We start from the raw sequence: 60,948 nt of genomic DNA, 5'->3' as shown, positions 1-60,948 counted from the left end.
TTAAAATTAAACGTAGAACACATTTCTAATTGGAACCATTCTTCTAATCCTAACGGTTATCGATGTAAAATGACCTTGAAGACCTGGTTCAAGGTCATTGAAATTTCCATTGTCATTTGTCCCCCTGCACCCTCTATGTAACTTGCAAATTTCAAATTATTACATAAAACACATTTTGAGTAATTAGCTCTGTATCGTTTTTTAGTTAACACCCTGTATATAACATTATATTTTTACCAATAATTAATTTCACCGGTGAACATATGACTTAAGACTGATAATTCACGCCAACTGGTTTATCTTAAACCAAGCAGCCAAGGCTTACTTTAATATATAAAACACAAGCAAAGGTACAAACAAAATTCCGCTTCTCTTTCCGAAACCAAAACAGATGACTGGATCAACAGTCGTACCCTTGGCCGAGAACATTGCTGCAACTTTGGCCGTATGTCGTATGTTCAGTACAAACTTTATATATTACTTTGACAACGAATTGATATACAACTATTAACAATTATAAAGTCCTCGCTTCGTTTCTGAAGGTAGTTATTTTTTAATTTGTGAAGGCTGGGTTAAGGGGATAACTGCCCCTGGCGTCAGTAAAATGTTTAATATTTTACTTACGTTAATGTTATTAATGAAAAACCAGTTAAAAGTGTAGTTTTACTTTCAACTTATGCTTTCAATTTCGAAATCGTATTACCAATTTTTTTCAAAATGTATTTATGTTTAGCTAAGTGTGCCGTTAAGATAAATTTTTACCGTATCCTCTGAAAGCGACGTAGTAGTAAACTTGACAGAGAATAACCCAGGCCATCGTAAACACCTTAATTCCATTGAGGCAATTGAAATGTCCAGGAATATCGCTCGAAGAAGAAAGCCAGTCGCCATTTCGCCAAATTGAAAAACACAAAACAATATCTAAATAGAAAACAATCAAGAGCTTATTTAAATTCATAATATTTAATTTACTAGCCTAAGAAGCTAAAATTACTTATGTATACAGTGCCGAGGCAGATTTACTACCTAAACCTTGGACAAACTACATTCTTCAAATGGCTCCGCTCGCCAGTGCTAGTATCGTGAATATCGCGAAACATTTTCACTCAAATCGAGCGATTTATCTTATAATTTTACGCGTAAAACGCTAAGAAACCATTAAAGCAACTGTCGGTTCTATCATTCCCACCTGTATTATGAAAAGGCCCCTGTTATTAGAGATGGCCATGAATCTATCCGATTCTTCGAAAAAAAGCGACTTTAGTGGAGAATATGGTGCCATCTATTAATGGAAAAGAAAGCTAAAATTCAAAATAGCCAAATGATAACGTCGTCAGTGGGTTTCGGGCTTAATTATATTTCCCATGTAAAATCTATTGTTTAAATTAGCAATTTACAAATGATTCAATCAACGCGAGGGATACCTATAAGTATCGCCTTTTGGGTCAAAATGTAGCTTAACTATCTTGTTTTGATGTCGAAAATAGCGACATCTATTGAAAAAAGAGCGACTTGACATCGAGCCGACACTTGCTTTTAATATTTCCGATAATAAACGTAAGAATATTAAATGCGGCATTTGTTTTAAAACTAGTATCAATTTAATGTAAAGTCAATAGGAGCCACCTATGGACTCATTGGACTGCATTGCAAAGAGTGATAAAAGCCGCGAATAAAAAGAATAGTCCATAATGAAAAAGGATAAAAAAGCTGAACCCTGAACAAATTTGAAGAAATTTAAAAACTTACAAATAGCTCGTACCAATAGGTCTTCGAGCAAACATAAAGACGCGAATCTCAGACCAAATAGACCTTCGAGTGAAAAACTAAATTTAATAAAATAAAATAAAATAAAATAGCCAGAAATTCCAACGGTTGACCAGTTTCGTCCTGTTTGGGATTCTTCAGTACCGTGCGGGAAATCTGGCTTGCAACTATAAGCTTCGTGCGTAGTTTAAACTTTGGTCAGAAGTATCGCCACCTACCGATTGAGATTTAAATCGAATGTGTGAAAGCTGTGTGCTCATTAAAAATTATCTCGATATAAAAGCTGAACGTTTCAGTTAAAGAACATTCAAATTCAAAAGTCATCTGCTATTTCTGCACACATTAAGTTGACAGGTATTAAAGTAGATGGCGCCATCTTTTCTAAGCTCGAAGCCTAAAACACCGAAAGGCGAAACTAAGCCTAAACATTAAAAGTTTCAAAACGTATTGCGTAGCAACGGAAAGCCGAATATGGGGAGAGTGGTGGGGAATAGTATATATGAAATGTTAAGTTACTCGAAGATGTATTTTGTTTCCATGGTTATCTTTTAAATGGCACAAGGAATATAAGAATTTTCTATTTATGGTCCACTAATTGTATGTTTCGTGTGAACAAGTTCTCATTGAAATTTTTTATCTGGAAACGTTCATGCGAAAACGCTGTATTACTTGCCTAGCTATATAAAATGTAAAAATTACATTGTCTAGGAGTATTTGCTTATTTATAATTTTTTATTTCGTAATAACAGATTTCGAAACTCATTTTTTGATGTTTTCGCTGTACTTCTGGTAACGGTTAGATATTAGGCAAAGTTTGAAAATAACTTGGTCATATAAATAATCAGAATGTAAAATGTATGTTTGTTAATTTATCCAAATATTTGGCTTTTGGTGCGCAGAAAATTGCGGAGATAGAAAAATATAGGGCACTGTAAAATGCAAAATAAGTTTACTACCTTGCGGAAAAATTAAAATGTGTTTAAAAATAATTCTTTATCCTCGTTATTTCCATTGATTCCTGTTTATTTATCATTCATATAATTTTTGGGAAACCACATGTAGACGCTGTCCACACTGTTAAGTATTATAATGAATTATTTTGCAAATTACTGCTGCGTATAAATGATAGAAAATGCATATTTTTCGACAGAAGTACATGTATTTTCGCTATACTCCTTATGTTTTGCTCGTGTAATATGTACCTTCTCAAGTTCCCGTTGATTTTTTCGAAGACGTTTTGGAAACAAAAATATTGTTGAGCGTAATATATATTATAACTTATATACATATTCAACCATGAATATAGAGCAGTGGGTTATATACCTGGCATCATTGTTAAAAAAAGGCTGGGTTTTCTTTCGATTTACGTCACAACGACTATTTAAACGAGCCAATCGGAGGTGAAAGGAAATTACGCGAAAAATCCCGCTCGCGCTGTAGAGATACAGTGAGCTAGTTTTGCGTCTGTGTTTGCGTTTCGTTTTTAGACTCCCTAAGTTTTACATAAATTATGGTTTAAAAAGTGCTTTAAAAATGTCCATTTCTACCAATATGATTAGTTCAAACGTGAATCTTTGAAAGCCATTCTTTCCACCTCTTGTGATAATTTTAAGAATCTATCATTAGTTCATTTACGTAACTTATCGGACCCAGGCTTAGCATCTATGAAGTCAGGTTGAATAATTTATAAATCTTTGGCTACAGCTAGGAATTCTGTTTGAATTTTTGAAATATAATTTTTAATTCAGTCAAAATACTTGATTGATCACAGTCAAAATACTTGATTGATCACAGTCAAGACTGGGTTTCTCATTCACTTCTGGTAACAAACGTAAATCAAAATGGTCTAGATGTTTCAGCCTTTGTGGTTTTAAAAATTCCTTTCTCCTTATCAAGGGCTAACCTAGACCTAACCTTTTGGGTTAATTCTTCACTCGCTTAATTTATTTTAGATAAACTAAAACTAATTTAACGCGCAATTTTCGCGTTTTTCTTACCCATAATTGCTCTTATCAAACGGACCCAAAATAGTTATGGACGCGAAATTTTAGGCAGACGATTGTATCCGGTGACGCCACTGTGGGCGGGGTTTAAAAGCTCCGCCTTTTTTTAACGTGATGGCGCCAGTATCATAGGAGATCTATATTCATGGTTGAATATGAATACATTCATGATTATAAGGATTTCCTAAAACTATGTCAATAGCTGTAACACTAGAAAAATGAAGTTAATAAATCAATACATAATAAAATCCTTAAAGTTTGATAATATTTGAGTAGATATTATAAACAATTTATGTACTGTCAAATACACTAAACCTTTATTCGTGAGAACAAATACCTTTAAAATTAATTAAATAATTATGATAATTATTTCTTATAATTCATTTTCACAGAAAATCGCTTTAAGGTGCTTTTTGACATTCGCTATAACCACTAAATTCAAAATTTCAATATTTATCAAGGCGACCATCTTGGAATATGAGCCATATAAGAATAATTCTTGGTCCTTACGCCTCTAAGGAGAGGTTTCATCCTCACTTTAACTTAAGGACTAGTTTCGCTCCTTACTAAAGACTTTTTTCTCAAGGAAATTTCGAGTATAAGGATAATTTTAATTTTAAAGGACAATTTTTGCTCCATAAGATTCATAAAGAAAGTTGTAGAATTGGACCCCAGGCTGGAACGCCTATATTTAGCAGATCGCCAAAAACAAACAGTAGATTATAAATGTGACATGTTGGCCCATTTTTGGGCTATTTTATATGCTATGAGTGCTCTTTGTCCATATTGTAAAGCTCAATTTCTAACGGGTAATTTATCAGTTATTAAAATTCTCTTAAAGGCTCTAAGAAACGTTAAACTCTAACCTTGAAACGTCCAGTTCCATTTCGTGTCTTGTGCCTCGACTAACCGTTTTTTATCATGAGCTTCTAATTTCTCGTTCATGGGAGGCTGCGGTTTTATCCTTTCGTCTTCGGAAATATGGTCAGGTACCAGGCTGATGACGTCTTTTGCCGCAATATTCCTATACCCGCTATTACTATTTTCCTCTTCTGGAATTGTCCAATCCAAATATGTGTCGTATAGTGTTCCGATAAGTGAGATCGAACCCAAAATCACGAGTATAGTGCTGAAGTAAAAATTAATATAATTATAATAACCAGTAAGGGCAAAAGTTTTTAATTAATCTCTAACGAGAGAAGAATTCACCTACGGTAGTAAAATGGAACATGTTTCTTCGAAAGCTCGAGCCGATTCTAATGGACGTTAATTTCATGCCAAAACGCGGATATGAACATCGACCCAAACGTTACTGCGCATTACTTGCCTAGCTATGTTAAACGTAAAAAATACACTGACTAGGAGTAGTTAATTATTTATAATCTTTATCTTTCGATTTAACAGATTTCTAAACTAACTTTTTAATATTTTTCTCTCTTCACTATTTGTCCTCCAAAATCAATATTAGCCTGCGAAGAAACATGTTTCACACTAATAACGATAGCAGTGTAGGAAGATCTATTATGTACTTTTGGTAAGGGTTAGATAGTCCGCAAAGTTTGAAAATAACTTTGTCATATAAATAATCAGAGTGTAAAATGCATTTTTTTTACATCTATCTAAATCTTTGGCTTTTGGTGCGCAGAAAATTGCGAACATAGAAAAATTGAGGGCACTGCAAAATTCAAAACCAGTTAAGTACCTTGCGGAAAAATTAAAAATTTCAAAAAAATAATTCTTTATCCTCGTTATTTCCATTCATCCCTCGTATATATAGATACAATTTTGCGTTATCATTTTTTGGAAAAACACACGTGGACGTTGTCCACACAGTTAAGTATTGTAATGAATTATTTTACAAATGACAGTTGCGTGTGAATGATAGAAGATATATCAAATACATCTATTTCGAGAGAAGTATTTTCTATTCCTTAAAACCTTAACAAAACCTGTTAGTATTGCACCTCGTGTTATACGTAACCTAGAACTATACTAGTGCTATATAATCCAATATTACTCATTGATATCTGATAGCCACTTTTGATGAAAAGGTCGGATAAGTATGATTCAGGGGCTAAGACCATGCTTTTTCCCATTGGATCACTGCACCCTTAGTGACGCTACTGCGCGATAGTGTACCCAGAAATTTGTCAAGAAAAGTCAGAGAATGTAAATTTTCGGAGGGACAGAACGTAATAGAGTCAAAGCTCCTAAGTCGGGGAAACAAATTCTCCCCCTGGTCTACGACATTGGCTTCAGTGGCGGATACAATTGGGAGGCGCACGCCCCCCCCCCCCTTGACGCTTAAGCTTTGCATGTGACTTGATGCTTTGTAATTACACCTAGAGACCTGCGCCGATCTGTTATGGGTCGGCGGCGGCGTTTGACCTAAAATATACCGGCGGCGGCGGCTTACGCCGGCGTTTAGGCCTACGGCGGCGGCGTCTTCAGCGTGGCCAAAATGACCGGCGGCGGCGGCGTACGCCGGCGTTTGGATAAATTTTAGAGCTATTTCTTATAGCGAAAGTTTAAAAAACACGCGAACAGAAGGGCAAGGGCAAACACCAACTCGTACTAGTCCTTCCATGGACTAATTAATGTACTACGCATAGGGACGCCCCGTTCCCGAATATTTGCTTCGGGAGATTGTTAAATGTGCGCTCTGGCGGCGGAGTGAGGAACTAACTAACTAATGATAACGAGGGAAGAAGGAAAATGGGTGAGGGGAGCGAAAATACAAATGTAGCTCAGCAGCTGGAAAACACGTGGGACTGGCTCAATTTGTATTCAAGGCGTATTCAAGGATGGTTCAATGTCAACCACCTGGGTCTACCTTAACTATACTACACCCTTCTCGACACCCTTCTTAATACTAACATTCTTGGACCCCCTTTGACGAATTTCTGGCTACGCCACTGACACTCTGAGCCTTCCAATCAGAAATATATCCGAGTTACGATTAAAATCATTTTGCTGCCGAAGGTTATCATCGCACGGTGAACATGCATATTGCTATTTTGATATGTTATTTTCTATTTAGATATAATTCAAGGTATTATGCTGTGATTTTATAAACGTATTGGTCGTCTAAAATGCAGTATATCAAATGCTTCATTTATTGAATTTCAAGTAAAAAATTATTATCAGTCTCGAATTGCCCATAGAGGTAACCTGCCCGATGGCGTTTATCCCATGGACCGTTCATGAAGTAGGCCTCCGTAAACATGGTATCGTATAGTTTTTAAAGCTGGGACCCTTAGTCTCCTCTCCTAGCAACCAAAAAATATTAGACATAGTCCGCCACTGATTATTATAATGCAATTTTAGAAAACATATTGATAAACCCAGCAACATTTAAATTTAAATATAATTAAAATGTGGATAAGCCTTGGTTATATTAGGGACTCTCTATATAGCCAAGATAGCAATGCTGGAATCTATTGACGCTAACAAGTGAAAATGCTATTACTCTGCGTCGACCGAATTCCGAAAACCAAAATTTGACGTTCGACGTCGTGTAACTCGTGTTCAAATGTCGTTATTTTCGCGTAAATGAAAACCAAGCTTAATATACCAAAAAAGTGTATAAAGAATAAAAGGAAACGGCGGTGCGCCGTTCTTTGTATCGGCGGCGGCGGCGGCCTGCGCCGATTTTCGAACAATCGGCGGCGGCGCGATCGGCGCGTTCAAAGTTCAAAATTATCGGCGGCGGCGGCGTTTAGCGGCAGCGCAAGCCTCTAATTACACCCATAGCTCAAGATGTCTTTTAGCACCCCCCCCCCTTGAGTTTTATCTGTATCAATACATTTTCTTTGAAATTGGTGATCTTGTCCTGGAGAATGATTCGAATGCAATTCGTGTCAAGGATATTGATCTTGAAAGGTTACAAGATATTATCGTGCCTGACTTGGAGAGGTTGATGGAGTCTCCACTCAACAATGAGGTTGAGGTCGAGGCATGCGCGGTGGAGATTAATAATCTCATTATTGAGCGTTCGAAAGAATGTTCAAGGTTGCGTAAGAATAAGGGGCACAAGTCCACTCCCTGGTGGACGAGCGAACTCAGTGAGAAGAGGAAGGAGTTACGAACGCTCAGGAGGAGGTTCCAAAGAACCAGGGACCATGCAGCCCGGGAGGCGCTAAAGGTCGAGTACCGTCGTGAGTCAAAAAGCTATAAAGCACTTATAGCAGACTCAAAGCTTAAGTCCTGGCAGGATTTCTGCACAAGGGTTTCAAGGGAGGATCCTTTCTCCCTACCCTATAAGTTGGCCACAAAGAAGGTCAAGTGTAAGAATGCATTAAATTGCATCAAGAAACCGAATGGTTCTTTGACCTCAGGTATTGAGGAGACGTGGTCTACTCTGATGGATACTCTTTTTAAAGAGGACTCCTTGGATGATGATGAGGAGGTTCATACGACAATAAGGGAGTCATTGCACGAAGACTTCATGAGTCAGAATGATGAGCCATTTACGAGTGATGAGGTCTTGGAGACTATCAACTCTTTTAAGAAGGGCAAGGCTCCTGGTGAGGATGGTATCACCATCGAGCTTTTCAAGATATTTTTCTTAGCTTGCCCAGCGTTGTTTGTCAGGCTTTTCAACACTTGCCTCAGTATAGGATACTTCCCAAAACTTTGGAAGGTTGCTAAGTTATTTTTTCTTTATAAAGAAGGCAGAGACAGGCAGGACGCTAAGGCCTACAGGCCAATCTCGCTTCTTCCGGTGGTAGGGAAGGTGCTTGATAAGCTGTTGTCAAGAAGGTTGTATTACTTTCTCCACAGCAACAAATTGCTTAGCGATAAGCAATTTCGGTTTAGACATAGTCGATCCACGACTCACTGTCTAACCAATATGGTGAACCAAATCAGGGATAACAAAGCAAATAATTGTCACACCAGTCTGATATCTCTAGATATCGAGGGTGCTTTTGACAATGTGTGGATTCCAGGAATCCTACACGGTTTAAGGAACTTTAAGTGTGCGAAGAACATATATGAGACATATGTTAACTATCTGAAGGATAGAGTTGCAGTGGTGAGGGCAGGTAGTACCTGTGTACGGAGAGTACTGACCCGCGGCTGCCCTCAGGGTTCATGCAGTGGACCTCTGCTATTCAATGTGTTTATGGATAGCGCACTGAGGATTGAGTATCCAGAGGATTCTCTAATCCAAGCCTTCGCAGATGACTTGCAGTCATTATTTTGGGGCTCTCGAAACAACGGGTAAGGTGATCGTGGATAAATTGACTAAGTGGAGCCAAGTCTATAAGCTGAGTTTTTCCATTAAAAAGTCGGCGGCTATCCCCTTCGCCGCAAAATCCATAATGAAAAGGCTCCCAATCTATAAGATGGGAGCCGTCAACATTGCAAATGTTGACAAGTTGAAAGTTGTCGGTGTCACCATCGACCGCAAGCTTTCCTTTCTTCCTCATCTCGAGGAAGTAAGTGTCCGGGTGACGAAGCTGGTGCAAAGCATTGCTTGTTTTGCAAAGGTTGAGTGGGGCCTCGACCATAAAGCGTTAAGGACTATCTACAATGGGTGTATTGTGAGAGTAGTGGCTTACGCTTGCGGTGCTTGGTGGAAGAGCACGCAAAATAGTGTGATGGTGAGGAAGTTGAGCTCAATTCAGAGAATTGCGGCCCTTCGTATTACTTGTGCTTACCGGACTGTCTCGAGCGATGCGCTGCGGATCCTTGCTGGTATTGAACCGTTAGACCTGGTGGTGAGTCAGGAAGCTGCTGTGTTCAGGTCCTTTTCTTTTAGAGAAGACAGTAAGCACTGTGGGGTGGAGTTACGTGGTGGTAACTACCTATACCCAGGCGACCCATGGGAGGACCACCCAGCGGTCAGTAGCAGTATAAACATCACAGAGCAACTACCCAATGGCAATGGGATAGAGGTGTTTACTGACGGTTCGTTGTCCGGTCGGGGTGCCGGAGTGGCATTTGCTGTGTACAGAGATGGTGTGGAAGTGTACAATGAGGTCACTCGAATTAATGGTAAGGTGGATGCGTTTTCTCTTGAGCTGTTAGCAATACATGAGGGTATTTGCTGGTTAAGGACGCATGGTCAACGTCCTGGTGATGGTGCAACGGTTTTTACAGATTGTCTTTTTGCTATTAACGCATTAAGCAATCATAAAAACAATCATGGTCTATGCCATGATATCCGTAAATTGTTAAAACGGATGGAGACTCAAGTCAACTTTACTTGGATAAAGTCGCACACTGGGTGTGCAGGGAATGAAAGGGCTGACTTTCTTGAGTAACCCCTGTAATGCTTTGGCGGTGCACGGGGTATATAAATACAACAATCTGATGTATCCGCCACTGGCTGACATGTGTTTCACGAAAGCAAAATACACCGCGTAGAAGACTGAGAAAACATTGCCAGACGAGAGCTCATCCGTGAAAAGGGAGTTACTTACATGCACGCTATGGCGTTCGAGTCCAGTTCCACTCTATCGTAGCTGAAGCACTCAAACTCGACTGTCGATTCTTCTTTGACACCGTCGCCAATATATGGAACTTTGTCTATAAGGAAATAAATATCACTGTAGAAATATGATACTTCTTTTTAAAATTGCATTCAAATGTCGCTTCAAAATCATCAACCTGACTAGAGGTCGGCGTTTGAATAAGAAATTATACGATTGTTTATATTTATCCATAACCGAGAATAATTCAGAAATATTCGATAAAAATGATTAATTTTGCATGTTAAATCGTTGTTTAATCGTATAATTTATTCGTATAAAACAAATAATACTAATTTTAATGATTAATTGAAATTTTTGTGGTTAATTTATTTGTTCCGCCGACCTCTAAGCCTGACTATACTAAATACGATTCATTGATACTATAAATAAGATATTTTCCAAGTACTTAGGTGTGCTGTATCGTACTATTGATTGATACTATTAATCAGGTATTTTCCAAGTACTTATGTTTTTCTGTATCGTACTATTGTTTGATACTATAAATTAGATATTTTTCAAGTACTTAGGTTTTGCTGTATCGTACTATTGATTGATACTATAAATTAGATATTTTTCTAGTACTTAGGTTTTGCTGTATCGTACTATTGATTGATTTTATAAATAAGATATTTCCAAGTACTTAGGTTTTTCTGTATCGTTCTATTGATTGATACTATAAATTAGATATTTTCCAAGTACTTAGTTTTCCCTGTATCGTACTATTGATTGATACTTTTAATAAGATATTTTCCAAGTACTTAGGTTTTTCTGTATCGTACTATTGTTTGATACTATTAATCAGATATTTTCCAAGTACTTAGGTTTTGTTGTATCTTTGGAAGTGTAATTTGAGCTGGTCCAGCTTATTTTGAAATGTCTCAGAATAATTTATAAAATTCAGAAGTTTTAAATACTGTTTTGAGAATGTTTCAAAAGTTTGATTTTCATTTTTAAGCCTCGGAAATCGTCTAATTCCATTGAAAATTATAGGGTTACGTGCTTTAATAGCTGTATATTTATATTAATAAAATTAATTTGTGTTAATATCATTTATGAATTTACAAATAAAATTCTTGATAGCGCTGATCTGGTGTCCAAGGTTTGTCGCGTTGCACGTTGACGGAACGCATAATCCAACTTCGAACGTGAAATTCTGCCCGAAGTAAACCTGGAAATAGCAAAATTTGCAACATTACTGAATGCACATTAATTTATTTTATTAGGGAATTATAGCGAAGGTGGGATATGAGAAAATTTATAATGGCGTAGATTATATTAGTTAAAATTAAATTATGTCTATACCACGCTACAACAAAATAAATTCAGACTTTCGGCAGGCTTTTACTGTTAATTGGACCCTGCGTTCATGACAATAATTATTTTTATAAAAGGGTGTCTAGGGGTATTTAGTAATAAAACGGATTTGAAGGTTGCCAAGTAATATTTAATTTTTAAGCTAATTGTTAACTTCATCAATTTGCCAAATAAAAATACTAACTACATTCATGAAAATACTACACGCTGTCATTAAATCTAACTTGAAACTATTGGCATTTAATACCTAACCCGGCACTCCTAACATTCCTATAAATTCGACTATCAGATCACAGAGTTTAGCTTCTTTTTGCAATCAATTTAACGCGTCACTGAACAAACGCCAAAAACTAAATCCACGCCAAGCGATAGACTCAGGGCCTCCAACAGCCAACTGTTCAGCTTATTTAGGTCGTAATTTTTAGATATCAGATTATCCGTTCGTCAGATAAGGTTTATCTTTTACATTCCTTCAGTTAGAAATCTGATCTATCAAGAGTAGCCAATCTGAACTGAGCTGCTATAAAGTAAAAACTTCATGGTTTAAAATTCATATTTATTGAAAAATTAGAAAGCGTTCGGTTTCGAGACCCCTTGACAAGCCAGTGACTCGGTTAATATCAACCGTATTTGATTACCTAAACAGTTATCTGAGTTATCCATTTTGAAATGGTCGCCAGACGGTAATAATCAGCTAGGCTAATACCCAAGGCACCATCTGAGGCCTAAGTCATCGAGCGACTTTTAAAGCCATTAATTCAGGTGGCCGGGTTACAATGCGTAGGAGGGTGGTGGGAAGCCCTTCTTGCCACGCCTAAAGCTCCCTACACTAACTATTACCGTTAACCTCAACAAGTTTTTACGGAAGGGTAAACCGAAGCTCGGGGGAAAACCCCTTAAACCAGTGGTGAGAGAACTTGCGGAAATTAATTATTTTAACCTAGTTTCCCTAGGAAATATATGGTTAAAAGGAACCACAAAATACGACGAAATCGGTCTACCGTTGGAATTTCTGGCTATTTTATTTATTTTAATTTAGTTTTTCACTCGAATATCTATTTGGTCTGAGTTTCGCGTCTTTTTTTTTCGCTCGAAGACCTATCGATACGAGCTATTTGTAAGTTTTTAAACTCCTAAAAAAATTGTCTAGGGTGTAGCTTTTTTATCCCTTTTCCAAATGGAATATTCTTTTTATTCGCGTATTTTATCATCCTTTGCAATGCAGTCCAGAAGTGGGTCCCCTTAACTTAAATTAGTCAGTCCGGTGATAGATTTAGAAAAATACCTGCTCTCCCCAAGTGCAACACAGTCAGAATGACCAGGTATAAGTGACACCCCATAGCTCAATCGGAAATTAAACTAGCCGAAAAATAATCTTACCGTCCAAAATAATACCAAATTTTATGGGTAATTTTTCAAAAATAGAGTGGATTTTATAAAAGCGATAATTTTCCTTCCAATAATTACTAAACATCAACAATAACAAACTAAAACAAATTTAATATTTGTATTTAGCAAAATTGCAGTCTGCGATGCGTTTATCGCATCGATTTCATTCCACTTTCCCTCCGTTTTACGATAATAATTAATGTAAACCGATAGGACTCGCTTCCTGCCTCCCCAAAGCCGCCCCCCCTTAGATACTACAGTTTTTACTTTCCTGCATAGCTTAAATCTTTCCAGGATTCCTTAGTCGAAAGGTTTCCGAAAATTTTTACACTCATTTAATCCCGCGGATCTAGAGAAAAAACTACTCACCGAATAAGGTTTTTTAATTATTTATCTGAGTATTTATGTGGTTAATAAATCAAAATTCCACATAAATACTCAGAGAAAAAAACAAAAATCTTATATTTTAATTGAGAATGTTGCTTTGTAAAGTAAGTTTCGCGTAATAATTTTAATATCTGTTCCTTGATAACAGTACTATTGATAGTTAATGGGGAGGAGGAGTGGTTAGCACTTTCGCCTCGCAGCGTAAGGATCCAGGTTCGATCTCAACTTGTGGCACTGGGTGAAATCTCGGAACCAATCCTTCTGCCTAAAGTTTGCAAGCTCTCTCCCCATTGGTTATAGGGGTTTTCCCCGAGATCTTCGGTTTCCCCTTCCCATTAAAACCTGCTGAGGTTAACGGTAATAGTGAGTGTAGGAAGCTGTTGGCTCGCGTGGCATTCAGGGCTTGCCACCACCCTCCTACGCATTGTAACTCGGCCACCTGAATTAATGGCTTTAAAAGTCACTAGATGACTTGGGCTTAAGGTGGTGCATTGGGTATTATTAGCCTAGCTGATTATTATTATTATTATGTTGCTTTGTAAAGTATCTGTCCCTTGATAGCAGTACTATTTAAAAGAATAAACACCGTTTTTTCCAGTTCAAAGAACTGATTTTTGAATAATGGTTATTGCCTAGACTTCTGAGAAGCCGCTATTTAGTGGAAACTACCAAAACCAACCCCAAATTCGCCTCCCGCCCAAGCAACAATTTGCTATTCGTACTCTCTCTCTATCTCTCCCCACCATGTACTCACAAAGCATTTCTCTCTACCCTTCGCCAACTACCCGCTCAGTGTTCCCCATGTTGTGCGCATTTTTGGGGTCCATTTTGGATTTATGGGAAAAAGGTAATTTTTTTTCAAAAACGTTTATTTTGTGGGAATTTTCATGTCTACGGGTATTTATCCTATATATATATATATATATATATATATATATATATATATATATATATATATATTTTAAATTTGACTATCAATCCAAAGCTCAAAATTATCTAGAGTAGTGTATTTTCGCGAATCTTGGGATTTTATAAATTATACAAAGGAGGCGTCTCCTAATACTACTAACAATCAATGCATAGGCCTAACAACCAAAATGTTTAAAAAAAATTAAAATTATGGCATGCTTTCCGTTGAGTTTTCGTTGGGGCGTGGCTAAATAGGGTTGTGGGAATTCGTGAGAAATTTACTATCCAGCAATGGGAATTTCGACTTTTGAACATTGGCAACACTGTATTCACACCCGTTCTCTCTGTCGATTGCCCCCCTCCCCCGGTCCAATGTTCCTAACTTCCTCTCTCTCTCTCTCCCTTGTGCTCGTTTAGTGCGGCGCCGTGTTAGATTGAGCTCCGTTTGTCATTGGAATTTTGGTGATTCAAGCATTGTTCAAGAAGTCGTGCGGTACCGAATTTTGTTATATTCGGCGGCGTGAACGTTTCAGATTGCGACAGCGACCTTCTTTCTCAAGATCTGACCATTTGTTCTTTGCAGGATAGGACTTTTTTACCGTTTTGGGGACTCAAGTCCTTAGACAAATTTTTAGGCTTAGCGCCTTTTTGAAAAGTTTTTATTTTAGCACGCGCGCAAAATAAAAAGTTTCAAATCTCGTGCTGACGGCTTCCAAGACTTTCTCCGTGGAGGCTTTTTCGACTCTTTAGAAGGCTGCCTTCTCCGCTCACGGTATTCGACTGCAAGTCTTTAAAGGCCGAGAGAATCTATTTTCTCGTGAGCCAATTTTGACCAGCGCCAAACTGAACTTATCTTGAGGAGTGACAGCGTGGACAGGTTGACCAACGGCTCAGACTGATTTTGAATAGAATATCGATAATGAGCATCAAGTTAGTTGTCAGAGCTGTCAAACAAGTTGTCAGGCCTATCAAGCAAGTTGTCAGGCCTATCAAGCAAGTTGTCAGAGCTGTCAAACAAGTTGCCAGGCCTATCAAGCAAGTTGTCAGAGCTGTCAAACAAGTTGTCAGGCCTATCAAGCAAGTTGTCACTTGGCAAAAAAAAAAATAAATACAGGATGACAGGGGTCCTTAAAAACGGAGAAGATAAAACAATTTACGGCCCCGTTACTTTATAAAATGAACTATTGTTCCTTTTTACTAGTCTCCTCGGAGTGGTTTTATAATCACCGCGTCTGTCTGTGGGTCTGGGCTGCGAATGCGTACGCATTTTCGGGGCAAAATGCAGGGCCGTTTCAACCTTTCCGCAGGCCTTAGGCAAAATCCTCTCATTTACCGTCTATTATATGGAATCGTAGGCCCTAATGTCTCCTACAATTTTCGTAGGCCCTAGGCTCTTTGCCTAGTCTGCCTTATGGATAAGGCGGCCCTGGCAAAATGTAATCACCGCGTTCGCAGTTTCTTGGAATTAGGGAAAAGCTTTTTCCAAAAGTGCCCTCTTTTGGTCATTGGGTGTTGTATAATAATTTATCAATTTGCGTTAGTATCGGGCGTGAATTGAACCCGGGCGCTCCTGCAAGACAGGTGAGCGCTCTACCACTTGTTTTATTTGAAAGCCTAATGAACACATGTAACTCACGTTATTGGCTATTGTCACTTTCATCAAACAGTATCTGGTCTCAATGGTTTTCGAAAATATTTCTGATGTTGGAATTTCCACGTCAAGGCACTGTTCGTAGCCTCCTGGCCAAAATACATTCCCAAGTAAAATCCCACTTGTCGGTTTTCCAATTGAATCTAAAACTAAAAACGAAGTACTACCATAAATGAACCATAAATATAAATGTCCGTGACACCTTGTTCCATTATAACTTGATTTTTATTTTTTTAAGTAATTGTAAATTGTGTATGGCCTCTTTTATGTATTTTTATTTATTTTTTGAAAACGCTACAATTCTCCAAGGTTGATTTTCTCAATATTTTGTTTTTCAAGTTATCATTAACTGATAGTATTAATCATTAATGGTCGATTTTTTTCCAAAGAACTTTAGAATTAATATTTTTTTTCTACATAAAATAAACCTCTATGATTTGAAATTTATTTTTTGCGCTTTACATTTCTGAACATTTTTATACAGTCAACTAACGAATATCATTACTAGAGAATTTTAATTGAAATGTCAACATCAGATCATTTGATGGTTGTCTGTAAACTGGTAAGTGCTTAAAAACTTCCCAGAATATGTCCCGATAGTTTAAAATTTCATATTCTGTTCCAAAAATTCGAGTTTCTCAATAGCACTTTTGGTCAAAAAAAAAAAGACACTTATGTAATTTTAAAAATTGAACTTTTATCCATTCGTTACAAAATACTTCGTAGTTCAGTGTTTGAAAGTGTCTTACAATTTACTTAAGAAACTCAACTGCGTATTCTTTCTATACTAAAATATAACCCTACCTAAGATCACCATGATTTTAGTTAGCCAATAAATCAGACAACTGATCCGTTAGTTAATCATAATTTAAATAATACCGATATGCATCCAATTCAGTTTCCATAAAATATTTTTGATCTAATCCAGCCTTTTGAACCCCAAACGTGCGAAACCGTTCTGTAGAACGGTATACTCTTGAAATTTATGAATAATTGTTGTTCTTTGGAGGAGTTCGTTGTTACACACAAAAATAGTATTCATAATTTTTCTCACAACGAAAAAAGACGCTGAAAATTGTTTGCCAAAAATGAATTCATTTAAGTAGAATGTAGGGGAGCAGCCAATCAGCTTAGCCCTGTTCCTTAAATTATCACCGTTTTCTTAGAAACGAGTCCAGAATTGACGTACACTCTTAAAAGCAGGTTTTTTTTGGTCCATATTTAACACCTGAATAGCTTTATAAAAAATGTTATTCTACACCGTTAATAACCTTTTTATTTTATTAAATTTATTTTACTCTGTTTTCGGTGTTTTTGTCCTCCGTTTTTTCGTTATCAGACCATTTGTGGAATTAAACCCCTCCCTTCAGGTCCTTACTTACTCCCTTAAGGGTACTAAACGAAATTTAGTTTGTGATATTACACTACTCCCATAAGCGTTCTACAATACTCCCTTTAAAGAGTTAAACTATTCCAATTATTATAACCGTTATTATATTAATGATAACAATTATTATTATATTAATAATTATTATATTTATAAGTATAATAATAATTATTATTATATTAATAAGTATAATTATTATTATAAATATTATTATAAATATTATAATAAATATTATTATAAATATTATTATAATTATTATAATTATATTAATTTTATTATAATTATTATTTTAATCCAAATTCAATTTAATTCAAAATCGGAGACCATAAATGTAAAGATACTTCAAAATTATGACGTTTTTTAAAAAAAACGTGGTCCCGAATCCATATTTATAAAAGGTGACTCAATAAACGGGGAAAATATTTCTCTATGGTAGAATCACGTCGACAAGGCCACCCTACGTCTTAGGAGAAGAGTTACCTTCAAGCATCCACGGCTCGAATATTGACTGTTTGAAATTTTGCACGTCTCTTTCGCATTGGTCGGACGGTTTTTTCCTGAAAAGATTGCGAAAAAAACTGTGGTCCACCGTGTCCGAATGTTGGCCAGGAAAAAAGGATCCATTCAGGCCCTTCGATGGGTTGCTGCTTTTCACCGAGTCCTTCATAAGAGCGTCGAAAATGTTTCGAAGTATACTTTCGAAGTTGACTTTTGGCATTTGTTTGTCTGGCTGTTCCGCATTGGCGACTGACTGCTTAACTAGGAAAAATAGTACGAAAGATACAAGTCCTAACTTGATATTTCGACGAGGCGATGTTCCAATTCTTCTCCTTGTTGAGATTAATTTCAAGCGATGCATGACTAAAAAAGTTAAACAACTGTTAGTTTCTGGTCATTCGCGTTGCAAAACGTGCATTGGCTTAATTTAACGCTTAACAGGAGTGTTTTGAAAATTAGAGGTGGCTTTTGTGGGTGCAGTATTTTAATTTCAAATAACCGTTTCACCCTCCGCCAAATCTGCACTTTGGTATAGTATGATGGGAGTCTCCCCCTATAGTGTACGCTGGGAGATATTTAGATGAATGTAAACATGAAATTCCTTGATAAACCATAAAACATCCTACTTGGTAATAGAAAACACTACATAATCACAATACATTTTAACGGGCTTGAAAACTAATAGCGGTCTGGCCTTGAGAATCAATGCGAATGACAATCAACAAAAAACCAGAATAAGATAAGATTAGAATGAAATCAGATATACTAAATGTCTCGGATTTTAAATTCCTTTCGTACTCTCTAACGCGCTTAGTGTTTAAGGTCCCTGATAAAATACAATCATTTCCGCGTAGAAATACGTACTTCGAGGTTCGAAATTGACTAACGTTTTGACATCAACAAGTTCAGGTAGGATATGCTTTATTGGCGTTGTACGCGCGAACACTCTTGGTTATTCAACTCGACGCGATGTACGGGTTACTCTAGCATCACTATCGTCCATCTACAGCAGCAGCTGCGAATATCCTACAAAGCGGACAAAGCCATTATCCACGCGCTTCACTTTATGAGACCGGAAAATGCTTAATTTTGGTGTAATTCGTTAAACTCTAAATACAATAACCGTTGTTTTAGCTCAAAGGTAATTATTATCACGAAATTGTGTTAAAAGGCACTTTAGATAAATTATCTAACGTTTAAATTAGAAGTGGCTCTTTACCCAATGCGGAACATCCTGTTTGGTGACGTACTCCGACGTAGTCTGTTAAAATTCCATATTTTTATTTAAAAAATTCGACCCGAATTAAAAGTATCTCCTCCCCTTCCGTAATTCGTGATACCATATAAGACCAATCATATTCTATAACATTTAAAGCTTTTTCCCCGAAATTTAAACGATTTGGTGACTCTTGAACTCATCTGCAAATATTTCTGCTCTGTATATCAATTTTCGATTTCAATTGTTTATTTTAGAATTTAAAGTCGATTACTAGAACCTTAAAAAAGTATTGTTTTCATTTTAGCTACACTCATTCAGCCGGGATGAAATAGCTTGCCAAGAGAACTATACAGAGTTTGAACTGTCGTTTTAAAACTTCTAGACAAATATCTATTTGTTTGCAGCAGAATGATTTTTCCCTGCACTTTTTGGGAAAGAAAAAGGTGGATATAGAGGATATTATGGAATTTTAAAGGATACTAAATTTCTCAATCAGGTAACTAGCTGAATTTTCGGTTTCCGTTTTTGCTATTTTGTTGTAACTGGATAAGCTTATAAACTTCAGAAGATAAAAATTCAGCAGAAAGATTCTTTTTTGGTAAGAAACTTTAAATTGCTATATAAAACTTAGAAATAACATTGATGTGAAACCCTTTAATTTTCAATTATAGTAGAAAAGAGTTTTCCAAAATTCTCCATTTTAATAATTACTTTACCTTTGTCATTTGCTGCATTTATTTGTTGCTAAAGGTGGGTTGTTTTTTAGCATTGTTAATGAACGGTTTTTGTTAAGCGACCTTACCTTATAAAGGGTTCTAAGCTTTTAATTTCTACAACAACGAACGTGCTTCATTATCAACAGTCAAGATCCAGATATATCCTTTCATAAAAAGACGATTAAATCGAAGTTCCTAAGGAAATTAAATCGACGCCTTAAGTAATTAACATTATGATTAGAAAAAGCTATTTAACCACATATCTTCCTTCACGTTATACACTTGTATAACCTTGAACAGAAATAAAGTCTAGTTTCGATACCGGTCTTTGAATAATGGACACCCAACGCCTATGGAATCATTTTTATGAAGGTATCGGAAAAAGGGACTTTTTTCTGTATGTGGTTGGTAAGAAGACTGAATTTTTGGTACTAATTAATAGAATGTTGTAACTAATTATTTGCTACTAAAGTTTTGAATGCAATAAGTGTGTTTGCGTACTGGCTTTTCGGGATAATTTTCTGTTATTTTGATCTGACTGGAAAACCGAAGTTTTTACAGAAATTTAAAATCCAGCAAAATGTCACATATCCAGTAAGATTTTTTTTACAATTCTTAGCAAAGCAAAAATTATTTCGATTATATTATACTGAAGTTTTAATTAGATTTCGTATTTACCTATTTGCAATCCGCCTCTAATTTCAAAAGGCCGAAACCATCGTTTTTTCTAAGTTTTTCCCTTTCGTAGCCCTAAATTAAAAACCAGATTAAATGGCTTAAGCCTTTTCTATTCAAAGCAATAACCGTTGTTCATGAAATCTTTGGCACTCGTTTGAATTGATCACATCGTGCGATGGATGAGCATTTTGTTAACCCATGCATGTACGCCCGTAGTTTGGTAATTTTTGAATGAAAGCAAAGTAGTGAATATTCTTCAATGATTCCTTGGAACGAATTCGCTTTGGGGTTCCGTAGATAACAGTAAAAATAAAAATATAATCGGGTTAAAAAATTCCCTGCGTGACTCCCAGAAGAAAAACCATACCGCTAAGCCTTCCCTCGCCTACCTTTTCTCCTGGCTAGGAAAATATTCAAACCGGTTCGGGAATCATGAAACAGAGGTTATAGCTGCTGCCATATATAAACTTAATACAATCTTAGTGAAACTTAATTGAAACCATGACGAATTCCCACATATATAGGGTGCTTCCGATACGTATCCTTGAGTGCTTCGTTTTGAATGGGCAAAAGTTCGTAAATGAGCTTTAAGAAGTATGGTGAGTCAGACAATGAGCACAACCTATTTCAAAGTATTGATACTGTTCCAAATAAAGTTAAAATTAGATTTTGGTCTGATATTCGTCACAAATGTTTTTAATTATTAATATTAAAGTTACAAAGACATTTCTTAGTTCACAATTTAACAGGAATTGTTTAAAAAGACCACCCTTTGCTATAATACAAGCGTGAGCCCATCATATACTGATTCACGATCTCGTTCCTAAATACGAGACGTGTTATATGTTATTTCGGTCAAGGAAATGATTTAGAAGCTCAAAGATGGTAGCAGGAACAGTTTCCACAAAGATAGCTTCTGGATCGATGCACGTTCGAGGCTGTAGATAGAAACCCAAGAGAGAGCAAATAAGTATAACCAGCTTACACTCGTGAAAGAGCGTGAGCGGTAACATAAGACGAAAAGAAACAGATACTTACGATTAAGTTACCACTCAATCTTTCATTCAATTTACTTAATTATTTAATCACAATATGTACTGACATTTTTTTAAGATTATCCCGGTAAAAGTACAACACAAATTCGGTGTTAATCCCGTTATTGTCTGACGAATTCTACTTGGACACTATTTTCACACATTCCATCTTAAAAAGTTCAAGCTTTAATCGAAGCTGACTTTCCTCGGCAAATTGACTTTCGTCAGTGGTATATGAATTGAGTAGGCGTTGACCTACAGTTATCCAGTATTTTTATAAAATTAAATCTTTCCCTCGACGGAATATTTAATTTACATAACAATCAACAGTGGAGTCAAAGTAACCCTCATGCAACAAGTGTTAGGTCTTACCAACAGCAGTTTAGCCGAAACGTCTGGTGTGCTTTGTTGGAGATCATTTGATTTTATCTTATTTTCTACTACCCAGGCTATATGGTGATGAAAACTTAGATTTTCTGCAAAATCCATATCCCTAGTTACTCCAAGACCTGTCGTTATACACCAGATGGCGCATGTGGGTTTTGTACAACAAACATCCAGCTCATTTTAATCATGAAGGTAGAGTTAATCTGGATGCAACGTTTCCTTTGAGTTGGCTAGGTCGACGCGGAGCAGTTGAGTGGGCAGCCCGATCTCCAGATTTAAACCTACGCGATATTTTTCGAGGGGCTATCTGAAGGATTTACTGTCATTTACTGTTGAGGACTTGCGGCAACCCATAAATGTGGTTGAATAATTTACGGGCATTTTTGCCTTGTTCGTATTATTCGTGGAAAAATTAAAAAATAAATTCGATTTTTATACAATAAAATCTTTAATTTTGGGTGCACGTCGAAACATGTGTTGAAAATAAATATAAAAGTCGAATTTCTTTTCTAATTTTTTCGAACAGAAGTGTGATACTTTTCGTAACACACCGGGAACGTGAATCATTTCTACGACCGGCTCACGCTTGTATTAGATCCAGAGGTGGTCATTTTGAACAATTCTTGTTAAAATGTGAATTTAAAAAATGCCTCTGTATCTTTAATTTCAATAATTAGAAACATTTGTATCGAATATCTGACCAAAATCTAATTTTAACTTTATTTGGAACAATATCAATGCATTAAAAAAGGCTATATTCATTGTCGGATTTATCTTACTTCTTAAAGCTCATTAATGGACTTTTGTCACTATTTATTATCTAGATTCACCGATAAAAACCGCTGATGATTATATATATACAATTTGGCTCAAGTAAGAACATCGTTCACCAGTTTTAAGGCGATGTACCGGTTTTTTTGGTAGTCCTTTTTGGAACACTAAAACTCTGAAACCAATCATATTTATTAGACATTTTTACTAATTAAGACCCTAAGAACACGCCATAGAGTTAACGACAAACTATCGGAAATACCCTGTATAGTTCAATTATAGATACTTGGTTAGAGGGGTTTGGTACACGAATGGGCTGTTGTATATTAAATCATAAACAATTATTAAAAAAGGGTTTTATGTCCACTTAAAACCAGTGGTCGGTGATTTTATTAAATTAAAGGTTATTTAAAAAAATTCATATTAATTATTCTTGATTTTTCATCTATTAGCTAAAGTAATTTCGAGGTGGACGGTATATAAATTTTTCAAGAGTCCCCAATTGTTTATTAATATATAAAATTGACAATATTAGTCCACCATCTACTTTACTCTATTCATGAATGTATCCAAGCATAAGGAAGGACCAATGAAAATCACTTTATTTGAATCATTTCTCGCCAGTTAAATCTTTTATTATATATCTCATAAAAAGCTTAATTTGTTTATATGCAATCCCTATTAAACTTTAAAACTGGTTATTTTAAAGTAAATTTATAATGTGCAACGAAGGTTCGCAGAGAGGACACATGGGAAACAACAAGACAAGTATTTATCAACCAATTCCTCGTCTCTCTTCCATTTTCTGTCGTCGGCTTTTATGGATTCCCTTTAAGAGGATACGATTGGTCCATTCTGCCGACACTGAACGTCGCACTCTGGCAATTGGCTTTTATGGTTCTCGTAGAAGAAATTGGCTTCTATTATTTGCACAGGTAAATTATTACTATATTTAAACTAAAAATCTAAAATCAATGGGAAGCCGTCAGACCAGTTCCGTATTAAAGCATGGTCACAAGAGACAGTCCTCATTCCCAAGGGGGTTCCGCAGGGGCCCAAAGAGAGTTTTATTTGAAACGACAGGAGATAAGATTTAACGTTGCAGAACTGTATTCAGCTCAGATGAGGGGCCACTAGCTTCTGCTGTTCGGATTAGAATATTAAAAACAAATTTTCTTCTGTTTTATAGCTTAATAATCACATACTCCGCTTTACCACCAAAATTTTAATATTATTCGATCAATAAAAGCGATCTGGTAGATTTTCTGGCGAAAATTTAAAAACTATGTCTAGTTAAAGTTACTGTTGATGTTCCCACAATTAAATCCATTGCCTAGAAAGCCAACCAAATTATAAATTTTACCCGAGTTGTCTAAAAAAAGACGGTTCTAGTTTTTTTTCTATCTGATTGTCGAAAAAATTATAATTAACATTATATTATTACACTATAAGCTCAATTTGTTAGAAGTTTCTAATAATAACATTTTGATTGTTACATTCAAATTTCTTTCAGGCTTTTTCATCACCGAATTTTCTATTCATTACACAAAACCCATCACAAGTACACGTCTCCCATAGCCATAGGTGCTATCTATTGCCACCCTGTGGAACACCTCATAGTTAACATAGGACCTGTCTATATTGGACCACTAATTCTTAGTTCCCATATCACGGTGATTTGGATTTGGATGTTCATTGTCATCTTCACAACAATGAGGTCACATTCGGGCTACCACATACCTCTCTTTCCATCACCAGAATTTCACGATACTCATCACTTAACGTAAATACATATTTGAAATCTATGTCTAAACAGAGAAACGTCAAAGCGGCCGTAAAACCATTCATTGAACTTTTCAATTACATTTTTAGGCCAATACCCGTGAAACCCAATTTATCTTAAATTCTTGAAGTTTAAAAATAAAAAAGTCCAACCATTAGTTAACTTTATCAGCACTGTTTTCCCAACCGTTTCTCTGATAATAGTGGCCTAATCTAAACCGATGAAATGATCACCTTAGATAAGATATTAGATTTTCTGCATTAGATAGTTCCAGCTCAATGAATATAGTATATAAATAAAATGCAGATAAATGAAACCTAAGACTATCTGAATTCATTGTGAAACGATAGACAGATGAATTATAGCGCATGAGTTCAGATTGGTTACTTGGGATAAAGTATAAACAAGACGTACGACAGTCAGAATCCTTCTAATGAGTTAAGTTTGTTTGAGCTATTCACAGCAACCTGCAACGCTGGTATCACAACCAAAATATATCCACGGTCACACATATAAACATATTTACACTTATTTGTTACTTTTGCTCATATTAGAACGGCCTCCGATAATTCGCACACTTATTTGTTACTTCAGGTCACACGTTGTAAGCATCGCGTATTACTCCAATAAGTGTCACACTTATTTGTTACTTCAGGTCATACGTTGTAAGCATCGCGTATTACTCCGATAAGTGTCACACTTATTTGTTACTTTGGGTCATATTAGAACGGCCTTGGAAAATGCCAGAGATAAATTCGCGTAAAGTCTCTATAAGCACACGTATTTCCAATGTTGGAAGTTGATGGGGGTACTTATACGCTGTCCAAAAACCTTACTAAGAATTAAAATTAAGCAACTAAATTGCAATTTTAGGATATATGGAAACCACAGATATTAAAAAATATAACTTTCATGAAAATCGGACTTAAATTAAGGAACGTAATGTCGACTTTCAGGCGGAAATATAAAACCACGAACATTGGGGTCCCGTAAATAACCCCGAAAACTATACTTAAATTTAATATTTACTGGTATAACCGAAGTTGTAGTTCAAATGAATCTTAACCTATCAAATAATATTTTTTTTAACGTTACCGGACTTAATTTTTAACAAAATATCAACCACACAAAGCCAAACTACCGAAAACGGTAAATTGGGCAAATGCACAACTTTTTGGGCTTCGATTTGAAAACTTTATGAAAGGCTATCAATGTCGATCCATGTACATTCGAACGAGATATCATTGACTCTTCTAGCCCTAACCGTTGAAGAGGTATGCGCGACACGGCGACATCGGCATCGGCATCGGCTACACTGTACGTGAGACTAATACACACAAATCCTTAGGATTGTGTGTAAAAACGGTTAAAAATCAGATTGCTGAGTGAGGGAATATTAAAGGCTAACCTGATCGGACTAACTGATTATTCAGTTGTATGAAAATTACGACCTTAAGAATCTGATCAGTTAGACATTGGATGAACTAACGACGCTTATCTCAGCATCTATAAGCCAGAGCATCCACTTCTTTCTTATTATTAAAATAACGTCGCTTTTAAGCTGCGACAATGTCAAGCACAACTCGCCAACGTTGCAACACTTGCAGGTCATAATATAGCTAATTATTTTACTTTAAATAGTAGGATAAAATGATTCTACGGAACGCGGATTACGATTATGCTTTGGAAGGGAACCAAAGTTAGTTAATTATGTACATCAAAAATGTATTTATGTACCAAGGACTAGGCCTACTTTTTTATTTGAATGATTAATTATGTGGAAGTAGAATCGTTCCGTAATCACCGTGGAGTCACTCCCTAATCGCCCTGGAGTCACTCCGTAATCGCCCTGAAGTCACTCCGTAATCACCCTAAAGTCACTCCGTAATCGCCCTGTAGTTCATATTTGTTTCCTAAATCGAAAATTCGACCACGATGCTCGCGAATCGTCTCCTACATAGTCATTCTCCCGACAGTTGAAACAAATACATTCTTAATTACATACTGTTCTCTAAATTGAGTCTAAGTCCTAGTCTCCGAACAATATTTTACTGACAATATTTCTCATCGATGACCATACAAGCTTTTGCTTATGTAGAGGTTCTATATTATTTTGCTAAATGAAATGTAGTTAAATTTGAATTATTGGAAAAAATAATGAATAATAAATAATTAATAATTAAATATAACCAAGGCATTGTGAAAATTTAAACACTTTTAAACGTTTCTTAACACTTAATCGTTATATTATAAATTGAGTCCTACACGTATTTTAACTCGTATTTAGCGCCCTCAATGCTAACATGACAGTAATAAAGGGTGTTCAGATTGAGGACTTTCTCGATCGGAAACTGGCTCTTACGCAATCGTTACCTCTTATAAAAATGCTTTTTATATTATTCTAATAAGTAATACCATGTTTGCTATTGACTTTGTTACGCGTCAAAACGTCACCATTTTTATCAAAAAACTAGAGGCAACACTATACTACGGAAGTTTGTTAGTAAGCAGTATTATTATTTAATTTGCACTTATTTACGGCAATTAATTATCAGCTAGCATCACCTCGTTCAGCAACTATAATTATTAACTTTGCACTTATTTTTAAATGTCTATCGCAAATGTTTTTAAATTAACCAAAGTGTAACAACTCAGTTTTGAAATCTGAGGGACAGTGTAAAACTTGTACTTAAAAATATTGATTGAGATTGGAATATACTCCTCTCTTGTTAGTTGCCTAAGCTATATACTAGAAATGAACTACACTTGCTACACAATACAATACAAACTAATAATCTCTCAACAAGTAGAATGTTTTTAAAATCACAACCTGAATTATGACTATGGTCAGAATAGTGAGTAATAATGGCCGCAATGGCGTTTCCCATGTTTTGGAGCCAATCGAAGTCAATACTGATGAATAGTTCAGTCTTAAACAGTTCTATCATACGTTTCAATTTCTATTGGAAACTTAATTTATTGGTATCATTAGTTATTTAAAACATTTTCTTCACAGGTTCAACAAAAACTACGGTGTTATTGGGGTGTTGGACTGGCTTCACGGAACCTATAAAAATCAATCGAAACAAATATGAAGAATATTGATGATGCATATTATAGTTAAAGTAATTTTAAGGACATTTCCTTTAATTTTGTACAAATAAATAGCTTACATCAAGAAGAATAGCATTGATCTGTCGTCGATTGATATTCGAACTATAATTAAAATTACTAAGGATAAATTTAAAATATTTCTATTCTACTAAAGTTTATATATGCAATTTGTTAAAATATTTTCCTTTGCCTAATGCTAAAGATATTAAAATTTGATGTAAGTTGTGTGAAAGGTAAAAATGTTTATCTTAACCCAGTAAACACATGGCTACGTGTAACATAAAATATGGGGCTTATTGAATTAAGCCGCAACACTAAATATTTTTAGCTTCGTTAGCTATACAGGGTGTCCACCAAAATGAACCAGGGCGAATATCTCAAAATCTGTTTTAGTTACAATTTAGAAATTTTCAAGTCGTATACAAGATAGGGCGAAACCTACTGCGAAAATGCCGATGACATTGAACCATGTCTTCAAGGTCATCGAAAAATTAACTCGAGAACCGTAAGTGTTACAAAGTTGGTTCCAATTAGAAAAGTGTTCCCTCGTTACTTTCTAAGTACCGATAGCTTTGACCTGATTGGATTTGACCAATAGGAAGCCGAGAAATGCTAGATGAAAAACAAGAAGATCGTTAAGTTGGTAACGTATCGAAACCGAAGTTCGGGAGCTGATAACTCTAAAGATACTCGTGTTAGAGTACTGAAATTTGACCTTGAAGACGTGGTTTAAGGTGTGAAAACATTATCTCGCGATCCATTGGGTTTAGAAACTAGGTTTCAATAGGAAATTTGCTAATCACCACTTTCTCGTCAAAGTAGTTTTGAACCATGTCTTCATGGTTTCGAGTTATGTGCGTTTTCTTTCAATTTTCATTTTATCGACCTTTGTGATTTTGAAAAACAGTTCCTCGTTTCCCTATTGGTCAAATTCGATCGAATCAAAGCTAATTAGAACTACAATGTGACAGTGGCGTAGACGGGGGGCACAGGGGGCACATGCCCCCCCGAAACTTATGGTCGTACGTACAAATATTTTTATTTTTTTATTTTTTTTCAATGTTGTGCCCCCCCCCCCCCCCCCCGAAACCAAATCCTGGCTACGCTACTGCAATGTGACGTGGAACACTTTTCTAATTGGAATTAACTTTCTAACACTTAGGGTTCTCGCGTTAGTTTTGGATGACCTTGAAGACATGGTTCAAGGTCATTGAAATTTTTAAACTAAAGACCCTCATTCTTGATGAGGACGTGTAGCAAATTTCAGTACTCTAACACGAGTATCTTAAGAGTTATCAGCTCCCGAACCTGGCGTTCGACACGTTATCAACTTAACGACCTTCTTGTTTTTCATCTAGCATTTCTCGGCTTCCTATTGGTCAAATCGGATCAGGTCAAACCTTCTTGTACTTAAAAGGTCACCTGGAACACTTTTCTATTTGGAACCAACTTTCTAACACTTACGGTTCTCGAGTTACTTTTTGGATGACCTTGAAGACATGGTTCAAGGTCATCGACATTTAAGCATTAGATTTCCCCCTACATCTTGTATATGACTTGAAAATTTCAAAATCGTACCTAAAACAGATTTTGAGATATTCGCCCTGGTTCATTTTTCAGTGGACACCCTGTATTTCAAAAACCCTTTTTATTATTTCGTGGAATTCAGTTTATTTTTATCAGAGGAGTGGTTCCGCAAGTGGTGTAGTTCACAAAGCTTGCGCGGGATGCCATTTATCTCCGAAGTATTTCTACCGTTAAATGAATGTCATCTCTTTATCCTTCCTTACCCCGCGAATACTTGTTATTTCTTTAACTTCTCTGAATATGGTTTGCCAGCGGATTTGTAAATGTACCTCACATGTTGAACGTGTCGCGAATGTTTATAAATTTTGAAGGTGTACCGATGGTAAGGTGTTCCCGCCTTGAATTTCGTAAAATGGCATTCAGACTCATCATAATATCGTTATTCGTTAAGGCAATTTCCACGTGTGTGTCCCAGTTGGAAGGGGTGTGACCCCTTCGCCAATTGGGTAATGAAAGGTCAGTCGTTTGCCGTCGATTTGGCAATGAGAATAGTGACGCTCCATTGATGGACAGGAGGCTCGAACAAAACTAAGCTGCAGAGCCGATCACCCGAAGTTTTTCCTAAGTTTTTCTTGGAACTCAACTTCTGCTCGGAGCTGAATGCTTATTACGATCGGGTCCAACGAAATAACCATTGGTCCTAAGTAGCCTAATCGCCATTGTGCTCGATCTCCGGCTTAACTTAGCCTCGGACTAACTCTCAAAAGCTAACTCGCGATGAGGGTCGAATCTGACCGTGCGTATGCCCAAACTATTGGGCGGGCAGGTAACGCTGGTGTGTTGAGCATTTCTGGTTTCCCAAGGAACCCTTAATGGTGCGTGAACTGAAGTGATTCATCCGTTGCCAACAAAAACTTCATTGAGAGCGCTGGCGCAATTGAAATCAATGCAAGGGGACTGATGAATAAGTATCAAAATGTTGAATATTAGCGTACTTATTATGGGAATTTATATATGGGAAGCTGTTCATGTTGTGTTATTAATTGTATATGTAGAAAATTCGGTTTATTGGTATGTCGATTTCTATATTTTTACTGATCCTGGAGATCTATTTTTTCTTAAATATTAATGACTGAAAAATGATATTTAATTCGTAGTAATTTTGTTTGATTTGGGAGTTCCAAACGCGCCTTATATTTAGTTGAATGACGACAAGGTTTGTTTTAAAGTGAAGTTTTATTTATTTTGGCGTGGTCTTAAAGTTTGGACCACTCCAAAAGACTTCGTTCTCAGAGCGAGAAAGGTTTCCAAGTGAAGAATTTTTACAATACAATATAAAGGAAGCCTCGGTTTGTGACGTCAATGACTCAGTGAAGGGGCTCCTAGGACGCGATGGAAAATTTTGGGAAATAGACCAAGTGAACGATTTACAATACATTAAGAAATGTGGGTTAGTCCGCGGACGATCTAATCCCTTGATGGGTTGTTACATTTGACATGCAGTAACACGTATACAATGAATATATTATTGTATGAGTTTTACAAAGGATTATTTACATCGGTTATTTTCAAGTTTAAATACTAATATTTTACAAAGATTATTTTAGAAAGCTTTTAGTTATATTTTACATTTTACATTCTTTGTTTTACTTTAAACCTATACAAAATTATTTATTTTACCTTATTACTATACATAAAATAACATTTACGAAATTAAGATTAACATTAACTACTTTAATTGATAAAATATTATAGATTTTTAACAGTATAATTAATGTTAGTTCCGCTTTATTAAATCCTCGTAAAACCATTTAAATCTAAATTGAATGATAGTTATAAGCCGGCCTTTTTCTAGACCAGCAGTTTCACTATCGCCAATTGTGAGCGATACGCGTTTCACTCGGGAATAACTTAACTGTAACGGCGGAATAGGTAAGTTAGCTATGGTTCGTTCCACCCTTTATTCCTATTAGCAGGTTGCATGAAAAAGTTACGTTACATACGATATCTTTAGGATAACCATATATCCAGCTTTGAAGTAAATTAGATATTCACTGGATATCCAAATTTCATGGCTATGGAGATCCAGTAGATATTAAAACGCAGGATATTCAATATCCGGAGATTGTTATAGGGACATACTAGAGTTATTAACAATAGAATTTTAATAAAACGTTTAAGTTTAACAATATATGTTCTAAAATTTTATGACAAAGGCTATTTTAAAAAACTCTATAATGTAAATTTAATATCTTCCAGATATTGAATATCCTACTGGATCTCCATACCAATGACATCTGTATATCTAGTGAATATCTAATATACATCAAACCTTGATATATGGATATCCTAAAGATATCGTATCCATTGTGCGCTGGGAAGATAAATACCATTTTTAATTATATTTAAAATTTTTAATAGAAATAACGATTTAAACATCGTAATTGCTAATTAATAAATAAGCGATATATTTACCAAGAAAGAAAAATTTAAAACAACCGGTATTCTATATTTCTAAATTTAATTATCTTAAGATACAGTAGCTAGTTAAACTATATTTTATTTTCTTAAATGAAATTAACTATAGTCCAACGTGAATCCTAAAGACTGACTTTTCAATTTGTTATAATATGTTCCTTTGTTTGATCCTTAAGATATTAAACTTTGATTACAAGTTGTGCAAAAGTTATGTTAAAAGATAAAAATGTTTTAACTATAATGGTGATATTTAAAAACATTAAATAGTTGATTTGTTCTTAAACATAAATATACATATTAGGCTTATAAGTGTTTAAGATTGATTGAAGTAATGATACATAATAAATTTTATTAATGATGAATTCTGTTCTATCCCAAATTGTTCAATCAGCCCATTATTGGTGAAAGTAGATTTTTCTCACGTCATTATACACTTATTAAAGGGAAGTTATTAGTTTTGAATAATAAGGCTTTAGCTAACTCCAAGAACTTCTTTAATAGTTGTAGTTTCTTTAGATCTCTAACATTTACCTAAGGTTTACTGAGTGAAATTCATTTCTAATATTTGTTTATAATCAACGTAATGTCTAATTGATTTATGTGCAAAAATTAGACAATGCACGAGTGAAATTCTTGAAGAGACGTGGAATTTGTCTGACAAATGTTGGTTTATTATTGACATATTGATACATAAACACAAATATAACACTCACCGGTAAATTATGAAAATCACGCACGATTCTCGCTCAAATCGACCATATGAATCATTGCCACCTGAACTCCATTCTACTGTTAATTAACGCTAGTATAGTTTTATAGATTGAGAATTATTGAAAGTAAGAATACTATCGCTAGCATCGCTTATTGCTTAATCTTTGGAACGAAAACGGTTTAAAAATTTGGTAAATATTAAAAGGTGGTAATATCAAGTTTTATACATTTGAAGCCTTCCACAGTGCATTGAGTTGCCATACAAAGGCGAGTCGGGAACATTATCAATGTTAATATATTCTTTAACTCAACCTTATATGTACGTGATAGCACTATCAAAAGCTAGAAGATTTTCTTATTTCTACACAATTAGCCTCGAATAACATTGCTTTCTGAATAAGGATCCCTAAATAAATTCACGTTTTAATGTTTTTTTGAAGAATTCGTAGATCAAAAGCAAAAGAGAAACTGCCAATCCAACAAGAAGAAGAGTGGCGCTAACTCTAATATGCTTCACTTTCAGGGTCGAGAAATCGTAGCCAGAAACATCATTGAATAAATCCATACAGATATCAGCATTCTTAAAATTAGAAAAATATCCTTCAATGAATAAACCACCTTCCACGTATCCAGATATTCTAAGACAATAAATAAAATAAATATAATTAATTTTCCACTAAATAACTATAAACAACTCGTTGGGTTGATACCCATAGATACATAATTGGAAAAATCTCTCTGTGTATAAAGATATTATAGCTAACTAGTTGTTATTTGACTAAGCCCAGGAAACGACCGGTAGGATTTCCACATGGAATCTTAAAACTAAAAATATATTGCACTAAAATTTTTATTAACAAAACCAATGTGCTGTACAAAAATTGTCTTTGTGTACTTAAGTTTTCGTTTTCACGCTTAATATAACGACTTTTCATGTATCCCATCTCGTTAATGATAATCAAAAACGATTTGCGTTAAAATATAAAACTAATACATATTAGTTTCAGGATTAAGTATTATGCTATTATGAATTTAAATTAATTCTTAAACATTTAAACATTTTCACAAGAAACGAAAACACTCAAATATATTCATATCCCCCCCCCCCCCCAAAATTATATTTACTGTACAATCGCTGTATGTCGCTTCGTGGGTGCAATGTAACGGTTACCTTTTCTTTGGTTTTCATTTTTCTAAGCTGTTGGTCTTGCGGCAAAAAGGGAAAATAGGCCTCCCTCTATACATAAGTCACTAACAGTGCGCCTGAACTTGCGCAGCCAAGTTACGCCATTGATGAAAAGTAGCAGTTTTCCTATTATATACGCCCTTTAAATATTTCCTTAAAAAATTAAATTGTTAAATTAATTATAATAAATAATAATAATAAATAATAATAATAAATAATAATAATAAATAATAATAATAAATAATAATAATAAAAAATAATAATAAATAATAATAATAAATAATAATAATAAATAATAATAAATAATAATAATAATCAGCTAGGCTAATACCCAAGGCACCACCTTAGGCCCAAGTCATCAAGCGACCTAATTTTGGAATAAGGAAAACTCTTTAAGAAGTGTTTGTTGTGTATTGAAAATCTTATGTTTCGCTTCTATTGTTTTGACGAACAACCATGGCAAAAGTTCCCATGAATTAGACTTCTGTTCTTTTTTTAAATCGCAAAAATTCCATTTGAAGAAGCTCAATTGCTAGAGGTAGATGAGTTTCAACGCAAAACTTAAAACCCAACAAATATCAAATTGCGAACGAAAATTTATAACTGAATTTTTTTGTGAATTTTTGCTTACGCTCATAGTTGCAAAGACAGGTACTTCACATTAAACTAGAAATTAGTTACATAAAGAAAGCTTCAACCTTACATTCTTTTAAGCGGTTCAATTTCCGGGCCCTCGTAACCTTTTCTGATAGGAAAACAAAAGTGTTCTTTAAAGTAATTCTCTTTAGAAAGGTGAAATCTCATTTCGAACGTATCACAATCCAAAACCATGCAATAAATTGCCAATAAGACTGACAAGTCCACCAGAACAATCAGGGAACTTCGATATATTTTTCCGAGAAGATCTTCAATGTCGGTCTCAAAAACCTCGTAGAAACCTCCATTTGCCTCGACTTGTCTGCCCACGGTCTGTATAGTTTTATCTCGAGAATCCTTTGAATAAATAACCATTATAGGAAATTATATTATTTTACTTTTGCAGGCATCCGATGCTTTTTTTTAATTTTGAGTGAAACATTCGTCATATAATACCTTTCTTAATAATATTATTATTATTATTTACCATTTATCCGTCGTAGTTCATAGGTAAAATTTTGAAATTTCTGTCTTATATGTTAAAAGTAAATAAATAATTTTATAAATGTTTTAGTTTTTGTTTAAAATAATACTGTTTGCAAGAATATATTTGTTCATAAGATTTATAAATAAGTTTTATTTATGCTTGGTTTCCACTAGCGCGCGTTTCTCAAATTTTGGTACAAGCACTTTTTTAGGCGCGTTATTAAATAACACTATGACGGGCGCTAGTGGAAATTAAGCTTAAGGTTTTCAAGGCTAGCGTCACTCTCCGTTCTGAGATAACTAAATGCTTCAAACCAATCTGTAATGACATCCAATCAAATAACGAGTATTGGTGGACCATTACGTTTCTGTTAAACAGAGTTAATTGACAATATTTGTTGTAGCAAATGTTGTTTTAAGAAAAATAAGTTTCATTCTCGGAGACATTAGCACATGGTAAATTAGATAAATTTATACAAAAACCAATTCTCTGAACTGAAAAATTCGTGTTTTTTCTTTAAATTTGTACGGCTAAGAAGGGACAGATATTCAAATAATCCTAGTAACGGAGTTCATGTAACTTTACAAAAAATATTTTGTGTTGTACATTTTTTCAGAAAGATGATATTCATAGCAGAGATCAATGCGGATTAGATTATGTTAGAACTATAGAAGAGTAAAAATGCGCAATTTGGTCAAAGAAGTTTATATCAGGACACTCTCCGGGCCTACGCCACTTGTGGTCGCAATAGCCGTGCTTTTATTTGTGAAATGAAAATAATATGAATTTGTTGTTATTTTTATGTTAATTAATGCTTAATTTGATTTTATTAGCTATTGAACTGTTCAACTCTTAAATAAAAATTTCATATAGTTGTTACATAATCTGATCCGCTTTGACCTTTGCCATGAACATCATCGGGCTGCAAAAATGTTTTTAAAACAGATTGTTGTTTTGTAAAGTTACAGGAATTCTGTATCTATTTTAATATTTATCCCTCTCTACAAATTCCAAGAATACACACGGTTTATTTTTAGTTCGGAGATCTGGTTTTAGTATAATAAATGCCTCTTTTATAAAATGGTGCGAACGTTGAACGTTTTTAGAAATTTAAATAAAAATTAAAAATTAAAAGACAATTCTTAAGAAAGCAAATGAGAGTAAAAAATATTCAAGTTTGTGAATTCGCGAAAGAAACAAGTCTAGGCGGCGCTCAATAGTGTGAGATAGCGCACTGTCTATATCAACTATATCGTTTACTTTCAAAATACGATACAATATTTTAATTAGTGGAAAATTTACTGAAGTGATAGTACCATAAAATAACCAAACTGTGTAAAAATATTATAAAAGTATTAACACTTTATGGCTTCAACTTTATCCAAGAAGTTAAGTTATAAATGTAACAGTACACATGGCGCTAAAAGCGTCTGCTTATAAGCTATAACTTTAAACGAAACAAAAAGGAAGTGTACAAATAATTTAAGATCGCGATTGGAAATTTTATCATTGAAACCACCATCAGAAACCAAAGTGAACTGTCCTAACTCGAAAATGTATTTTAAAATTGTTTTCATTCGTTGTATTGAAACGATCTCTCGTTTTGATGATTCTAATCGGTAAATGACTACTTAGCAAAAGCGACATATCACTGAAAGGTTTCTAAACTCTACCTTTGCGCCTATAAAAATATGAACAGAGAGATAGTTTCATATGACACTGTATATTCTACCAGATGGCTGAGTACTATAATCAGTCTCTTAGGTCCTTGGCTGGCCGAGAACTCTCTTTGCTTTACTGGCCCGTCGACTTACGTTCTAAAACTCCTCATCCAACCAAAGACTGCAGATTATCTTAGCACAGGAACTGTAGCCAAAATAATGAAACCGGAAAGAATTGAATCAAAGCTGACATTTTGCAACTGTATCGATATTGGGGCACTCTTTCACCTGGTGTGGTGTCCCACACTCGCGAGTTAATGCAGTTTCCACCATTTTGTAAAATGGTGACTAAAATATTTAAAATAACCAATAAATCAGGTTCTACTTATCTGATTGACTTGTAGCAAACAAAACATATGACGTAATTTACCTTTTTTTTTAAATAATTTTACTGTATAGCGAACCGCAAGCTCGTAATCAGACCAGTAAGTTGTTGATATTCAGAAGAAATAGCGTGTTTTTTAATTTTTCAAGTTTTGTGAGATGTTTCTGCTATGTAGCTGTATTAAAATTTCGTTTAAAAATAATACGCTTAATTTTATAATCCGCCATCTTGGAAAATGTTGGCCAAAATCAATAAAATACCAAATTACTCAACTTGTATTTGACCAACTTGCATGCACAAGATTTTAAAATGTACCTTAGGTCAAACCGCATTATTTATTATGTATGATATAAAGTTCTGTAACGAACGGGAAGTTGGAAATCCGAAGTTCAATTTAACCGTAGAACGATCTTAACGGCTAGTTCAAAAATATTTTTCTGCCAATACTTCCATCGAAAAGGCAGTGAAACCGAATACTGTTATGGAAATCGAGGAAATTACTTTGAGAATGAATGTCAGTATTCCTTAGCAGAATTACAAGAAACAGCTTGAAGTTTTTGCAAAGGAGAAGAAGCATATAGGTAGTTAAAATCAATTAAAACATAAATTTAGAAATCACTACAGCGATCGCATTTCCAATACCACTGTAGAGGGTAAAGATAGTGTTTTATGTTTTTTGCGATACCGTTGAAAAGCTGTTAACAATTTGTTTCTAATATAATATGGTATAATGTGCGTAACACCTTCCTCGTCCGTTAACGCATGACAAGTCGTGCATAGAAATAACCAGTACTTACCTGCGGACGAAGTTGGATCCTTTGGGAAAATTTAAAAGAAACTAGTAGTTTTTATTAACTAGTCAGAATTATTGGAGACCATATTGTTTAAATTAGTATTCAACGAAGTAGTCAGCAAAACTTCAATGACGGAGACGAAAGTTAAAAGGAACAAAAACTGGTTTATTATTAAATGAACATATAAACAATAATTAGTTAAATGCTAGTGAACAACACCATATAACGCGGATTGATCAATAGCAGCATGCGGTTATATACCAAGATTTCAACCGTGGTTTCTTTAGATAACGTTAAAGAATAATCAGGTTTATTGTTAAAAAATACTCCTGATAGTCTACGCATGGTAGATGTATTTTGTGTCATCACTTTATTTTTCAACACATATACGCGAAAGCCGTGGTGTCTCATCTATTTAGTGAACACGCATACTCACGAGCAATCAGGGTCCATTTCTTAACTCAAAAAGCCATATGAAATGTTATGTTCAATTCTTTACCGAACATAGACATAAGTCTGAAGGAAAATATCAGACGCAACCCCATTGAAATGATGTACAATGTCATATCATGACTTATGAGGCCCTAGAAGGTTACTGTGGTGCTAGCGTGATAACATCAGAGCACTACGTGGTGTTTCGTATGCTTCATTGGAAGCCCTTATACATGTCAATCAGATAAATAGAACCAGAGTTATTGGTTATTTGGTAGATTTTAGCTGCCATTTTCCAAGATGGTGGAACAACACACCACGTGAAAAAGAGACCCAAAATCTATTATGTTGAAAATTTTCAGCTTGGTTTTAAATTGGTTCTCGTTTAAAATGTATTTTTCTTGAACTATCTGCAGAGGTGAAAAACAATGATCACCCCCATAATTTTTCTCAATTGGTTTTTTCGGAATCAGTCAACGCCGAAATAATTCACTTCATTTGTAATTTATGATTTGGTTAATAAATCTAACTTGAATGAACTTAAAAAGAATTTAGGAAATTAGATTATTATGTAAGCAATCCGGTGGTTATTTCAGAATTCATCCATACGCCGAGTAGGTTTTAGCTTTAAACGATAAAATAAATGTAATTACTTCTTTTCGGATGCTAAAATTCGGGTCTTAAAATCCCAGAAATGCACGAAGGTACTAGATACCGAACGGTTTGTGAATCCAGAAAGATGAGACTTCTCAGCGGGAGTCGAGGGTAAGAATAAACAGTAAACCTATTGGTTTACTTTTATATTTTACCTTGAAAGCGTTGTAAGCGGTTGAACGTGTGGGAAACATAACTTCCGTATCTCCAATTAAATCCTCCATTGTGTCGAAATATACTTTGTGTTCTGGCAATGTCAACTTGGATAACAATGTTCCGCTGAAGCACGCTGTGATGATGAAAAACGAAATTAACCACAGAGCGAAATAGGCCTTTGTTGAGTAGGTTTCACTTTTAGATTTCATCTCCATACCTATGTTAAATAACACTTTATCAGATTATAAAAGACGTGTCTCTAGATAGTTTTCCTGGATATCATGACGTTTTTTGATTTATCGACAGCGATTAAGTACACATAAGGATGTAAAAATACAATTTTTATTTATCCCGAATATCAGAAAGTTGATTCTTTCTTCATCAAAATGAATGGCTTTATATTTATCCAGCTTTCAATGTATTGATTAGGTTGCATATACAATATTTTGTTCAACTACATGTACAATTTAAAAAATATTTTCATAACATTTGGATTCAAACGAAATGATCGAATGAATAAATCACCCAACCTATCAAAAACCAAACCGTATTAAAATATCTTTAAAAATTGTGCTGCACAACAATGATTAATAAATATATAGTGCAAAAAAAGTAAATGTAATCTTAGAGTCTCCTACCTTGCATTAACAGAAGACCCGAAATATGAAGGTATTCTTTTGAAACATCACATTTCTCGGCTTTGAATTTTAATTTAAGAAATAAACACCGAGCAAATATGTCAATATTAATAGACACAAATATGCAAAACCAAATCTGAAAAGATATGCATTTCGTTAATATGCAACACATGTAGATATTGTGTTATCACGCTAGTGATAAGAACTAAAAATATAATTGGTCTATTCTGGCAACATTGTTGACTGATTTTTTTTCTTCTTTATTTAGTTCATGTTCTTGACATCATCTCCGCACCAATGTTCTGCTAATTTGTTATTTTAATGTTACTTTAATAAACAGTCTTTTAACAGACGACTAGTTATGACCTCATAGTAACAATACATGGTGTCAGAAGTCTTCAGAGTCAAATGGTACTTAGTTGATTTGGAGTTTTTCGGGTAATCACTGTCTATGCCGACGACTGAACAAAAGTTAATTCACTCCTTTATGTCAAGGCGATAAATCGTAGATCGTCTTCGACACTTTCAAGTTTGCTTCAGCGGAGCGACTGGCTTATGACAAGTTCATGGAGCAGTTTGATACCCATTTCATTGGCAAGCGCAATATTCCATATGATTAGGCAAGATTCATAAGCCGTGTTCAGGCAGGTGTGGAAGAGCTCATCACCCAGCTTCACGCCTTGGCAAAGTACTCCGAGTTTGGAGCTTGTACGAGATAGGTTTATCGTTGGTCTACGTGACAAGTTCCTGTCGCAGATATTTCAGTTTTATTAAGATCTGACGAGGCAGAAAGCCGTCAGTTAGGCCCAACAAGTTGAAGTGGTCAAGCGACAGCAGCACGAGTTAAGTGGTGAGACATCCAGAAGTATTTCTCCTTCGAGAGTGATCGAGAGACTGTAGACCAAATCCCGGAACGATGAAAGGAGTACACCCAACAGGAGAAATCGTCAGCGAAATGAAAGAGGGGTGACCATGCGGAGAATCACAAAAGAGAGCCTTTCAAGCTACGTGCAACACATGTTGTAGGAAAGGTCATTTCCAAACGCAGTGCTGAACTAAGCAGATGAAAAATGCAGCAGGTCACTGAGAAACAAAATCTAATGCAAACTTTCCTGGGAGCACTGACCGAAAGCCTAGAGCGTAACCGTTGGATGGTGAACGTCAAAGCCAATGGCGAGTTGGTCAAGTTTAAGGTTTACACGGCGCCTGAAGTAAATGACGTCCGTGAATCCGTAGCGAGGCACTTGAAGGCCAAGATAAAACCAGCAGACAGACAACGTTTTGATCCTGGACCAACTCATTTGCATCGCACGGGGTTTTTCACTGTAAAGATGGCATGTGGAGGAACCAAGATCCGACACAAACTTTGTTCTGAAGCGTGTGAGACATCCACTCATAGGGCTACGAGCCAGCACTTGTCTACGAGCTATTCAAAGTTCATCCCAGTAGCGAAATCTATCAACTCCCTATGCTAGAACCAAGGCCAGAATTTCCATAGCTTTTCGATGTTCTTGGCAAAGTCCCACAGGAGTATCGTATTCAGCTGAGCCCTAGAGCATTTCCAAACGCCATGTTGGCACCCAGACGAGTTTTAATACCACTTATTGGGCCAGCTGAAGGAGCAGCCAACAGATTGGTGCGCATCAATTGTCATTGCATGGAAGCCGTCCGGGGGCTCTACGGGTTTGCATTGATTTCACGTTGCTGAACAAGAGTGTTGCGAGAGAGAGAGAGATTCATGATGCCTGCAGTGGGCTATCTTTTGGGGCTGCTAGCAGATGCCAAAGTCATCAGCCAGCTCGATTGTAATTTGGATTTTTGCCAGGTGCCTCTTCGTGAAACCTCTATGAAGTTGACCTTGTTCATAACGCCTTTTGGAACATTCTACTTCAACAGATTTCCTTTTTGTTTATGCACGTCAGCCAATCATTACCCGAAGCGTATCTCCAAGAGGATATCATTGTTTGGAGTGCAAACCAGGAGGAACATGACCGACTGCGCTAGACAAAAATGGCATAACGCTCAATGGATACAAATGCCAGTTCCTTTAGGGTAAAATAAAATGTTTGTGAAAAATAGTTGGGGCTTTTGGAATCAAGCCTGATGATGCGAAGTTCCAAGCAATTCAGGAGATAAAGCCACCGACTGATGTGTCGGGGGTTCGAGGATTTTTGGGAATCAAGCGAAGTTAATTCGAAACCTGGTGGAGAGGATGCAGCCACTGCATAACTAACTCAGCTAAAAGAATTTTTGGGATTCAGACCAACGACAGCTAGAAGCTTTCCAGTTCCTGGTGAAGAAGCGGACGAAAGATCCTATTCTCTGAGTATTCAGTTCATCCAGAGAGACTACAGTTTCCGCGAATGCGTCAAATTTCGGCATTGGAGCTCTGATCCGACAGAAAGAAGAAGATGGCTCGCAAAAAGTCATAGCTTACACCTCCAAGACTCACATCGAGAGGGAAGCACTTGTGCTGACATGATCATGAGAAAGATTCAAGGAATAAATAACGGGTATCAGGTTCGTGCTCGAGACTGATCATAAGCCACTACTATCGTTACTGCAGATCAAGGAGCTGGAAGATTTATCCCCAAGGTTGATACTCCAAGTACGATGTGGTAGTCGTATGATGTCAAGTACATTCCAGGAAATGATTTGGTTCCACCAGATACGCTATCACGAAATCCCCTCAAGGAGACCGATCATGAGCTCCAGAATGAAGTTGCAAGTCACTTACAAATCGTGACTGCGTCCTTACCAGCAACCGATCAGAAAATTACTGCAGTCCTCAAGTGTCAGCTGTAAGATGAAACCAGCTTAAAGGTGACAACATATATCCTGAGAAAGGGGCAGGAGAAACGAAAAGTAAAATCCAATTGCTAGGTTTTCTATCCGTCTCGTCATGAACAGCCCGTTGAGGATTCTGACGTCAATGCGTAAAGATATCATTCAGTGGTTACATGAGGGATATTTAGGAATTGTAAAATGTCTGGAACGCGCCAAAAAGTCAGTTTGGTGGCCAGGGATTTTGAAAGAAATAGAATATTTAGGGTGTAGTTGCGAGAAGTGTGCCATCAACCCTTGTTGACAACGCAGTTTCCTAACCGACCCTGAAATGAAATTTTGCACTACGACGCTATGTGGTCTCTTTAAATATCAGATTACCTCTCATTTTTTTAAACTTATTCAACTGCGGGACCAAACGGCTTAAACGAATGTCAATGAAACAATGTCCGTTTTCGAAAGGTACGGGGAAAAAATGGTTCCCAGCTAGCAACAACATGACTATGGCTTTCTGTCATACCATTACAGCCTCAAATTCTCACAGGGCAATAGTTTTATCCAATCGGCAGTCAAGATAGTAAAAGGCCAATTGAAGAAATCAGAAGATCCCTTCCTAGGACTTCTGGCGTATGGATCAACACCGCTAATGAATGGTTATAGCCTGGCAGTACTTCCAATGAGCAGACGAATACGAACTACGGTTCCAACAAGTTCATCCGTTCTGCTACCAACAGTTGCCCCTCGACAAGTTTTGGTCCAGAGCGAGCCACGATCGAAGTAAAATTACGGTCCCCGTCATGGTACGAGGGAAATGTCTGCTCTCAAAGAAAGCGACCAAGTGCTGATCATTGATAAAAGGATAGAAGGTTGAATCAACAAGTGAGCAGATCGTCCAAGGTCTTTCGTCGTAGCCCCGTCAAATGGTAAAATTCAACGGAATCAGTATAATTTCGTTCCGTTTCCTTAGCCAGATTCAGATTCCTATGGTACCAACGTGTTATCAGACATGGCACCAGCGCAGTGAATTGAGGGTGTTGAGAAAGCAGGGAATCTCCAAGGAGATATCATTGTTGGCAGTGAAAACACGGAGGAACGTGACCGACACCTCAGGGAGTCACTGGCTGCGCTAGACAAGAATGGCATAACGCTCAACGGAAGCAAATGCCAGTTTGGTAAGGCTAGAGATCAACCCTCTAATGGATGTCGCAGAGGTCAAAAGTAAACGACCACCATAGTATTCGCTTCTGCATTTTCCCTGAATCTACTCGAAAGTCGCGTTCACACATTGCCTGAATATCGAATCAAATTGATTCAAAATATTTCGACGGAGTTGTTTGAACCAGGCTTAATCGTTTTAAACCATTTTCTACCACTTACGTACGAACGTAGCTAATTTGCCTTGATATCGATTCAAGTCGACTCAAAACCTTTCCAAGGAGTTGTATGTACGCAGCTTTAGTGGCGATCAGGCCCGAACTCGCCATAGGGCAAATCGGGCAAATGCCCGATGGGCCGGTGTGGTCAAAGGGACGTGAGGCCTTCTAGCCAGCATGACAATGTATTGTTTTTGTGAGAAGTAGGGGCCGACGTTACTAAAATGCCAGGGCCGATTTTAGGTCCCAGTCCGGACCACGCGTACCTGGTGGCGATAAGAGGGTGTATTGAACGACGAGTTTTGTAGGTAGGCCGCAGGGGGAAACAACCAACCCATCCATGTAGCACTGGTTACCTCAATTGAAAAGATACGCGCAACTGCGTATGCGTTCGAAAAGAGTCGTTTGGGTTTTCCAGACAGTATACTCCAGGTTGACTGGTAGATAGTCGCAGAGTAATCAACATAGTTCGAAGCAGTTTCATTTGGTGGTAAAGGAAATAAACTCACATCAGTCTTCTAATTGAAAAAAATTGGTAAATATGCATAAATGTAACGTGAGATATGAACTTATCAAGTTAGTTTGATATAAATACATTTTCAAGAAATAATCCTATTAGTCCCGTAGCTTCATTTGAGTTGATGAAAGTGCCAATCTCCAAAATACCGTCAGTTTCAACAACGTTCTCGGAATTCAGCCTAAAAGTTTTTTTAAATCATAATTAATCAAACTAATATCCAAAAATTTAAAATAGGACTGATTTTCGACGCAATCGGTGTAATGAAAAGGATATAATTATTTACGGATATTACATACGTTATATTGAGTCGGGATAAAGCATCATTGAAAAATTCACGAAATAGTCCCTCAACTTTAATTTCACCCGAACTTAATGTTCGCAGATCGTGCAAGAATGGTATCTGAAATAGATGAAATTAAATTAAGGTTTTAGATAAGAGTGAAATAGTTGTTATTGAGCAAATCTGTATGGGCCAAACTTATATTTTTGTGCCTAAGCTTTGATACCACTCAAACGGCCGATTTCTTACCAATCCTGATTTGGCACTGTCGCGCGTTTTCACTATGAAGTTCTTAAAGATTAAAGCAGTTAGAGTTTGATGTCTATTTTCAATTTCGGATTCCGTTAAATCTGTTATGCCAGAGGTAACAAACGGAGTAATCATTTTTATCTTTCTTAAACGGAATTTATGATTTTGTGTAAAGAAAAGGGAAATTTTTGTTGGTCGTTTCCTATTTTAATTTCATTTAATACATGACAAGAACTAACAATATTCGATTTTCACTAGAGCTTTTTATTTCTACTTTTTCGCGCATCGTGATTGCACCGTTATTCAACAAAATTATAATTAACATAATTGAATTGAATTATGTTGGTTTATTAAAACGCATTTAGTATTAGTTAATTTGCATCACCTGTCAAAATTTTAAGTTAAAATTTGTAGTAGCGCGTGTCCGAGATGTCTTAATTCTCATATTATATCCTAACACGAGTCGAAAGTGTGAATTCTACAAATTTTGACAAGAAAAAACTTTTATTCGCGTACAACTCACGCGCAAAGCCAAATTCGACTACACACGAATTAATACCAACTAAATCTCTGAAGATCTTCATCTAATCACAAACGCTGAAAATTTAAATCATCTTTTTTATTTTTAATCACATGGTTGACTCAGCCTGACACTCATCTGCAATTTAAAAATTCATTCTGCTACTGAACTAGAACTGTATTGAACGGATTTGATTCTCTTAAATCGTCCAAACTGTCTCAATGCTAAAGATTTTTGTCTAATCTCAGCAGTTGTGTCATCAAAAATGTGTTGATTAAACAGTGTTTTTTTGTTGAAAACTAACGTTACAGACTGACACAGTGATGCTATTCAACCAATCAGCAAAGCTCAATTCTCATTGGTTGATAACGAAAGTGTCTTTGTGCAATTTGCTTTCCCACTATTTCTAGGGTTTAACGTCATCTGTTCCGTCGTTTTCCCTTAACCTTAAGTTCAGCTGCAAAATGGGAAAAAATGACTAGCCGAACCGAAAAAACAAGTCGAGTATTGGTCAATTCAAAAGTCATTTCTAGTAAATTACAAGTTACTCTGAAATGAAATGTGCATTTCTGGATGGCGGGATAATCAATAACCTAAAAGATTTTTTATTAAATTGGTGTTAAAGTTGAGATACGTTGAAATAGAAGCCAATGATTGACCACGGTTTTTGACTCGTCAGAAAGTTTTAAATAGTAAAACGGTCTGGCTGGTGACCCTTGGCGTTCCATAAATGGCGTCATATACATTATTTTACTATCATAAGACGCGAAGAAGTAAAACAGTTAAATGTTCTTACAGAAAACGAAGCTCAATTTGGGGAACACACACGGCACTTTAGTCGATAGACCTTCAAGACAAAACGTTGTTCTAAAAAACTGTCCATTTTGATGTTGCTGCAAAAGTGACTTAACGCGGGGTAACGAAGTTAAATTTACTGAAACACCCTATATAATTTTGTTTTGCTTCCAAAATAATAAGTTTAAAGGTGGCCTTACTTGGGTATGTCCGAATTTCAGCGTTTTACTTCCTAAAGTCATGTCGCACACAATGTTTTGGTCGCTGTCTGCAAGAAAATATCGCTTATTTAATATGTCTACCGGGTGTTACGGATCAGTTGGTCAACAAATCAAGACCGTGTAGAAAACTTCTAATGGACGTGGGTCCTTAAGTGCTTCGTCAATTTCGTTTCCGAGAAATGGCTTCCTAAAGAAACTATCCCGAAAACTGATACAACGCCTTAAAACTGACGAATCCTATCTTTCCTTGAACCAAATTGTTTGTATAAAATCATCAGATGTTTTTATCGGTGAAGTGAGGAAATTAATAACAACATAAGTTTATAATTATGCCCTTATTATAATTAAGTAACACCATTTTAGATTTATGCCATGTCAAATAACGGTTAAAATGCTTCCTTTTAAACGCTTCTTTCAACCATTTCTTCGAACGAAAAACGATTTGTTCATCTTAGAGCGAAAGCGTGAGAGCAATTAGTGTAGAAATGGGAAAATACTTTATGTTGTAAAACAACATTTGTTATAAATACAGGCTATGCCAATGAAAAATATAATATAATATAATTATATATTATATAATAATTATTATAAATATTATATAATTATATATTTATAATTATAATATAATTATATATTTATAATTATAATATAATTTAAAATATAAATTTAATTATTATAAATATTATATAATTATATATTTATAATTATAATATAATATAAAATATAAATTTAATTATTATAAATATTATATAATTATATATTTATAATTATAATATAATTTAAAATATAAATTTAATTATTATAATTATATTATTGATTATAATAAAATTTAAAATATAAATTTAATTATTATAAATATTATATAATTATATATTTATAATTATAATATAATTTAAAATATAAATTTAATTATTATAAATATTATATAATTATATATTTATAATTATAATATAATTTAAGATATAAATTTAATTATTATAAATATTATATAATTATATATTTATAAATATAATATAATTTAAAATATAATTTTAAAATAATAAAAAAAATTGGTACAGTCCAACCTGAATTCGGCGTTAAAAACCACCTCCAGTGTCTTTGTAGTACAATTTTCCAAAAATGAACCTATATCGACGCGTAATTGTTTCAATTAATTCCCTCTACATTCATTTCGCTTTGCTAAGCGAATTGTGATTCGAATAAAAAACGAACGTTGGTTTTTCCTTGATACCTTTTTCTAGTGAATCTGTCATTTTTTGCCTCCCTATTCGAAAAAGGGCTCTAGGAAACAGAAACGTCACTTTCGATATGCAACGGTATTTGACTAATGACTGTTTATGTCTTAAGTCTATTAAGTCTGTTTGAACGACTATAAGTAAGTTTTTTGTTGGTTCTCAGTCCGCTACATGTTTGAATAAGTTTAACATCTCACGAAAGTTAAACGCGTTCGTTTGGACGAAAATCGAAGTTTATTCCGAAGTAAAGTTTAGCGAGTAACTAAACATGAAACGTTGAACATATAGCGCGAACTATTTATAAAACTAACATCAAGGAGTTTGTGAAAAGATAAAGTTTATGTAAATATAATTTTTTTTTTACTATTTACAAACCTATTTCTTCATGTAAAGCCTGGTTCACACGATGCGATTTTGTCGTACGCGACCGGTCGCGCGCGACAAAATTTCAAAGATCGCGTCGTATGAAGGGGTTTTATGAAGTCGCATGCGACGTCGACCGAAAATAGGTTGGAACCTATTTTATCGCGCGCGACGGGCAGCTTTGGTGGTATTAAAAGTGGGAGTAAACGGGAGACATTCCTTTGGAAAATTTCTAAGTTTCTTCCACGCGACGAAATTCTATTTTAGCATGCGGACCGGCGCATTTGCCTCTTCTTTCGACGGGTTTATGCTAGCATAAACATAAAATGTCCAAAATAAATGGTCAAATCGAGAATTTATCATTAAAATCAAAACTAAAGTACGATTTAATCATACTAATCAAGATATAATTTTTAATCAGGATTTAATCATTTTACACAGATTTAATCATTTTAATTTAGATTTAATCATTTAATCATGATATTTCATTTGGGGGCATGTTTCTGGTATAAGCAAATGGTTGAATGATGCGATGGATTCTCTATTTGGAGGCTGCGACTTGTTTCATTTATGGTCATTGCTTTCTTCTTTGTTATCGTCGCGTTGTGTGAACGAAATTCTGGTGCGACCGCGTTATGAATCACGTACGACAAAGAGTCGCGTACGATAAAATCGCATCGTTTGAGCTAAGCTTTACACGTAAAGCTTTCATTTTTCGTTTATTTACATTTAAAAAACTTTAGTGTTATTATGCACAAAACGTTCATATTAAAATCATGTTTTAACCTATAAGGACTTCGTTTACTAATTAACAGATCTTGCGTTTGCTCTATTATAATATATATAATTGAGAAATTTACATCAGTTTTTCCTGCACACAAAATTTTAGCATAGTTCACAGATGAAAAAAATGGTGCGCACGTAAGAAATATCTAAAATATTGCGGGAGGAATTAGTTCACTGCTGGTGCACAAGCATTTACTTCGCTCACATTTAGATTAAAAGGCCGTTGTTTAATGATTTTCGACTACATTTATATTGAAATATATTTGTTAATTTTAACTTTTAATAGCGTTACATAACGGTTTACCCTTGAATATACCCCGAACGGCTTATCACGTTAACCTGTGCACCGAGTTCACTCAAATTTCGAGAAGGGTACTTATATCGTAGTAAGATTCTGCGAAATACACAGATTGAATTAAGATTACGTACCCATAACTAGAAGCGTATACACCGATTACAAAGAATAATCGACACTAATGCGGCGTTTTACATTTTTAATTTTAATTCTCGACTAAATTTTAAATATTAGGGAGCCGATTCTACGAAATCACAGGTTTAAAACATCATTGGTGGATTATAATTTTTGTAATTTTTTCCGTGACAGATCTCATGAATATCTTTACTTTCTGCGTCGACTCTATAGTCTCGGTTGAATGTTATTTCTCGAGAGACAGGTCATTTAATAGCCAAAAAATCCAAATGAGGAAAAATGGGATCCTCACTGGAGATTTCCTAAACGTGTCCTATTGCAAATTGAACTTAACATCTAGGCAGTTATGTTTGGCGGCCTTCTTATAATAAAAGAACATAAAGTAAGTTGAAAACGAGTTGCGATGCGCAACTTTCCTTTTCCTGATTTCATACGACTTTGGTTTCAGTCAGGTCTGAATGGGGATCTACTTATTAGCACTTTTTAAATTATTGTGCAGGTCTACTTAATCTTAATAAAAAAAACAAAGGAAAGGTCGAGTTGAAATGCCCGAATTTAGGCACCTTTTTCAGTAGGACGTTGGTGAGCATGGGAATTTTGTGGAACATATCCGAGTTCACAAGCCACGGATTGGAAACAGTTGTCCAGTTCAATGGGCTCAAAAATAACCAAACATAACTTTGCTTATATATCAGTGAGTCATCTTAAGACTGTTCCGAACGACGCACGCCAAAGAATCATTGATGATTTCCGCCTGTCATTAAATGGAATTATAATATTAACCAGCTAGGCTAATAGGCCGTTAAAAATATTTCGCCTAAGTTGTTCTCTTTCCCACACTACTAGAGGATTTCGGAAAGGGGGTAGGAAGGGGAAGTAAGTCTGTGACGTATGTTCAACAGCAGCGCCATCTATGTACAGATATCAAAACTATAAAAAACGATAAAAACAAAATTTCGTCTGCTGCAGTATTTTTGTGGGAAACATAAGTTTTAGCAAGAATAGTAGCTTTGCGCGAACGTTTCTTATGATTAACACGTAAATTATCAGTTAAAAATATAAAATGAATCGTCTAATTGTAATTGGAGGATCTGTTTGCTGTTTTATTTTAATGTTATTTAATTTAAATTTATCAAAAACATTAACAAACCTTTTCTTTGGAGAATCCATCGCTTCAAACTTGCCGATTCGCGAATTGCGAATTCGTTAGATCGCAAAAAAATCGTCGAAGTTGGCCGTAAATTCCGACCAATCAGAGAAATCCTCTTTTTCGCAGGTTGACGCGGGTGAAGTACTCATCGGAAGTCTCCTCGTAGGATAATATTTTTATCGGCCTATTCCCAAGGCACCACCCTTGTCTTTGCTCTTTTACAAGAAAATCGTGCTTTTTCAAAGGAATATTGTCACCGGGTATTTTTCTATTTCTTTATTTATATTTAAATTTTACGATTGTAGGTAGACACTACATGTCAAGTCGACGACAAATATCCTAATAATAATAATAATCTAGGCTATTAACCAAGGCGCCACCTTAGCCCAAGTGATCAACCGACATTTAATGCTCTACGGTTACTTTCGTATATGGCACGCATTAATACTATGGGCTGGTGTGGGATGGTGTTGCTATTTGAGCATTGACTAAAACTTGTTTACAGCGCATGCGTTGCGTCTAGCTCTGAATTGAAATTGACTATTGTTTACGGATAAGTTATTCTTATTTATTTATTTAAATAATTATATTTCAACTGTTTGTTTTCTATTACTTTAAGGACGGAAAAAGTATAGGCCAAAGAAAAGATAATTTTAAAGGTTAAAGTGTCAAGGAATTTTTTTCATATTAAAATATATCATATCTCGTATATCACCGAAAAAATATTCTGGCATAAATCCTTAAAGGCATATACCCAACACGTCGCTTTTTATGTAAATCAACCTGTTTATTGTGAATTCTGTATATATTGGCTAACCGTACTACGCTTGAGTTAGACCTGATGATGTTCCCGAAGGGGCAACGAAACTAGTTGTCGTTTTTAAAAATAAAAGTTTTTATTGTACAAGAAGTGGATGTTGTTGTTTTTAAGTTGTTTATCCTATAGACTGACTTTTCAATTTGTTATAATATGTTCCTTTGTTTGATCCTAAAGATATTTAAGTTGATTACAATTTGTGTAAAAGTTATGTGAAAAGTTAAAAATGTTTTAACCATAATGGTGATAATTAAAAAATATATAAACAGTTGATTGGTTCTTAAACGTACATATACATATTGGTTTAAGATTGATTGAAGTAATAATTAAAAATAAATATTATTAACGGTGAATTCTGTTCTATCCCAAATTGTTCGATCAGCCCATTATTGGTGAAAGTAGATTTTTCTCACGTCATTATACACTTATTAAAGGGAAGTTATGAGTTTTGAATAATTAGGCTTTAGCTAACTCCAAGAACGTCTTTAATAGTTTCAGTTTCTATAAATATCTCACAATTACTAACACGCTGCTAAAGCATGATACCAAAGTTTAACCCAGTGAGATTCTTTTCTAATATTTGTTTATAATCAACGTTATGTCTAACTGATTTATGTGCAAAAATTAGACAATGCACGAGTGAAGACTTTAAGAGACGTGGAAATTGTCTGACCAATGTTGGTATATTATTAACATATTGATACATTAACACAAAGATAAAACTCAGCGGTTAAAATATGAAAATCACGTGCGATTCGCGTTCAAATTGACCATAGGAACCAGTGCCAACTGAACTCCATTCTACTGTTAATGGTTTTATAGTTTGACAGTTATTGAAAGTAAGAAAACTATCGCTAGCATCGCTAATTGCTTAATCTTTGGAATGAAAACGGTTTAAAAATTTAGTAAATATTAAAAGGTGGTAATATCAAGTTTTATACATTTGATGCCTTTCACAGTGCATTGAGTTGCCACACAAAAGCGAGTCGGGACCACTATCAACGTTAATATAATTCTTTAACTCAACCTTATATGTACGTGATAACACTATCAAAAGCTAGTAGATTGCTTTCTGATAATGTATCCCTGGATAGATTCACGTGTTAAGGATTTTTGAGGAATTCGTAGATCAAAATCAAAAGAGAAACCGCCAATCCAACAAGAAGAAGAGTGGCGCCAACTCTAATATGCTTCACTTCCAGACTCGAGAAATCGTAGCCAGAAACATCATTGAATAAATCCTTACAGACATCAACATTCTTAAAATTAGAAAAATATCGTTGAATGAATAACCCGCCTTCCATGTATCCAGATATTCTACGACAATAAATAAAATAAATATTACTAATTTTCCAAGTTGGCAAGCCAAAATATACCTCTCCTCGGAGCAGTTTCTAATTTTAAGTGAAATGTACAGTGTATCCGTGGTTCTGTGGTAGAATGCTCACCTGACGCGCAGGAGGGCTCGCGTTCGAATCCCGCCCGGTACTAACGCAAATTGAAAAATATTTATACTACAACCAAAACGGGCTCTTTTGGAAAAAACCTTTTCCCTAATTCTAAGAAACTGCGTACGCAGCGATTACCCTTTGCCCCGAAAATGCGAACGCGTTCGCGGGCCTGACAGACAGACCCACAGACGGACGCACAGACAGACACGGTGGTTGTATAACCCCTCCTAGGGTACAAAGTCCCCTCGGAGAGGTAAAAATCTCTCTGTCGATAAAGATAATGTAGCTAACTATAGTTGTCATTTTACTGACAAAGGAGACTACCCGAGGTTGTTTTTTCCTCTAAAAAAAACTCCATTTAAAAAAGCATGGGATTTTCGCGGTTTCATAGGGTACTTACTTACTTAAAAAATTTGAAAAAATCAAATTTTCAAAACTTACCCAAAAAGATGAATTTTACCTATTTTGGGTAAAATGTATCAATTTTGGTAAAATTTTTTCAAAATTTGGCTAACCGAGAAAATCCCACGCTTTTTTAAATGGAGAGGTAAAAAACATTTTCGTTTGCCATAGGAAAACTAAAGGTGGATGCACACATAGCCTTCGCGCGCGAAATTTCGCTAGCAAATCGCGTCGCGTCGCGTGACTTAAATAGAATGGAAGTCATGGCGCATGGGCGCGTGCGCGAAACTTCGCAGGCGAAATCGCTTGCGAACCGTATGTGTGTTTGGGCCTTTAAGCCCATTGCAACTTTTCCCTATGAGAATTTTCATACTACCATAAGGGGTAGTCTTCTTGTGAGTGCTAACCACTCCGCCACCCCACCTTATCCGTTGTTGTTGCTAGAAAGGCTGGCCGCAAATGCAAAATGACCAAATAGGCCTCCCTCTATACATAAGTCATTAACAGTGTGCCTGAGCTTGTAAGGCCTAGTTAAGCCATTGATGATAAGTAACCGATGGTTTTCTTATTATATAAGACCTTTCTTCGGAACTATACAGATATTAATATTTCCTTAATTATATTTAATTTTTTAATTAAACCTAGCCTTGACCTAATTTGGAATAAGGAAGTGTTTGTTATTTAATGAAATTCTAAAGTTTCGCTTATTCAGCTCTACGCGTCATCAGCGGTTTTGACTAACAACCATGGTAAAAATTCCCATTAATTAAACTAATGTTATATTTTTAAGTCGCAAAAATTCCATTTAAAGAAGCTCAATTGCTAGTGGTAGATGAATTTCACCAGAAAACTTAAGCCCAACAAATCTCAAATTGCGAACGAAAATTTATAATTTAGGTAGCTGAACTTATTTGTGAATTTTTGCTTATACTCTTAGTGGCAAAGACAGGTACCTTACGTTAAACTAGAAATTAGTTACATAAAGAAAGCTTCAACCTTACATTTTTTTAAGCGGTTCAATTTCCGGGCCCTCGTAACCTTTCCTGATAGGAAAACAAAAGTGTTCTTTAAAGTAATTCTCTTTAGAAAGGTGAAATCTCATTTCGAACGTATCACAATCCAAAACCATGCAATAAATTGCCAATAAGACTGACAAGTCCACTAGAACAATCAGAGAACTGCCATATATTTTTCCGAGAGGATCTTCAATGTCGGTCTCAAGAACCTCGTAGAAACCTCCATTTGCCTCGACTTGTCTGCCCACTGTCTGTATAGTTTTATCTTGAGAATCCTTTGAATATATCCATTAGGAAATTATATTATTTTCTTTTTCAGCCTTCCGTTGCTTTTTTAAGTGAAAAATACGTCATATAATGCCTTTTTTAATCATATTAATATTATACTGTATATAATTTATCAAAGGTAAAATTTTGAAAATGATGTCTTATATGTCACAAGTAAATTGGGAAATAAATAATTTTATTAATGTTTTCATTTTGGCCTAAAAAATACCATTTGCAAAAATTTATTTGTTATATAAAAAGATTTATTTATGCTGAGTTTCCACTAGCGCGATTATTGGCACGTTTATTTTGGTAAAAAGCATTTTTTTAGGCACTTTAAAAATAACACTATGACGGGCGATAGTGGAAATTAAGCTTAAAGCAAATGTCGGCTCTATCATTGCCACCTATGTTATTAAAAGGCCCTTGTTATTAAAGATGGCCATGAATCTATCCGATTCTTCGAAAAACTTTACTGGAGAGCGTTGTGCAATCTATTTATGTCAAAGGAAGCTAAAATTTAAAATAGCCAATTGATAACGTCTTCAGAGAGCCATTGTAAAGTATTATAGTTAGACAACTTACACTCTTTTGAGTGGGCTATAATTACCGTCTTTTCTATTTCGACGATAGCGACATCTATTGAAAAAAATGCTTCGAACCACCACTTGCTTTAAGGCTCTCAAGTCTAGCGTCACTCTCCGTTCTGTGCTAACTAAATGCTTCAAACCAATCTGTTAAGACATACAAACTAATAACGAGTATTGGTGGACCGTAACGTTTCTGTTCATGTTAATAAAACCATGGAAATTAGAGTTAATTGACAAAATTTGTTTGTATATAATATTGTTTTTAGAAAAATAGGTTTCAATCTCTGAGACATTGGCACATGGTAAATTAGATAAAGGACCCCGCACACCGTCTATGGGAAAATGGCTTCCGGCCAATTTTTATGAAATTTGGATATGTTGTCCTCCTGATCATGCTGAACAAAAGTGTCAAGAGGCCCAAAGTCGCCAAATCAATATCTTGGCCGCTACTGTTCCTCTAAGATCGAAATAACCATAGTAATTCTTTATCGTTTTTCTAATTAACGTTTTGTCAGAAGTGTATGATTTGAAGTATGTAAGCTCATATAGTAACAACGATATTGATTCATTAGCTGCCCGTCACCTCTTCTTTACTAGAAATCAGGTAAAAGTTGCCATTCACGTGTTTCATCCGGGTAGGGTTGCCATTCGCGTTCTTCATTCGGATAGAGTTGCCATTCGCGTGTTTCATGCGGGTAGGGCTCTGCAGTCAAGATACGACTGGCCCAACCGTTCGTGGAATCCTTTGCCATGGCAATGGATTCCACGAACGGTTGGGCCTGATGGATAATTGAGGCCCGTAATGGTCATATCTAAAGTAAGTTTGAACTGTTTTCCGGTACAATACTGATGGTGCATGCGCTAAATATAGGCGATTTCTATATTATTGCTGTTGCAATAATTAATAAATACCACCCACTCATAGAAATGCAGGACGTGACCGTAGAGAGCACGATTTATTATTGAAAAGGCCGACGGGGTTAATATTATTCAATCCCGAGTTGAAGCAGAGCAACTTCAAAGAAGAAACGCACAAAGGGTGCCATTTAGACCTAATCACGAGCCAGGATTTCCGCGTTTGCCATTACAATATTTCAGAGATCTCACCATCGGAGTTGATCAAATAAAACTATAGCGCCGTCATATATACAAGATAAGTTGCGGCGGGAAAACGCCGAGATTTTGGAATTCGACGAAATGGTAGGTGAACCAGGATTTTTAAGGATTAGGATATTTTCTAGATTCAGGAATGCAACGAGGTATCAACTGTGGATTGCCTATCGAGTCAACGACGATGGAGCGGACGAAGAAGCCGCTGATGACGGGGGTCCAATATTGGGATATTATTGTACTTGCAAGTCAGGCGCTAGAGCACTTGGAGCTTGCGCGCACGTGTCCAGCGCCCTTTGGTTTTTGGGTTACGCGCGGCATAAGAACAATGTCAATAACCCGTGTACCGATCTATTACGATCTACGCAAGATGCTGGTAACAGAGCCCTTCCAAATAACAATGAACCACAAATACAAGACTAATTACTAACACGGTTGCGAAGAGAATATCAATCAGGCAACTGGCAACGGATTCCACGAACGGTCGAGCCAGTCGTATCTCGACTGTAGAACCCTACCCGCATGAAACACGCGAACGGCAACTCTATCCGAATGAAGAACGCGAATTACAACCCTACCCGCATGAAACACGCGAATGGCAACTTATACCTGATTTCTCGTACAGAAGAGGTGACGGGCAGCTAATGAATCTGGCTAGCAAACAGAGTACAATAACATCAATATCGTTGTTACTATATGAGCTTACATACTTCAAATCATACACTTCTGATAAAAAGTTAATTAGAAAAACAATTGAGAATTACTATGGTTATTTCGATCTTTGAGGGTCAGTAGCGGCCAAGATATTGATTTGGCGACTTTGGGCCTATTGACACTTTTGTTCGGCATGATCAGGAGGACAACAAATCCAAATTTCATAAAAATTGGCCGAAAGCCATTTTCCCATAGACGTTGTGCGGGGTCCTTTATACTAAAAACTGTTCTCTGAATTGAAAAATTCGTGTTAATTCTTTAAATTTGTACGGCTAAGAAGGGACAGATATTCAAATTGTTACGGAATTCATGTAACTTTACAAAACAACATTCCGTGTTATACATTTTTACAGCCGTATGATATTCATGGCAAAGGTCAAGGCGGAACAAATTATGTTAGAACTACAGAAAGGTTGGAATGCACAATTTTGTCAAAGAGGTTTAGATCCGAAACTCTCCGTTCCTACGCCACTTGTGGTGCTTTTATTTGGGAAATAAAAATAATATGAAATTTTTGTAATTTTTATGAGTATTAATGTTTAATTTGATTTTATCAGCTGTTAGACAGTTCCGCTTTTAAATAAAAATTTAATGTAGTTCTTACATAATCTGATCCGCCTTGACCTTCGCAATGAATATCATCGGCCTGCAAAAATGTTTTTAAAAGAGATTGTTGTTTTGTAAAGTTACAGGAATTCTGTAACTATTTGAATATCTGTCTCTCTTTAGCCGTACAAATTCAAAGAATACACACGGTTTATTTCCGAGATCTGGTTTTAGTATAATAAATGCCTCTTTTATAAAACGGTGCGAACGTTGAAATTTAAAAGAAAATAAAAAATGAAGAGACAATTACATTAAATCTAAAAAACATTTAAATTTATTTAAACAATTCTTAAGAAAGCAACTGAGAGTAAAAAATATTTAATTTTGTGAATTCGCGAACGAAACAAGTCTAAGTGGCGCTCAATAGTGTGAGATAGCGAACTGTCTACCAAAGTCGAACCTATATTGTTTACTTTCAAAATACAGTACAATATTTTAAATAGCGGAAAATTAACTGAAGTGATAGTACCAAAAAATAACCAAACCATGTTAAATATTATAAAATATAAAAGTATTAACACTTTATGGCTTCAAATTCATCCAAGAAATTAAGTTAAAATTTTTACAGTAAACCAGGCCCTAACGCGTTTCCTGCTTATAAGCTATCTATAGTCTTAAACTAAAACCAAAAGTGAGTGTACAGATAGTTTAAGATCTCGAATATAAATTTTTATCTAATCCACCACCAGAAAACGAATCGAACTGTCCTAGTTAGAAATAACCGGAAAATAATAACATTAATCAAATGTATTTTAAAATTGTTTTCATACGTTGTATTGAAACGATCTCTCGTTTTGAGGATTCTAATCGGTAAATGACTACTTAGCAAAAGCGACATATCACCTTTGCGCCTATTAAAATATGAACAGAGAGCTAGTTACATAAGACACTGTATATCTTACTGAGTACTATAAACAGTCTCTTTGGTCCTTGGCTGGCCGAGAAATTATCTTTTCGATTTACTGGCCCGTAGACTTTCGTTCTAAAACGCCTCACTCAATGGCGCTCAAGTGCCTCATCCAACCACAGACTGGAGATTCTCTTAGTACAGAAACGGTAGCCAAAATAATGAAACCCGAAACAAATTGAAATAAATCTGACATTTCGCCATTTTATCGATATTGGGGCACTCTTTCACCTGGTGTGGTGTCCCACACTCTCGCGTTAATGCAATCTCGACCATAGTGGAAAATGGAAACTAAAATGTACAAAATAACCAATAAATCAGGTTATACTTCTCTGATTGACTTGTAGCGAACAAAACACGGCGTAATTGATCGTTTTTTAATAATTTTACTGTATAGCGAACCGGAAGCTCGTAATCAGACCAGTGAGTTGTTGATATTCATAAGAAATAGCGTGTTTTTTAATTTTTCAAGTTTTGTGAGATGTTTCTGCTTTGTAGCTGTATTAAAATATCGTTTAAACATAATACTTTTAATTTTAAAATAAGCCACTTAATTTTTAAATCAGCCATCTTGGAAAATGCCGGCCAAGATCATTAAAATACTAAATTGCTTTATTGGTATTTGAATGATTTGAATGCAATAGATCTTAAAATGTACCTTAGATCAAACCGCATTATTTACCACCGATGGCATTAAGTTCTATAACGAACCGGAAGTTGGAAATACGAAGATCAATTTAACCGTAGTACGAGCTTAACGGCTAGTTCAAAAACATTTTGCTGCCAGTTCGTCAAAAAGGCAGTGAAAGCGAATACCTTTATTGAAGATGAGGAAACGACTTTGAGATTGAAGATGACTACTTATTATTTTAAAAGGCATTGTTTGTTATACGGGGAAGATGTTACTGTATCTATCAGAAAACTGTCTGGCAATAAAGGTAAAGCTCATCAAATGAAATCAAACCTAGAGGTACGACCCAAGCTTCCCAATTATGAATGATCAAGAGCGCTAGATTTGCGGTTTTATAGTACTATAGCTCTTGTCTCTGCTGAGGCTAGATATCTTAAAAGTTGATTTGTAAAATATGTAATCTAAAATCTGGATTCAGCTCATATGAGTCAGCGAACCACTGAACAGAAATGACAAGTGGCAATTGAGACTCTCTGCGATTTTCTAGGAGCTATTCCAAGTGAATTCACCCAATGATGTTACCATTGGTCAAGCGATTTTTCAAAAATTTTGCACACAGCTTGGTCAGTATTAGGAACGACTAATTCTGAGATTTTAGCTGAAAATTCTTAGTTTTTATTGAAATATGCCCTTACAACCATTAGCCCCGGTTTTTAATGTGGCGCGTTTACGTAATTCGCCCCCTTTAATAAAAGTTTAATATCTGTCTATCTATAACTATTTCATTCAATACTCTTCAATTAGTAAGAAAATAATAACTTACTGTCTTAAAATAAATTGCAAATTTTCAAAATATCAAAAAATCGGCATTTGTTTTGGAAAATTACGTCAAAATCCAATAAGTGTATGTTTGGTATCACTGGAAAGCGCCGCTCACACGCTCTCTGGGTATTTCTTAAAATGTCAACTTATCACATTTCCATGTCATCTTATAGTGTTTTGTACGTTACCCCCGAAAAACAAATATTTTCTACTTATTCGCTTTTAACTCGTAAACTTTAATATCTACAAAACAATTAACATGACTACTGAATTTTGCACCCCAATTTACCCTAGAAACCTTATTTTCATTAATTTCTAATGGTTAGATAGAAAGATATTCAACTTTTATTCAAGGGGGGACGAATTACGTAAACGCGCCACAAGAAAAACCGTGACTAATGGTTGTAATGGCGTATTTCAATAACTACTAGAAATATTTAGCTAAAAATTCAGAATTAGTCGTTACTAATACTGAACAAACTGTGTGCAAAATTAAAAAAAAATCGCTTGACCCATGGTAACATCATTGGGTGAATTCACGTGGAATGGCTCCTAGATAACAACGATGAATGACAGTAAGAAAAATTTGTATGTTTTTGTTAAGGAGAAGAAGCTTTTAGGTAGTTCAAAGTTATGAAAACAGAAATTGAGAAATCCCTTGAGTGATCGCATTTCCATTACCACTATACAGTTTGGGCGATACAGATGAAAAGCTTTAAACTGAAAATTGGAATTCAACCCGGTACCCAAAAGTTTCATTTTTATGTCGGGTACCCGAAATCGTAACTCGATTGAGAAAATGCAATTATCGAATATCGAAAATTTACATACTCGGGTACTCAAATACTCGAATAAGCCGCCTTGCTGAATTCATCGAGTTATTAGTTTTCGGGGATATCGCTAATTGCAAAATATTGGACAAAAATTTAAAAAATTACCCCAAATTTGGGATTAAAGGCTTAGAAATAACTACTCAGCTAAATAACGATATCGTTGAAGGTATCAAAGTTGTTGCGTAAGCTGTTTTAGCGGGTGTCGCTGCGAGTGACTACGTATAGATTATTCCGCGCAGCGTTGTGCTGGACGTAAACAGAGCGGGCATGGAACTAAGTTTTAAAAGTCGAGACCAAATTGATATTGGAATATTGTTTGACCAAATTGAGTACATTCGGTCAAGGACCACCCAAATGTAAAAAACGTGCAAACTTTCGTTTTCGAAACAGCAGTCCGATAAATCGAACAAGAGAGAATAAGATACCATTTCTCAGTGTCGTGTAAATATCCCAACTCAAAAATCGGCAGCACTCGATTTGTGCGCCAAAGCCGGTGTTTCGATAGCCGAATGCGGATTGCCGGAATCCTACCCAAAATTTCAACCATATTTAGACTCGCATTCGATTTGCTATTTCAAATGTCAAAAATATACCCGTTTTCTCAATAGGTTCTAATGATGTCGAAGATGACAGACCGAGGAGTATTGTAACGTCATATCAACCCGCAAGTAGAAAGTTCATTTTAATTCATGTAATTTTTAACGTCCATGTGCTTCCTCCGTTAAAAGTGTAATTAATAATTTTTAAACTCTACACTACAGTATCTTACTTTTACATTTTTTGGTTTGCTTATTACAGCACGCATTATTTTAAAATTCCTCGCACTATAGCTAAAGGTAAGCAAG

General features: G+C 35.5%; 1 protein-coding gene across 3 annotated transcripts; it reads left to right on the top strand.

Annotated features, from left to right (window-relative positions):
- The first annotated feature begins 18,598 nt into the window (after nucleotides 1-18,598).
- LOC149933515 (fatty acid hydroxylase domain-containing protein 2-like) lies at nucleotides 18,599-27,671 on the top strand. 3 transcript variants are annotated; one of them, XM_090155511.1, is made up of 8 exons: nucleotides 18,599-18,693; nucleotides 19,308-19,499; nucleotides 19,866-19,940; nucleotides 20,020-20,127; nucleotides 20,192-20,313; nucleotides 23,322-23,524; nucleotides 24,103-24,372; nucleotides 27,389-27,671. In XM_090155511.1, the coding sequence occupies exons 4-8, from the start codon at nucleotides 20,055-20,057 to the stop codon at nucleotides 27,465-27,467; spliced, it is 747 nt and encodes a 248-aa protein (XP_090011637.1). In that variant the 5' UTR covers nucleotides 18,599-18,693; nucleotides 19,308-19,499; nucleotides 19,866-19,940; nucleotides 20,020-20,054; the 3' UTR covers nucleotides 27,468-27,671. The 3 variants fall into 3 exon arrangements, with proteins under 3 accessions (XP_090011637.1, XP_090011638.1, XP_090011639.1); XM_090155512.1 differs by lacking the exon at nucleotides 18,599-18,693 and adding an exon at nucleotides 18,779-18,925; XM_090155513.1 differs by lacking the exons at nucleotides 18,599-18,693; nucleotides 19,308-19,499 and adding an exon at nucleotides 19,681-19,753 and having other exon boundaries at nucleotides 19,815-19,940.
- Nucleotides 27,672-60,948: the final 33,277 nt, after the last annotated feature.

The sequence above is a fragment of the Leiobunum rupestre genome, chromosome 8 (assembly GCF_980474605.1).
Source record: "Leiobunum rupestre chromosome 8, qqLeiRupe1.1.hap1, whole genome shotgun sequence".
Lineage (NCBI taxonomy): Eukaryota > Metazoa > Arthropoda > Arachnida > Opiliones > Sclerosomatidae > Leiobunum > Leiobunum rupestre.
This window is presented reverse-complemented; position numbering and strand designations above follow the sequence as displayed.

Bases quoted from the DNA above. Each gene is read 5' to 3' on its own strand.
- LOC149933515 (XM_090155511.1), top strand. From the start codon at position 20,055: ATGGACACCCAACGCCTATGGAATCATTTTTATGAAGGTATCGGAAAA. The intron at 20,128-20,191 runs GTAAGAAGACTG...TTGCTACTAAAG, and splicing joins CTTTTTTCTGTATGTGGTTG to TTTTGAATGCAATAAGTGTG. The intron at 20,314-23,321 runs GTAAGATTTTTT...TGTGCAACGAAG, and splicing joins AGCAAAATGTCACATATCCA to GTTCGCAGAGAGGACACATG.